A 63755-nucleotide genomic window follows, 5' to 3' on the forward strand; every position below is an offset into this window, starting at 1 on the left:
TAGATGTATTAAATCAATTACACTTATAAATTACACTTATAATCAATTACACTTATAAAGCATTACACTTTATAATATTGCTCAAAAAGAAAACAGAACATTCTAAAATGAACATATGTTAGAGGACACATATTAGAGTGCAAAGCTGGAGATCTGAGTTGGAATCGATCTAATGTATAGTTAACAAGTACATGAAGAAGAATGAGTCCCAAATTGCCCATACCTCTGACCTTTAATGATGTTGTGTAGTTTTCAATATCCAGATCTTATGAGCTATGCAGTTGCATAGATTTATTTCATAAGATGCAGAATATTTTTAGCTATAATTTCTTACAGTATTTTCTACTTATGTGACCAGAAGCATGAAGGAATGACAAGTGTCAGATATCGCATTTTATTTTTAAATGTTTACTTATTTATTTTTCATCTAGATGAAAGGCAGAGGGAGAAGGTGAGGATTACAGAAAGGGAGACAGAGAGGGAGAGAGAGAGAGACAGAATGAGAATGAGAGATCTTCCATCTGTTGGTTCATTCCCCAAATGCCCACAACAGCCAATACTATGCCAGGCTGAATCCAAGAGCCTGGAACTCCATGTGGGTGGCAGAGACCCAAGAAGCTTAGCCACGATCTGTGAATTCCCTGGATGCTTTAGCAGGAAGCTTGATTGGAATTTGAGTGGTTGGAACCTGAAACAGCATTCTGATGTGGGATACATAAGCAGCAGCTATACCTGCTGTGCCATAACAACCACCCCTGGACATCTCATTTTTATTAAAAAAAAATCATGAGATCCATGCCCTATTGAAATCTGTGATTATATATAAAAGTCTGGCCAAAGTAAAGAAACTACTTATATGACCCTACTGTAAATTATATGTGATAATAAAATCTATCCGAATAATCATCATAATAAGTTGCTTATTCAAAAGATGACACCAATGTTTGAAGCATTTTTAGAACTTCTGTTTTGGATTTTCTTGTAGCAAGGTAATAGTAAATAAATATTAACAAATTTTTTAATACCAGGCAGAAAGAGGCAGAGCTAGGAACTGTAGTCTCTCAGCACCATCTATGATCTTAACACCTGTGCTATGCAGACTGCTTAAGGAAAGTTGCATTCCCAACATGGCTGACCTATGGACGCAGATTGATCTACTAAAACTTTAGGAGTGAAGTTATAAAATAACCATTATGCTTGACTTTTAACACAAAACAGTATGATTCAACCTGATTGATTTAATCTCTCAATTTAGGCAAGAAACGTGGCTATGAATATTTCCTTTATCCATCTATCCAATGAGACACTTAGGTTTCCTCCACATCCTACCTGTATCTTAAAGCTTGCACAATGCCTTGTTTGTCCATGGATGCCTGCCAAATATTTGTTTGTTCCATCTTGTTGATTTTACTCTGATGAGGCTATTGGAAGTTTGAACCCTCACACTTTGTTTTCTTTTCAAGGTTATCTTTGCTCTTCACGATCTCTTGCAATTGCAGATGAATTTTAAGATCAGCTTGCCAGTTTCCATGCAGAAAAGGAGCTGGACTTTAGAAAGAAACTGAATCTGTAAATCAGCTTGGAAAGTGTTGGCATTTTACTACTAAGTCTTCCAAATTACAAACATAGGGTGTCTTTTCATTTATGTACATGTTCTTTAATTTCCTTCAGTGATGTGTAGTTTCCAATATCCAGGTCTTATGAGTTACATAGATGCATAGATTTATATTTTCATAAAATGTGGAACATTTTTAGCCACAAGCTCTTGCAGCATTTTCTGTTCTTTTCTTTCTTGCTTCCTCCTGCAGCTCCCATTATGTCTCTATTAGTGCGGTTGATGGTGTCCCTTCTCTGAATCTCTGTTCACTTTCTTCTTTCACTTTTTCTTACATTTTTCGGACTGCATAACCTCATTTAAACTATTTTTCAAGTTTTGTTTTCCAGCTAAATTCTGTTGGTGAGCTCTTTAGTGAATTCTTTTTTTAAAAAATTTATTTATTTTAAAGGCAGAGTGATAGAAAGGGAGAGAAGAACAGAGTGAGATCGATCTGCCAACTGCTGGTTCACTCCTCAAATTGCCACGTGGCTGGGGCTCGTCCTGGCCAGTGCCAAGAGCCCAGAAATCCATAGGGGTCTCCCATCTGGGTGGGAGGGCCCTACATATTTGGATCACCTTCCACTGCTTTCCCAGGGAGATGGATCAGAAGTGGAGCATCCAGGATTCAAACTAGCCCTCCAATATGGGATGCCAGTGCCACAAGTGGTGGCTAAACCCACTGCGTCACACTAGGATCTAGTGAATTTTTTTATTTTAGCTATTGTACTTTTCATCTCCAGAACTTTTCTTTAGTTTTTTTTTTTAACTTTTTAATCTCTGTATCGGTAATCTTTATTTGGTAAGATATCATTACCACATTTTATTTTTCCAGATGGTTACTTTGAGTTCTTTGGAATATTTACGGTAGTTAATTTAAAGTCTGTGTCTAGTAAATCCAACATGCAAGCATTAATTGATTGCTTTTATTCCCTTGTAAGTGTGTAATCTGTTTCTTTGCATAATTCACAACATTTTTCTTACAAATTTATTAAAACTGGATATTTAAAATAATTGAATTTAGAGGCTGGCACAGCCTCTGCCTGAGATGTCAGCATTACATATGGGTACCAGCTCATGTCCCAGCTACTCCTCTTCCAATCCAGCTCTCTGTTTTGGCCTGAGAAAGCAATGGAAGATGACCCATGTGCTTGTGCCCCTGCTCTCACATAGAAGACCCGGAAGAAGCTCCTGGCTCCTGGCTTTGGATCAGTGCAACTCTGGCTGTGCGGCCATTTGGGGAGTGAACCAGCAGATGGAAGACCTTTCTCTCTGACTCCCTCTCTGTGTCTGTAACTCTACCTCTCAAATAAATAAATAAAAATCTGAAAAAAATTAATTTGTCAATTCTGGAAATCCGATTCCCCCACTGCCTAGGATTTGTAGCTGGTTTTCATTTTTGAAAGCATTACTGCTGCTGCTATTTGTTCAGTGCCCTGTGAACCAAGTCTATAAAGCATAAAGTTGTATATTATTTATTGCCTGTGGCCAGTGAAGTCTTGGCCTGGTTAGCTTACTTGTCATCTAACATATATTACCTTATATATTTTGAAATTCCTCCAGCCTTTCCTGCAAAGCTCTGTGTGCATGCTGGGGCACACATTCAGTGCTCTGGGAGTTTACGTGTACTCAGCCTTTGCTTCCTGCTTGTATAGAAACTCATGGTCTTCTTGGGTCTTTTCCAGCTATGCACACAGACTTGCACATGTGTGTGGCCATCCAGATTCCCAAGAATCCAGCAGAGCTTCCCCAACCTCCCGTAGATATCTTATTCCAAAGCTTTTTCTTGTGATTGTTTCAGTCACTGTTGCTTATCACCTGCAAGGAATGTGTATGCCTCCTCCAACTCACATGTTGAAATCCTAACTGCCAATTGGGTAGCATTAGAAGATGGGGTCTTCAGGAGTTGATGAGGTTGTGACAGTGGAGCCCTTATGAATAAGATCAGTGCCCTTAAAAAAGAGACTCCCAAGAGACACCTCATCCCTCCCACCGTGTGAGGGCCCAGCTACAAGGTGCCATCCATGAACTAGGAAGGAGGCTTCAGCAGACAGTAAGCCTACCAGGATCTTGATCTTGGACTTCCCAAGACCACAGAATTGTGAGCAGTAAAATTCTGGTTGTTATAAGCAACCCAGCATAAGGTTATTTGTGTTATTGGCCGCAAAACAGATGAAGACACCAACTCAAGCTATACAATGTGAAATGTCTGATGCTGGGAGTTTGTGACATGTGCCCAGGAAAAAGGTTATTTGCACTCATTGAGTTCTGCATGGGTTCAAATGAAGACAAGCTCAGGTAGCTGCCAGACAGGTCAAATAATGGCAATCTCTGCCAACACTGCTCCTTTGGGAGGCTCCCACACCATTTTGCTCCAGTAGCCCGCAGGCTGCTCTTGCACAACTATCATGATTGTGAGGTCATTGGTTCTGGGGAGAAGATGACAGAAACAGGACAAGAAAACACCATGAAGCTCACTGTTCTTACCAAGATTCACATGTTCTGTGCCAGTAAATGCCCTCCAAATTGTCACAAGCCTTTGCTGAGTTTCTGGAGTTTTGAAAAAAAAGTTGACTTTGATGACTTTTGCCAATGTTCTTGTTGCTTTAAAGATCTTTGCTTTGCTTCTGAAATGCCAGTCTTCTTCCAGTATATATTTGTTAAAGATTTATTTATTTATTTGAAAGGCTCAGTTACATAGAGGGAGAGGGAGAGAGAGAGAGAGAGAGAGAGAGATCCTCCATCCACTGGTTCACGCTCAAAATAGCTTCAAGGGAGGAGCTGTGCTGGTCCGAAGCCAGGAGCCAGGAGCTTCATCTGGTTCTCCCACATGAGTGCAGGACTTCATCCTCCTTCCACTGCATTTACACTCCATTAGCAGAGAGCTGGATCAGAAGTAGAGTAGCCAGGACTTGAACCAGTGTCCATATGGAATGCCAGCACTGCAGATGGCAGCTTAACCAGCTCCACCACAGTACCAGCCCCTCTAGTATTTCTTAAATGAGATGTTCATCTTTGTTCCTCTTCATTAAGAAAGATCATATTCTGGAAGTTCTCTCCATTCCTTATAACACATATATTATCAAACCCGTCCTTTGGTTTTGACAAATGTACAAATGGATATGCTAAGCATGCCACTGAGTTTCATGGGAGGAAAACCCAGGCCCTTCTTTGCTCATTCTAGTTGCTATTCATAGTTGAACATTTGTTCTCACATAGTTCTTCTGAAATATTTATGTTCCACCCCTTTCCTCCAGTTTGTTATAATTTAACAGGCCTTCATGGAGCTAAAAGTATATAGGGGCCCACGTTGTGGTGCAGTGGGTTAAGCCACTACTTTTGATGCTTGAATCCGACTTGAGTGCAGTTTGAGATCCCAGCAGCTCCACTTCCAACCCAGCTCCATGCGAATGCCCTGGAAATGCAGTGGATGTTGATCCATGTGCTTGGGTGCCTGCACCCACGTAGGAGACCTACCCAACCCTGGCTGTTGCAGCCATCTGGAAAGTGAAGCAGCAGATGGAAATCTCTCTTTCTATCATTCTTCCTTTGAAATAAGTAAATAGATCTTAAAATATTTTAAAAAATCTTATATCTCAAAATGGCAATATAAATAAATAAATCTTACTGTGTATTAATAAAATAGTAGCAGGGAAATCAGGGTTTATCAGAAATACCAACCATGTTTCAAAGAAGCGCTTTTCTGCCTTAAGCCAATAAGACATTAAGTCAGGTCAGGCAATGTATCTTGAAAACCTGAAACCTTAAAAAACCTGAAAATATGGCCTGAAAATAATCAGTCATTACCTGGTGCATTTTGACATTGAGAAAGGAGCATCTTCATGTATTCAGGACAGTTCCAGGAAAATCAAGATGCAGATTTGTATTTTCTAGCATTTCAAAAATTTTCTAGACCTGTGCTATTTTACTAGGCAGAAGTATTTTATTCTCCATAAACTTATCAATTTGGCTGAGGTGATGATATGTATGTGTGTGTGTGTGTGTGTGTGTGTGTATGAAAGCTTTTATTCAATAAATATAAATTTCATAGGTACAGCTTTAGGAATATAGCAGTTCTTCCCCCGCCCATACCCGGCCTCCCACCCCTCCCCACCCCTGTCCCACCTCCTACTCCCTCTTCATTCCATTCTTCATTAAGATTCACTTTTAATTATCTTTATATACAGTAGATCAATTCTATACTAAGTAAAGATTTCAACAGTTTCCACCCAAACAGACACACAAAGTATAAAGTACTGTTTGAATACTACTTTTACCGATAATTCTCATAAAGCAACTCACTAAGGACAGAGGTCCTACATGGGGAGTAAGTGCACAGTGACTCCTGTTGTTGATTTAACAATTGACACTCTTATTTATGACATTAGTGATCACCCGAGGCTCTTGTCATGAGCGGCCAAGGCTATGGAAGCCTTTTGAGTCCAAAACTCTGTCAGTATTTAGACAGGGCCATAAGGAAAGTGGAAGTTCTCTCCTCCCTTCAGAGAAAAGTACCTCCTTCTTTGATGTTCTCTTCTTCTATTGGCATCTCACTCACAGAGATCTTTCAGGTAGGCCATTTTTTGCCGTAGTGTCTTGGCTTTCCATGCCTGAAATGCTCTCATGGGCTTTTTAGCCAGATCCAAATGCCTTAAGGGCTGATTCTGAGGCCAGTGTGCTGTTTAGAGTGTTTGTCATTCTATGAGTCTGCTGTGTGACCCACTTCCCATGTTGGATCATTCTCTCCTTTTTAATTCTGTATATTGTTATTAGCAGACACTTGGTCTTATTTATGTGATCCCTTTGACACTTATTCCTCTCTTTATGATCAGTTATGCACTTAAAATAATGGCTTTAGCACCTGCCAACTGAATGGGATTTGAAGTCCCATGGCAAGTTTTTAGCTTTACCTTTAGGTGTAATTCAGTGGGAACATGTGCCAAACTGTACATCTACTCCCTCTCTTATTCCCACTCTTATTTTTTACAGGGATCAATTTTCAATTGGATTTAAACACCTAAGAATAATTCAGTTTTAAGTAAAGAGCTCAACAAATGGTATTAAGTAGAAAAAGAAAATACTAAAAATAATAAAATAGTAAACTGTTCCTAGACAGTCAGGACAGGGCTGATCAAGTGATTGCTTCTCATAATGTCAAATTTCACTTCTACAGGTTTCTTTTTAGGTGCTCAGTTAGTTGTCACAGATCAGGGAGAACATATATTTGTACCTTTGGGACTGGCTAATTTCACTCAGTATGATGTTTTCCAGATTCCTCCATTTTGTTGCAAATGACAAGAATTCATGTTTTTATTTTTACTGCTGTGTAGTATTCTATAGAGTACATATCTCATAATTTTTTTATCCAGTCTTCTGTTGATGGGCAATTAGGTTGATTCCATGTCTTAGCTATTGTGAATTGAGCTGCAATAAACATGGAGGTGCAGACAGCTCTTTTATTTGCCAATTTAATTTTCTTTGGGTAAATTCTGTGGAGTGGAATGGCTGGGTCATATGGTAGGACTATATTCAGATTTCTGAGGTATCTCCAAATTGTCTTCCATAGTGGCTTTACCAGTTTGTATTTCCACCAACAGTGGATTAGGGTACCTTCTCCCCACATCCATGCCAGCATTTGTTGTCTGTTGATTTCTGTATGAAAGCCATTCTAACAGGGGAGAGGTGAAACCTCACTGTGGTTTTGATTTGCATTTCCCTGACAGCTAGCAATCCTGAACATTTTTTCATGTATCTGTTGGCCATTTGGATTTCTTCTTCTGAAAAATGTCTATTTATATCCTTGGCCCATTTCTTAAGTGGGTTGTCTATGAGTTCCAATAGTCCCTTAGTAGAGTACTTTGGATCCCCTATGTAAAGAATCTTGCTGTCTTCAAACAGGGATAGTTTAACTTCTTCCTTCCCAATTTGTATCTCTTTGATTTCTTTTTCTTGCCTAATGGCTCTGGATAAAACTTCCAGTACTATACAGAATACCAGTAGTGAGAGTGGGCTCCCCTGTCTGAGACCAGAACTCAGTGGGAATGCTTCCAACTTTTCCCCAATTAATAAAATACTGGTTAAGTGTTTGTCATAAATAGTCTTGATTGTATTGAGGAATGTACCTTCTATACCCAATTTCTTTAGAGTTTTCACCATGAAAGGGTGTTGTATTTTATCAAATGCTTTAGCTGCATCTATTGAGATAATCATATGGTTTTCGTTCAGCAGTTTGTTAATGCGATGTACCACATTGATTGATTTGTGAATTTTGAACCATCCCTGCATACCAGGGATAAATTCCACTTGGTAAGGGTGGATGATCTTTCTGATGTGTTGTTGGATTCTATTGCTTAGAATTTTGTTGAAGATTTTTGCATCAATGTTCATCAGGGAAATTGGTCTGTAATTCTCTTTCTCTGTTGCATCTTTTTCAGGTTTAAGAATTAGGGTTATTCTGACCTCATAGAAGGAATTTAGGAGGATTCTCTCACTCACTTTAATAACTTAGAAGAATTGGAATTAATTCTTCTTTAAATGTCTGGTAGAATTCAGCAGTGAACCCACCTGGTCCTGGGCTTTTCTTTGTTGGGAGGGCCTTCATTACTGTTTCAATTTCTGTCTCAGTTATGGGTCTGTTTAGGTTGTCTATGTCTTCATGGCTCAATTTAGGTAGGTTGTATGTGTCCAGGAATCTATCCATTTCTGCTAGGTTTCCCAGTGTGTTGGCATACAACTCTTGGTAGTAATTTTTATTTCTGTGATGTCTGTTGTTACATTCCCTTTTTATCTCTAATTTTATTGATTTGGGTCTTCTCTCCCCTTTTTTTGGTTAGTTGGGCCAATGGTGTGCCAATTTTGCTTTTTTTTTTTTTTTTTTTTCAAAAAACTAGCTCTTCATTTTGCTGATCTTTTGGGTTTTTAAAATTTGATTTTGTTGATTTAATTATTTCTTTTCTATTATTAGCTTTGGGTTTGGTTTGCTGTTGTGTTTCTAGGTCTTTGAGATACATTGATAGCTCATTTATTTGGTGCCTTTCCAATTTCTTGATGTAGGCACCTATTGCTATAAACTTTCCTCTTAACACCGCTTTAGCTGTATCCTATAAGTTTTGATATGTTGTGTTGTCTTCTTCATTTGTTTCCAGAAATTTTTTGATTTCTCTTTTGATTTCTTCTATGATCCACTGTTCATTCAGGAGTATGTTGTTCAGTCTCCATGTGTTTGCATATGTTCTAGAAATTCCCGAGTTACTGATTTCCAGCTTCATTCCAATGTGGTCCGAGAAAATGCATGGTATGATTTTAATTCTTTTGAATTTGCTGAGACTTGCTTTATGGCCTAGTATGTGGTCATTCCTAGAGAAAGTTCTATGCACTGGTGAGAAGAATGTGTATTCTGCAACTGTAAGATGAAAAGTTCTGTAGATATCTGTTAGGTCCATTTAGTCTATAATGTCAATTAAATCTGCTGTTTCCTTGTTGATTTTCTGTCTGGTTGATCTATCCATTGCTGAAAGTGAAGTATTGAAGTCTCCCAATGCTATTGTATTGGAGTGTAAATCTCCCTTTAAATCCGTTAACATTTCTTTTAAATAGCCAGGTGCCCTGTAATTAAATTCATATATGTTTCTAATAGTTACATCTTCCTGTTGAATTTATCCCTTAATCATATAGTGCCCTTATTTGTCTCTTTTAACAGTTTTTGTGTTAAAGTCTATTTTGTCTGATATTAAGATGGCTACATCAGCTCTTTTTTGGTTTCTGTTGGCATGGAATATCTTTTTCCATCCTTTCACTTTCAGTCTGTGTGTGTCTTTGTTGGTGAGATGCGTTTCTTGTAGGCAGCAAATAGATGAGTTTTTTTTTGTTTGTTTGTTTGTTTTTTTGACAGGCAGAGTGGACAGTAAGAGAGAGAGACAGAGAGAAAGGTCTTCCTTTGCCGTTGGTTCACCCTCCAATGGCCGCCACGGCTGGCGCGCTGAGGCCGGCGCACCGCGCTGATCGATGGCAGGAGCCAGGTGCTTATCCTGGTCTCCCATGGGGTGCAGGGCCCAAGCACTTGGGCCATCCTCCACTGCACTCCCTGGCCACAGCAGAGAGCTGGCCTGGAAGAGGGGCAACCAGGACAGAATCCGATGCCCTGACTGGGACTAGAACCCGGTGTGCCGGCGCCTCAAGGCGGAGGATTAGCCTAGTGAGCCACGGCGCCAGCCCATAGATGAGTTTTTTTAAAATCCATTCAGCTGGTCTGTACCTTTTACCTAGGTGGTTGAGGCCATTTACATTCAAGTTGACTATTGATAAATAATGACTTTGCTCTGCCATTTTTCCAAAGATATTTCTAATTTCTACTTTGAACTTCCTTTGATCTTTTACTGAAAGATCTTCTTCCTTTACCTTCTTTCATAATGATGACCTTGTGTCTGTGTTTCTGTGTGCATCACATCCTTAAGCATCTTTTGCAGGGCTGCATGGGTGGTGACAAATTCTTTCAATTTCTATTTGTTATAGAAGGTCTTTATTTCACCTTCATTCATAAATGAGAGTTTTGTAGGGTATAATATTCTGGGATGACAGTTTTTTTCTCTTAAGACTTGGACTATATCTAGCCATTCTCTCCTAGCCTGTAGGGTATCTGATGAGAAGTCCACTGTGAGTCTAATTGGAGATCCTTTGAAAGTAATCTGGCATTTCTCTCATGCACATTTTAGAATCTTCTCTTTATGTTTTACTGTGGTGAGTTTGATTACAATAGTTTGTGGCATGGATCTTTTCTGGTCATGTCTATTGGGAGTGCTGTGTGCTTCCTGTACTTGGATGTCCCTCTCTTTCTCTAAACCTTGGAAGTTTTCTGCTGTTATTTCACTAAAAATACCTTCTAATCCTTTCTCTCTCTCCATGACTTCAGGAACTCCTAGAACCTGAATGTTGGTTTTTTTAATAGTATCCTATAGATTCCAAGATTTTTTTTTTTTTGACAGGCAGAGTAGACAGTGAGAGAGAGAAACAGAGAGAAAGGTCTTCCTTCCAAGACTGTAGTTTTCTAATTTCCTCTTTTTGCCTTTGGTTTGACTGTATACTTTCCTGTGCTTTGTCTTCTAAGTCTGATTTTCTCTCTTCTGCTTCACTGACTCTGTTTTTAATGCACCCCACTGCATTTTTTATTTGTTCTATTGAATTCTTCATTTCATTTTGATTTCTCTTTAAGATCTCAATTTCATGGAAAAAAATTCTTTCATGTCCTGCATGGATTTCAGTAGTTCATTGATTTGCTTTTGATTACTTCTATGTAATCTTATGATCAATTTTTTGAGTTCCAGTTCTTGCATTTTTTCTATCTCATCATCTTCACAATCTAGTATTGAAATGTCTTGTTCTTTTGGGGTCATCATGTTATCATCTTTATTGTTTCTTGTATTGGTGTGTTTGTTCTTCAGCATTTGTGGAAATACCCATTGGTTTCTTTCTTTCTTTCTTTCTTTCTTTTTTTTTTTTTTTTTTTTTTTTTTTTTGGTGTGGCAACTTTTATCATTGTACTATGACTCTGCAGATAAGTGGAATGTCTGCTTTCAGTGAATCTCTAGAAGCTTATAGTAGGTATGGCCAGAAAGCTCTGTTCAGTTCTCCAGGGTTAAACATGTGCCTAAGGTGACATACCCAGGTTTGGTGTGGTAAATCTTCTCTCTCTCTCTCTTTTTTTGTAATCAGAAGGGAATTATATTCTGCTCAGCTGAGCTCCTTTCAATGGAGACTAGTGCCTGAGTGTTAGCCCCAGTGGGTATATTCATCCACTCTGTCCCAAGGACAACACAAAGCATCTGTACAGTCCTCAGTGTACATTCAGATTCCCCAACAATGTCTCTCACCACGTAACCAGGAACCCCCAAGCTTGTGGCTTCTCCTACTGAGACTGTTCAAAGTCCCAGCCATACTGTGAGTCCTCCACACACCCTCAGTTTTTTTTCATAATCCCTGTTCAGAAGCTTCACACAGCCACAAGCTCCTAGTCCCCCATTAGTTCTCCCAACCAGAGTCAGGGGTCTCTGGCTGGTTGCCGGGCACAGACATGAACTGGCACAGCTGTTACGTATGTCCAAAATGGTGCCCACTCTATTGGCTTGTTGCAATACGCCATTGTAAACTGATCAGGGAGAGAGAAACATGCCCATCCCATCCTTTTTTTTTTTTCCTCCTCTAGTTTGGCTGGTACACTTTCTCCCATGGGGCTTCAAGCCACATTCCCTCTAGGCTCTTCCTGCCTCTTTTTCGCCAGTGACTTGGGCTGCTGCAGTATGTTCTCACTTCACTTTCCAGCATTGGTGCATAGGCTCTTGGCTGTTGGAGCCCTGAGCCATGGACGCCCACACCCTCCACATAGGTCCACTGTGTCCCTCTATGTTCGGTAGAGTTTCCTCTGTCATTTTTTCCCTAACCCTTCCCAGAGACTACACTATCACCACTTTTTTAAAACTATCTTCTCCTGGGCTAGAGCAGTAAGCTTCCTTCCTACTCTGCCATCTTAGAACCTCTCAAGGTGATTATATAGAGAGAGACTCCAAAAAAGTTCATGGAAAATCCATATTATGAAACAACTATGGATGGATTTATATTTTTTGCAACAAAATAAAATTATCTTTTAATTCCATGTTTCCATGAACATTTTGAAGTGCTCTCATATATACACTACAAAACATTTCATGAAAACATATGTATCTGATGCTCAAGCATGTATATAATGCTTGTATCTAAGCTGATTTATTTTGCCTTATGGAACTATGATGCTTCACAAAATGCAAGACAGCTTAAGAAAATATTGATTTACTTTTTCCATGCAAAATTACTTGTTGGGTTTTTTTGGTAAGAAAAAATGATAATTTTTTACATATAAGTGTGCAAGACAAAAAAATGGAAAGTTGAAATTGCAAGAAAAAATAGATTAAAACTCTCATTTTGGGGCCAGCGCTGTGGCCTAATGGACAAAGCCACCCCCTGCAGTGCTGGCATCCTATATGGGTGCCGGTTTGAGTCCCAGCTGCTCCACTTTAGATCCAACGTTCTGCTATGGCCTGGGAAAGCAGGAGGAGATGGCCCAAGTCCTTGGGCCCCTGCACCTGCGTGGGAGACTCAGAAGAAGCTCCTGGCTCCAGGCTTCAGATTGGCACAGCTCCAGCCGTTGCAACCAATTGGAGAGTGAAACAGTGAATGGAAGACCTCTCTCTCTCTCTTTCTCTCTTTCTCTCTCTCTCTCTGCCTCTCCTCCTCTCTGTGTGTAACTCTGACTTTAAAATAAATAAATAAATCTTTTTAAAAACTCTCATTCTTAAAGCTTTGGGGAAAATAGCTTAAATATCAGAAAAATATTCAACTGTGCTATTTCTTCAATGCCTTTCACATCACTGATTCATCACTTGAATTATCCTCCAACGTTAGAAGAAACAATGCTTTAATTAAGACAGCTGGTACTGAAATGGATTCTCATTGTGAGTTCAAAATGACACTGCTCTCTATACAAATGGGACCGTGTATATTCCATACACTTTGATATAAATAGAAACAGAACAGATAGGCCAAAATAAATTATTTTTGTAAGATGTTTGGGTTACTTCCCTGGTTGGATGTGAATAATTGAGTAAATTACATTGGTTTGTAAACAGAAAGAAATAGATATCCTATCTCCATCCACAAGCACACATATGCATATCTACCTTCGCGACATCACTTTTGCCATCTCAGTGGTTTGAAATACAGCACAGAAAGGTTTCTTGATTTGTGCAAGAGTCACTGCAAGAATATGACAGAAATCCTGACTGTGTTTTGACTCTTTGGTGTGCTTTTTAGCTAATTTATTGGCACTTGTCTCTTTGGCAGAGCCTGCTGCATTGCTCTCTAAATGGAGTACTTTAAGGACAGAGATCAACTATCTGCTTTCTCTAATTGACATTCCTGTACTCCCATCAACATCTTGCTGTGCTGTCTCTTCTATTTCTCCCAGTTTCCAAATTTCTGGAGTGCCTCTCACATCAAGGGTATATACCTGTGATTACACAAGAATATTGCTGAGTGAAGAAATAAATATCTAGATGTCCCAGAGAATATCTGGAACATTTTCAGGCCTAGGAAACATCTCCTGGGGAGAAAAAGCCAAGCCAGGAAAAAGCACTATGGTCCTCTGACTGGCAAACCACACATCATATGAACAGATATGTCGCTGTGTTCCTGCCCCATCTCAGTCCAACCTTGGTGTAGACACAGTGGGAGGAGGTGCATGGCTCCTCCTCCCCATCTGCCACTTAGAAATTCACAGACATATACCCAGGCAATAGCTGCAGGTGCCTTATGTCACTGAGCACAAAATGTCCATGCTCGGAGCCTGAGAACTACATCTGTAGAGGATAAACCAACACATCCATGGAGAATGGAGACAGAACCCTGAGGAGGGGAAGACTTACACTTTGAGCTTCTGTACTTCTTAAGAGACACACAAGCATTGTAATTTTGCCCCTTAATGTTGACCTGGGCTCATTGGAACTGTTCCTGAGTATGGTGAGTAATACACTCATAGGCTACCGGCTACAACTTTGAGCTATTTACAGTCAATCAATATTACGCAAACTAGTCCAAGAATTGACGGACAAGGGAGGCAATCTGAAAGCTAATTTTGATGGACCTATGATTTGTTGGCTTTTTCTGTATCTCAAATTCTCATCATTCACACTGATTACTTCTTTGGTTTCTGGCTAAGACAAAAGTTTAGTAAACAAGGTATTTATCTGTTCTGACAGATCTTCTCACATAAATATGTACTTTACAAACAGAAATTTCCTGCATTTTTGTTGTAAATTGGCTGGAAATCAGCACAATAAATATACTAATTGTAACATAACAGGCCTCAACACATGTTTTTAAGATGAATTTTTAAATGAAGAAATATACTAATATTTTAGTAGCAAGGGGTTTTTACAAAATATATACACATTTATAACTGACTAAAAGGAATTCTCATTCAGGCCATGATAAAATAACATGTATCAGACTTACCCTAACACCATTAAATAAGAACTATAACTGCAGGATAAAATTCATGAAACAACTGATGGAGGGCATTGGGCAGCAAGCCCTTTGTGGGTACAATTCTCAAGACAGTGGAAATAGATCAGACGAGTCTCACATTCTTTCCAGATTTCTTTCTGAAGTTATTTTCCAACCCTTGGCACTGCGAAATAGAGCCCAAGCACAGAGTGTCCAGTTTCACTGGGCAGAAGGATGAGAGATCAGAGCTTGGATCTCTATGAATGCTAGCGTTTAGCGGGTATATACCAACCAAGGGACAACTAAAACTAAGGAGCCAAAAGGTCTGCACAAAAGTGCTCATTGGATTTTAGGTTAAATAAGACACACCCAGAAGAAAGGGTGAAGCTGGCATTGGGGCACAGCAGGTCAAGCCATCACTTGCAACAGCAGCATCCACATATCAGCACCAGTTCGAGTCCTGGCTGCTCCAGTTCCTATATGGCTCCTTGCTAATGTGCCTGGGAAGGCGGTGGGAGAGAGTCAGCCACCTGAGTGGGAAACCCAGATGGAGTTCCTGGCCCTTGATGTCAGCCCGGCCCAGCCCAACTAGTGTGGCCATTGGGGCATGAACCAGTAGGTGGAAGAAGTCTTTCTCTCTCTGTCTTTCCCGCTGTGTGTGTGTGTGTGTGTGTGTTTGATTCCATCTTTCAAATAAGTAAAATAAATATTAGAAAATAAAGGAAGCCTATTTCTCTCTCTCTCTCTCTCTCTCTCTCTCTCTCACACACACACACACACACACACAGCTGCTGGGAGGTTAACTGATGAGGAAAGATCTCAGAAGTTTCAAAATACTGGGAGGATCTAAAGATTCCAGCCCAGTCATACTGAAGAGACTCTGATGAACACTTCATTTACTCAGTCAAGACTGCATAAAGTCCACGTACTAAGGGAGACGGCATGTTCTAGGATTAAGTAAAAAAATATTGAAAACCAATTACTCTAAAAAAAATCGAAATCCAACTCTTGACAGAATCGAGCGATCTGCCAGTCATTTAAATGGTGCCAATACAAAACTGAACATATGTTATACGAAAATAAAAATGCAGAGCTTCTGAAACAAACACTGAGCATACAAGTAAGAAGTCATAAGATAAATGAAGAAGCAGGAAAAAAGGATGATAATCAAGAGAAAAAAGGAGTCTGTAGAAGCAGATATAAAGAAGACCCAAATGTTGGAGTCAATGTAGACTGACTCTCAAATAATTACAAATGTTAGGTTGAAGGAAATGAAGGACAATATAGATAAAATATGTAGTGTTTCAGCAGAGAATTATAATTAGTAGAAGTGTTAAATGATCATTCTAGAACTAAAAAGAAGTATCTAAAGTCACTTGATGCATCTGACAAAAGATAAGTTTAGTGAACTCACAGATAGGTTGATAGAAATAACAAAACTAGAGTGAAAAAAGAAAAAAAGTCAAACACAAGAACACAGAAAAAGAGAGATCAGAATCACAATGAAAGATTTATAACATGCACCATGTGCAAGCAACTGAGGTATCTCCTCTCCATCCAGGAGAAAGACAAAATAAAATAGAAGAACACTGAAGGAAATAATACCCATAGTATTTTCCAAATATGAACGATGTAAATTCCAGAAGATCAACAAAATCTAAACAGGAGAAATACAAAGAAACCCACAATTATGTGCTTCAGGCTCAAATTGTTGAAGATTAAAAATAAGCAAAAAATTAATCTTAAAAGTAGCTTTAAAATATGTACAATTGTCTCATGCTGAACAAGGAGAAATATACCACATAAGTGGAAATATCAATATTTGAAAAAATGTTTAGGTAATGAAGATCATTCTTACAAGACACTTGTATTAAGAGAAGTTCTTCAAGTTAATGTAAAAGTGAGAAACAAGAAAGGTAAACAAAGGGTAAATAGAAAACATTAATGACCATTTAGAGTAACTATAATAAAGTTGTCTATGATTTAAAATATATATCGAAGTAAAATATATCTTTAAAATAGCAAAACATATAGGGGATAAATGTAGTTTTTGCATTGCTCATGGTGTGGTATAGTACTAATTTAAAGTAGACTGTAGAGGCCAGCACTGTGGCAGGTAAAGCCACTGCCTGCAGTGCCTGCAAACCCATATGGGTACTCTTTTGAGTCCTGGCTGCTCTACTTCCTTTCTTTCTTTTTTTTTTTTAGAAAATTTTTATTTAATAAATATAAATTTCAAAAGTACAACTTTTGGATTATAGTAATTTTCCCCCCATTAACCACTCTCCCACCCACAAACCATTCCGTCTCCTACTCCCTCTCCCATCCCATTCTTCATTAAAATTCATTTTTAATTATCTTTACATACAGAAGATCAACTTAGTATATACTAAGTAAAGATTTCAACAGATTTCACTCACACAGACACACAAAGTATAAAGTACTGTTTGAATACTTCTTTACCAATAATTCTCATAGTACAACACATTAAGGACAGAGATCCTACATGGGAAGTCAGTGCACAGTGACTCCTGTTGTTGACTTAACAATTGACACTCCTATTTATAAATTTATTTTTTTTTTTTTTGACAGGCAGAGTGGACAGTGAGAGAGAGACAGAGAGAAAGGTCTTCCTTTTTGCCGTTGGTTCACCCTCCAATGGCTGCCACGGCCGGCGTGCTGAGGCAAGGTGCACCGCGCTGATCTGATGGCAGGAGCCAGGTGCTTCTCCTGGTCTCCCATGGGGTGCAGGGCCCAAGCACTTGGGCCATCCTCCACTGCACTCCCTGGCCACAGCAGAGAGCTGGCCTGGAAGAGGGGCAACCGGGACAGAATCCAGAGCCCCGAACAGGACTAGAACCCAGTGTGCCGGCGCCGCAAGGTGGAGGATTAGCCTAGTGAGCCACGGCGCCAGCTGACACTCCTATTATGACGTCAGTAATCACCCGAGGTTCTTGTCTTAAGCTGCCAAGGCTATGGAAGCCTCTTGAGTTCATAAACTCCAACCTTATTTAGACAAGGCCATAATCAAAGTGGAAGTTCTCTCCTCCCTTCAGAGAAAGGCACCTCCTTCTTTGATGGCCCGTTTTTTCCACTGGGATCTCACTCACAGAGATCTTTCATATAGGCCATTTTTGCCACAGTGCCTTGGCTTTCCATGTCTGAGTGTGCTGATTAGGAGGCCCTTAGGTCATTGGGGTTGTACCCCCAGAAGGTAGCTTTTGCAAGAGGGTTGGCTGGAGATGGTCCCAAAACTCCCACTCTACCTCCTCTGCGCATGTACCCCTCCATTTACACCATTTAATCTTAGACTGTGAACCCCCAAAACCATGAGCTGAAATAAACCTTTCTTCATAGCAGCTTCTCTCATGTATGTATTAGAGTGATGAAAAGCTGACTAATATACCCTCCTTCTATAACATCAGACAAAATAAGTAGGAGTCCTGTGTTCATATGTCTGACAAAAGACAGCACAAGACCAAAATTCCTAGCAGAAAGAAAATTCTGAACTGAAATAGTGGTTGCCCTGATTCTCTATTTGGGAACAAATTGCTGAGCATGGCATCAAGAGTTGGAGCCTGAGCAGAGCTTAACTGCCTTGCCTTGCTGAGGTGGTAGAGATTAGAGTTTGGTGAATATTAAGTGTTTCAAAACTATGGGACAGAGCAGCAGGGAGAAAGGAAGCTAGACAGGCATGAGGTGAGAAGAAATATGTGTGGGTTCCCCTACAAATACCTGACTATAAGTGGGGTGGTATCTGCCAGGGGAACACAAAATATGCCTTACAAGAGAGTGGTTGTTTTGGAAAAACAATACAAAAGCGTAAGCAATTACTGAGGGATGTCGAAATTTTAGTTCAGCCAATAACTTATTAATATCTCCTTAACATCCCAAGGTCTTACTAAGACATTCAAAAGGCTATACATTAGAATCAAGATTAAGGTCTACTCTAGACTCATCCTGATACAGCTTAAAGATAACTAGAAAATTTCCAAATGTTTGAAAACTAAAGCAAACACCTTTAAATAAACCATGGGTTTAGAAAAGTCACAAGAAGAATTAGAAAATATTTTAATATGAATAATTATGATTCTTTAGCAGAGAAAGGGTTTGTGTGTTATATGCCAAGTCAAGGGCTTTGGAATACACAAGTTTTGCCTTAACAAAATGCTAAAGTCAAACCTTCACATGTCTACAGCAGTAACCTAATTGTCATTTAACACAAAAGTCAACACTCTTTATAGAGATATAAAATTGTGTCCAAATCCTCTCTATATAGCATTATGGTCAAAGGCCATTTCCAACAAAAAATTACTAGATAGGCCAAGAAATACACCACTGTGAACCATAGTCGGGAAAAAGCAGTCAATAGAAACCAACACTGAGATGGCCTAGAATAGGTTTAGCAGATAATGACTTTAAGCTATCTTATAAAGAAGGCCAGAAAAAGAAAAATACAATCTCAGTGAGCAAACAGAAATCTAAGCAAAGAAATCTAAACTTTAGATCATGAAAACTCTATTGTAGAAAGTATAATAACTAAAATTTTTAAATTTCTCGATTGGTTAAATAATGGATTGGAGATGACAAGAAAGTCAGTGAATTTTCAGACAGGTCAGTAAAAAATATGAGCCTGAAAAGCAGAGAGAAAAAATTCAAGAAGAAATGAAGAGACTTGTGGGATAATATTAAAGTAGTATTGTGGGGAGCAATCCGGACTGGACTAAGTTACTGGAATTAAGACTTATTCTATGCATCTGCTCTCCCACAATATGGCGCTGGGAGAGAAGTAAACAGCTTCTACACAGCTGCCTCCAGTTCAGCTAATAAACTGCAGGACCTGCTCCTGATTGGAGGAGAGCAGCGTACTCGGCGTGTGGGTAGCAGAGTTAGGATTGGCGGAGGAGGACTATAAAGGAGGAGAGAGACGGCATGCACCAGGAACATCTAAGAGGAACATCTAAGGGGAACACCTGTGCAGCCCCCGAGAGAGCCGGCCGGCGGTGTGCCGCTCCCCTGTGGAAGTGGGGAATGTGGCCAGGGGGAACCGCCCTTCCACGGAGGTGGAAGGGATAGTAGCCAACCCGGGAAGAACCAGCAGCAAACCCGGGGAGGGCCGAGCAGACGAAAGAACAGCGCAGGGTTTAGTGTTGCTCCTCCACGAAGAGGGGGAGCGACAAGTATAAAATAGTAATCATGAATTCTCAGAAGGGGGATAAAATGGGAATAGGACTGAAAAAAATTTTCACAAACTAATGGCCAAATACACCTGAACTGAAACACCTAAAAGAACATCACACTTACCTACCATATTGATGACATCATACTAATTGGACCAGATGAGAAAGAAGGGGAAACACTGATTAAATACAAACAAACCAAAAAAAAAAAAAAAATGTGCTACAGAAGCTAAGAGATAAGCCTTACAAACTCTGACCTAGGGCTGGCATTGTGGTGCAGCAGGTTAGGATACTGCCTGTGATGCCAGCATCCCATATGGATTCTAGTTCAAGACCCAGCTGCTCCACTTCCCATCCAGCTCCCCAGCTAATGCACCTGGGACAGCAGTGGAATAAGGCCCAAGTGCTTGGGGCCCTGCACCCATGTGAAAGACCTGGACAAAGTTCCAGGCTCCTATCATCTCCCTGACCTAGCCCTGGCCATTGTGGCCATTTGTGGAGTGACAGCAGATGGAAGATCTCCTCTGTCTCTCCCTCTCTGTAACTTTATCTTTCAGATAGATAGTTAAAATTAAAAAAAAAAAAGGTAATTAGGCCAACACCGTGGCTCACTAGGCTAATCCTGCACCTGCAGCATCAGCACCCCAGGTTCTGTCCCAGGTGCCAGATCCTGTCCCAGTTGCCCCTCTTCCAGTCCAACTCTCTGCTGTGGCCCAGGAAGGCAGTGGAGGATGGTCCAGGTGCTTGGGCCCTGCACCCACATGGAGACCAGGAGAAGCACCTGGCTCCTGGCTTCGGATTGGTGCAGTGGGCCAGCCGCAGCGCACCGGCCATAGCAGCCATTTGGGGGATGAACCAACGGAAAAGGAAGACCTTTCTCTCTGTCTCTCTCTAACTCTGCCTGTCAAAAAAAGAAAGGTAATTAAATTAAAAAAAAATAAACATTCAGGACCCAGCCACATGAGTACGATTTTAGGTATCCCCTCCAAAGGACAAACTATTGTATTTGCCATCTCCTACCATTAACAAGAAAGAACAAGGGATGGCGTTGTAGTGCATCAGGTTAAACTATTTCCTGAAGCGCCAGTATCCCATATGGGCGTTGGTTCAAATCCAGGCTGCTCCCCTTCTGATCCAGCTCCCTGCTAATGGTCTGGGAAGGCATCAGAAGATGGCGCAAGTGCTTGGGCCCCTGCATGCACATGGGAGACCCAGAATAAGCTGGCTCCTGGCTTCAGTCTGGCCCAGTCCCAGCCATTTGGGGAGTGATCCAGTGGATGGATGATCTCTCTCAGTATCTGTAACTCTGCCTTTGAAATAAATAAATAAATAAATCTTGAAGGAAGAGAAGGGGTAGGGGGAAGAGGAGAAGAGGAAGAGGAGAAGGAGCAGGGGAAGGAGGAGGAGGAGAAAGAGAAGGAGGAGGAGGAGGGTAGGAAGGCACAATGACTGGTGGTCCTCTCCGGGTCACAAAGGCAGGTATTCCATTTCTAGGAGTATTTCTTCTACCCACATAACAGGTGAGAAGAAAAAGGCTATAAGCTTTCATTGGAGACAAAAGCAAGAAAGAGCATTACATCAGGTCCAGGCTGTGACGCAGACCATCCTGTCACTTGGGCCATATCCTCTGAGAGAATCCACATTATTAGAGCTTATCAGTGGCTGCCCGATCACGTGCCCAGTAACTACCGTGGAGTGCAGACTCCATAGGGCAAGGGCTCAGTTCCATGAGACTGTCCACACTTCCGGAGTCAGCCACAAGAGGAGACTGTAGGTGACCCCCACCTCTGCTCAGCTGGCTACAAAGTCAGAGGTTCCTATGAACTTCCTCTTCATGTTCAATAATGAGAACTGCTCATAGAACTCAAGAAAGTGCTTTGCTTATGATGCTGGTTTATTGTTAAAGCTACAAGTCAGACAGCCAAATGGAATATGTGCAGAGTCTGGAGCAGGTGGGTGGCTGGGGCAGAGCTCACCAGGCACACCACCCTCCCAGAGCACCAGTGTGTTCACCAACTCAGGAGCTTGGCAAATCCAACATGTAGGAATTTCTAAGGCAGTTTCATTAAATAGGCATGGTTGACTAAATTATTGGCTCCTGCTGACTGAGCTCAGTCTCCAGGCCTTCTCTTCTCCCCTCCCTGAAGGTTGAAGGCTGGGGTTGAAAGTTTGGGAGGTGGCTTGGTGTTCCTGGTAAGCAGCACCCATCCTGTAGGTACCTAGGGCCCTTACTCCCCATGAGTCATCTTATTAGCATATAAAAAAGTAAATTTCCAGGGCTTTAGGAGTTCCGTGCCGGGAATGAAGGACAAAGACCAAATATTTACTATTTAACCATACTACATTTCCCAACAGACAGAATTTATGGGTCTGAGAACCAATGGAGAAAATTAAGAGTGGCGCTGTTTACCATCACCCTCTAGTGAGTTTGTGCTCCCTGTCCCTGCCAATCTGTCCTGGTTCAAAAATAGAACTCCTTAGCCAGGAGTCATGGCAAGCATCACATTGAACCACAAGCTACAATTGCTGCTGGACACTTCCGGTTCCTTATGTCTAAGGGACCAGCAGAGAAAAAGAAGTCACCATGGCAATAGGTATTGCCCCCAGTCATCGGGAGAAAATGGGCTGCTGTTATGAGACAGGCAGTATGGCACTCATGTGATCCCCTGGGGTGCTCCTAACCTAACCCTAACCTATTTTGACAAGTAAATGGACAAGTGCAGAAGCCACACTGTGAAAGGTACATGGTAACCAGGGGTCATACCCTGTGATGGTTACTGTGATGGTTACTTTGACGTCAACTTGTTTAGGCTTTGGTGCCCAGTATTCCGTTTTTGTTTTTGGTAAAACCCTAGCCTAGATGTTGCTATAAGGTATTTTGGAGATGTGATTGACATTTAAATCAGTTGATTTTAAGTAAAGGAGATTATTCTCAATAATCTGGTAGACTTCTTTCAATCATTTGAAGGCCTTGAGAACACAATCTGAGGTTTCCTGGAGAAGAAATAATTTCGTCTTGAGACTCTAACATAGAAATCCTGCCTGAGTTTCTGGCCTGCCTTCAAATTTCAGATTTGCCATGCTACCCAGTTCCTTATCTCCCTCACCTTCTTTCCCTCCCTCCCTCTCTAGATAGATAAGTGATAGATAAGTAACTGATAGATGGATAAATGATATATAGAGATGATACAAGATAGATAGATAGATAGATAGATAGATAGACAGACAGACACATATCCTACTGATTCTATTTCTCTACAGATTCTTGATGCACAGGATGAGGCAAGACACCCAGTTCAAGAGATGTGATAGCTCAGGACGAGAAGAATGTAGAAAGAACAAACTTTCTAGAAAGAATAAAGAGATGACTATCAGTTGCAACCTCAAGATCCTCCCTGGAGCAGCAGAAGCTGTGGCTCATCCCATTAACCTCCCACTTCCAAGTTCTGTCAGGAAGAAATACACACGAATCCTGGAGGAGCTTCTCCCCTAACTTACATGGAATTCAGCCTCATGGTGGGGAACAAGCCACAATGGACACTGTGACACACTGCCTAGGTCTTCCATCAGGAATGAATGAAAGACTTCGGTTCCCAGGTGCTGGAAGTGCCTTCTGCTGTCCGCCTCTTATGGGGGACACACTCACTGATGACAGAGGCAATGACGGATAAGGGACAGATGCCAAGGCTCTCAATGCCAATGCCTCTCAACCCTGAGGGGCCATCCCAGCTTCAGATCTCCCATAAGGGCTCGCTGTAGGCTCTGTTGAGGCATCATTGCAGCCTAACTTCTCCCTGAGCTGAATCTTGTTTCCTTCCACAAGCTGAAAAAGAAGTGTTAGCGTCTCCAACTACCCAGTAAAAACAGCCAAACCAAAGAAAGCAAAATCTCCATGACTTCATTCATATGGAAGTCAAAACAGGCAAAATTCATGAGAGGAGGGCAAAAGCAAGAGCATCCCAGCAAATCAAGTCACAGTCTTGGTGACAATGTGACCCTTGGACTCAATCCACACCTGGAACTTGTCCAACCCCTGAACTTTTCAATTATAGGAAACAATAAATTCCATTTTGTTATTTAAGCCAGTGTGAGTTAGGGTGTTTCTCACTTGCAACCAAAATTTCCAACTGGTACAACGGTGTCAATTAGGATTTTGAAAACCCGCCATCAACATGCAAGCTGGTACCATGCATCAGAAGATCTAAATATGGGCAAACCCTTGCACCTAACACACATACTTGTAATAATTTATTCATTCAACAAATATTCAAACACAGATTATGTGTCAAACACAATTCTAGGAGGTAAGGTTTTAGCAGTGAACCTGTCAGAGTCTGTTGTGGGACTCAGATAATAATCAAGGATGTGCAAAAAGATTTATGCATAAGGGTATTAATTTCACAGCCCCTTATAATAGGAAAATGTTGGAAGTAATAGAAATATGCAACAAAAGGAGACTGCATAGGGACTGGCATCATGGCCCAGAAGGCATCTTGTGTCAGACTGCATGTTCGAGTCCAGCTGCTCCACTTCTGCTCCAGCTCCCTGTTAATGCACCTGAGAGAGCACTGGAAGATGGCTCAGGTGCTTGGGTCTCTACCATCCACATGGAAGAACCAGATGGAGTTCCAGGCTCCTAGTTTTGGAGAGTAAATCAGCAAAAGGAAGTGCTCTCTCTCTCTCTCTCTTTCTCGCTCTTGCTCTCTCTCTCTCCTTCTGTAATTCTGCCTTTCAAATAAAATAAAAATAAAAATAAAGTAGATCTTTTTTTTTTTAAAAAAAAAAAAAAGGAGATTGTTAGGGCTGGCACTGTGGCTTAGTAGGTAAAGGCTCCACCTGCAATGCCAGCATCCCATATGGGCACCAGTTCAAGTCCTGGATGCTCCACTTCTGATCCAGCTCTTTGTTATGGCCTGAGAAAGCAGTAGAAGATGGCCCAAGTCCTTGGGCCCCTGCAACCACATGGGAGACCTAGTAGAAACTCCTGGCTCCTGGCTTCAGATTGGGCCAGCTCTTGCCTTTGTGGCCATTTGGGGAGTAAACCAGTGGATGGAAGACCTCTCTCTCTCTCTCTCACTCTGACTCTCTCTCTGCCTTTGCCTCTCTGTAACTCTGCCTTTCAAATAATAAATCAATCAATCTTTAAAAGGGGGGGGGTTGGTTGCATAAGCAAACTTTGGGTCATTTGCATGATCAACTGCTTTTTAGGCATTTAAAAAATTGCAAACGCTAGTTAGTGATAAGTGAAAATACTCATCATATATTTTTAGGTGAAAAACAGGGTGCTGGTGAGACAGGATACTGCACATAATTCATGTGCGTGCATTTATATGTGTACATTTTCAAACACCAGTAAGAAAACCCTAGAATTTGATTTTCTGAAGCATCAACAGTTATTCTGAAGAGTAGAATTGTGGGTGATTCTGATTTTCTTCTTTATGTTTCTTCAAGCTTTTTCATAATTTTCTATCATGAAGATACCTTTCCATTGTTATCAGAGAAAATATCAACTCTACAACCTTACAAAATGATGGTCATTAAAGTAGTTCATTCTCAAGCCTGTTACTTAAAAAGGAAGCACCGCTCGCATATTAACCACTGGGTCTGAGCTGACCCTCAGGACACATCTTTAAACAAAGGGCCATACTGGCATCTTCCATTCTAGGGTGGATGGGCAGAGTTTTTTCTAGGTGTTGGAACTGGATAAAGACCACATGGGCAAGGCTATTTCCACTGCACTGTGCCCTTTGCCCAGCACACAGCTACATCATTCGTAGGAGTCTGTCATCAAGAGAGGTCACCCAATACCTTTGGAGAGTATCATCAGTTCTCTAAATATAACCCAACAGCTCAGAGACTTAAAACCAAAGTACACCCTGAGCTCCAAATGGGAAGAAGCTCATGGTGGTTGGGGGGAGGGGGGTTGAAATGTTTGCATTCTCTTTCTTGCCTTTCAGAGTTACAAAACAGAATTTAAAGTGTGGGGACATCAAAAGCCACTTCCACCCAGGCAATTGGAAACCGCTGGGAGGGTGAAATTGGAAATGAATTTTATCCCCCCCACACTTTCAATTTTGCCCTTGACATATCCCCCAAATAACCCTACTCTGCTTTCTGGAATTTTGCTGTCAAAGAGGCATTACGACTTTAAGCACTGCATAACGGTTACAAATTCCCATTTCACTTGACTTACCAGCTTAGATATGGTTTAACGCAGCATGAATAGGTTTCCCCCAGAGGTGGGTCTGAGCTGCGCCAATGAGGTTTCTGACTGTGAATTCTCCTGCACACTAAAATAGCTGCATAACCTATTGCACACATTTGTTATCTGCTGCTAAGAGAGAATTACCAACCCACCCAGAGAAACAGAAATGCAGCTGACTATGGGCCTCTCCAAAGGCCCAGAAACCTGTTGGTTTTGCATCAGAATGCACACACAGGCCCCCAAAAGAAGGTAAAACATTTCCAAAAACCAAAAGAGGACTACACTGAAGCTATATTTTTGTGTTTTTTTTTTTTATTTTTAAATACCCAGCCTAAATTCTCTGCAAATAGTCAATTCCAATCAAGAACATATTTCTTCTCAAATTTGGAGATAGACATATCTTCAAGATATGAATTCTTTTTGGTAAGTATTGCTCCGGTGCTAGCTAATGAAGAACTCGGGGGAGGGTCTGAGTGGTGTGTAAGAGGTCTAGTGACTGTACACACTCTGCCTGCCCTCAGGTGGCCACAGCAACTGACTACGCCTCAATGGGCTAGCCAGTTGTACTTCTCAATCTGCACAAAATATTACTCTCTGTTTCTAAAATTCTTCTAGGCTTGAGCTAGGAGTTGATTTCCATGATTAATTTAGAGGGAAAGGGGTCAGGGTGGTGGGGTTGGGGGAGAAAAGGGATAAACGAATGTGAGACTTGTGAGCCGAGTTCTGACCTCTAATAGTCAGCTGAAGGTTTTGAACATAGCGGACAATAATTTACTGTAAGTAATAAAACAATATTGATCTTGCCAAGAAGTAGGAACTGAGGATGTGGGCCCATCCATACGGACTAATTTGGATATGACAAGCTTGGAACCTATTTATAACGTTTACAGACTTTTACAGCTCTTTCTTTCCAAAGAAGCACACATCCTATTGCACAAGGTCTCTGAATATACAAGCCTCCTCTGCCAAAAGCAGCTGAGAAAGCACAAGGATTATCCAAGTATTGTTTTCCAAACCTGAATCCATAATGGGTAATTGTACAGAAACATGTGGCACTTTAATAGCCCTGAATCTTTGACTTCAGAAGCATGCTATGGCCCCAAAGCTACATGGTTTGATGGCTCGGATTCATAAATCCATGAAGAATGGATCTGGCCATTGTGACTGTGCCCACCTCTGTGCAGGTGTGAAGCAAAAGCCATGGTGGGCAGCAGTAACACTTAGCACAGTGGAGGGGGCCACTTGATGAAATTCACCCAGCTGGACTGCGTATGGATTATGGCTTCCACTTGAATTGGTTTGGAAAACAAGGAGCCATCATCTCTCCTCACTTGTGTTCTCAGAGACTCACACAATACCAGAGTAGTAGCAATGCTCTAATTATCTCTGGAATTCAAAACCAAGGAATATCCAGGCATTCTCTGTACAGAATGAATACAAGGTTCCAAACAAAACTATCAAATATTTGCTGTTCCCTTACAAGAATAAAAGCACACCAGGCAGGGTTGCCTGGGACCTGTAAGGAGAAGGGACGTGCTATGTTCCCCTGGACAAAGGCAGGGAAGCGTCTCCAGAAGCCAAGCTGTAGGTCCAGGTATTCCAGCCTGGGCTCAGAACTCCCTCGTAGACCTCACCACTCTGCAACGAAGCTTCTGGCTGCAGTCCCAGATATCCTTCTTCCCTGGGTGGGCTCCCTGTCCAGGCAGAAAGGTGAGACAGCCAAAGGCATCATTCTCACAAAAAGATGGTGCCTGAGCCTGATCCCAGAACAGCAATTCTTAAGTGGCACCATAAGATGGACGTCAAATAGTTTTAAAAATGCTTCCTCTGTTTCGCCGTCTGCTTTGTTTTCTTAATTTTTAAAAACTATCTTCCTCATACTAGCCGAGTGCCTTTTGAACCTGAACTTGACTTAAGCAATGGAGACAGCAATGTCAATAAGTGTACTTTGTGGCTCTCAATCGTCTATAAAATACATATTTTTAAATTAAGATTTTTTTTAAATGTGAATTTTGCATAGATTTGTTACATCTCCCACTGTGGGGTTCAAGCTCCTGGAGACAGATGACCTCAAAAAGTCAACCCCAAGTCGGCGAAAGGAAGCAAGATGCAAAGCAGAATTAAACGTTTTGCACACAGATATTTGCATCCCCACTATCTTCAGCAAATGTAACACTTCTCATCCTCTTGAGTGGACTGCAAAGGCGTCCTGGAAAGAGAAATCACATGGGTTACCACACACCGAGAGCTGCTTCACAGGGAATAAACGGTGCCGGAAGCGGGCAAGGAGTGTGGGAACCTCAGGGACAGTCTTGGTGAACACACGCACTTCTAGGAAACCCGGCACTGACAGTGGTGGGAAATGTGCTTTTTCCTTTACTGCATCGGTTCAAATCTGAGAGAGGAGCAAATGCTTCTGAGGTCTGATTGGATGCACTCTTGATTAAAAGAAGTTGCAAAAAGGGGGGGGGGCGTATAAAGAAACAGATCTAGGGTAGGGGGTGCACTGTGTTCCGCCAATGTTTTCAGGTCTGCTGGTTGAAATCACCTGTCCTGTAACAAGCTGATTTCAAAATTCAGACCTTTAGCAATTACATCCAGATAAAATAGATGAGGTCATGTCACTAAATGTTTCTGTAATTAAAAAAAAAAAAAAAAAAACACATGAATTCTTTGCTAAGGGGGGGAAAAAAGGGAGGCTCTAGGATGAGACATCTGTACTCATCTCCCCAGATAACTTAAGCTAGGGAGCAAACACAAATTCGGCGACTGTGGGGGGCTGAAGGACTGATTTACGGTGCCCTGAAACAGACAGTGGTGCCTCGTGGACACACTTGGTGTGGCTGGGCTGTGAGCAATGGAAGCTAATGATTCTCCAAGCACACTAATCCTGCTTGATTTTTTTTTCTTTCCTCTTTCTAGCTCTACCTCTCTGGTTCTCCCCAGCAGCGGGTTCTGGGAGCTAAGGAAAGTTGGGGTCCCTCCTTCTCACTCTCCAAGCCTCAGACGTCCAAGCTCCTCGGTTCCCTCGCCCCCACCCCCGAAAGCCCGGGAGGGGACTGACCTCTCCGCGAACCGCCCCAGGCCTCAGGACCCCCGGCTCGCCCAGCCCGCCCGACCCCGCCGCCCGCAGGCCTGGAGCCGGGAGCTCGCGCCACCGGCTTTGGAAAGCAACGTCGCTGCCTCCGGGGCGCAGTCCTCGCGCCCTGGGGCCCGGCCGGGGCCACGCAGGGGTTCCCCAAGACTTTGATGAGCTACAACAGGCGACGCCGAAAGCAAGGCCGCCTCCAGCCGCTCCCGACCCAGCGCCGCGCCGCGCCGCGCCGGGAGAGAAGCAGCTGTTCCCAACAGCTGGGGGGCGGCGGCGCCGGGCGCCCCAGGTGCTGCCGCGGCCAATCGCAGGCGTCCGGCCCGCCCCCTCCCCAGCCGGGCGTCGACCCCCGGCCCGCGGGGGAAGGGAGCAGAGAGGGCTGGGAGCGCCATCCTCCGCACTCGTCTCGCAGCCTCCGCGGCGGGAGGGACGGACGCGGAGCCAGAGCCGCGCGGAGCCCCGAGCCGGGCCCTGCCGCGCGCCCCCCGCCGCCCACCTCCGCGCTCGGACGCTCGCGACGCCGACCCTCCCCACGCTCCACCCAAGACACCTGATTTCTCAGAAAGGACCATCTACCTCTGAGCGCGCCCCGCTGGCTCCGCGGCAGGACCACCCCTCTCCAATCGTTCCTGACCTGCGCCCGCCGGGGTGAGTGCCAAGCGCTCGCAACATTCTCTCCAAGCGGCTCCTACCCCTAGACGATCCGGAGAATCTGGACCGTGACCGGCAGGGGGGGCGGGAGGAAAAAGCCGGGTCGAGTCTCCCGGGCTGCCAGCGACTTCGGAAGCCCCGCGCCCCGCGCCCTCGGCCGCCCCCGGCCGCTCGCCCCCGCCGCGCCGCCGCCCTCGCCCCCCGGCTCGCCTTCGGCCCCAAGCGGCGGTGAGAGGCTGCGGGAGACGCGGAGCCGGAGGAGGAGGAGGCGCAGCCGCTGCCCGAGCCGCAGCCGCAGCCGGAGCCCGAGCCGCGGGGCGGGCGCGAAGATGCACACGACCCAGAAAGACACGACGTACACCAAGATCTTCGTCGGGGGACTGCCCTACCACACCACCGACGCCAGCCTGCGCAAGTACTTCGAGGTCTTCGGCGAGATCGAGGAGGCGGTGGTCATCACCGACCGGCAGACTGGCAAGTCCCGGGGCTATGGATTTGTAAGTTGCACCAGCGGAGTGGGGGAGCGGGGCTTGGAGGTTCGGCGCGGGCGGGGAGGGCCAGGCGGCGCCGGGCTCCGGGGGTCGCGGCTGCGAGCCCCGCGCGGGGAGTCCGGCGGCCGTGAGCGGCGCTGCCCCTGCGCTCTGGGCCGAACTGAAACTTTGCGCGCGGCGGCGCCGGGCAGCGAGGGCCCGCGTCCGCCTCGCTGGCTGCGGGCGAGGACCCCGCGCGCGGCTCTGTCGGGGGGTGCGGGCGGGCGGGGCGTGGTGGACGGAACGGGAGTGGGAGGCCTTCTGGGTTTGGGGTGCGGAGCCGCGGCCCCGCACGGTCTCTTTCCGGGCTCGGAGGCCGGTGGCGGAGCGCGCTGTTGCTTTGTGAAAATGCGTGTGTCTTCCGGCCGTTTGGGCTGGGGCGGGGAGGGGGCTGGGGCTCTCCCTTTTCATGGCAAAGGTGAGGTTCTTGTCTGCTCCTTGGCCGAACTGCAGGCGACCCCAGTAGGCTATCTGGAGATTGAAACGTGCTGTTTCGGCCGGAGTAGGACAATAGCCCTTGTGGCTGGGAGTGTTTGCGGGGCGGCTGGAGCGCCGAGCAGATGTGAGGCTGCACTTCCTCTAACGCAAACTGAGCCTCCGAGGCCGCGTCGGACCTGCGGGTGGACAGGGGGCAGTCGGCCTGGGAGAATGCTGAGGCGACCTGCGAATCCGGGCTCCCGGCTCTCTTAGGCCCTGCCAGCCCCCTGTGGGACTTTGCGGTGGGGGATGGGGGGTGGGGGGGGTGAAGGGTTTCCTCCTTCCTTTTCTCTTTCTTCTTCCTTTCTGGCCTTTGGAAATGGGAATCAAGGAGTAAGGGCTGGCCAAAGCAAACAAAACAAAAAGGAAGAAGAAAGGCAAGAAAAGTTTGATCTGGATTTTCATCACGAGTGACTTGGCCAGCGAGTCCCTGTCTCCTTCGGGGGTTCATTGAGAGCTTTGTATGTATGTCTGTGTGTGTGTGTGTGTGTTGCTAAGGTCACCATGGCCGACCGGGCAGCTGCAGAGAGGGCCTGCAAGGATCCCAACCCCATCATTGATGGCAGAAAGGCCAACGTGAATCTTGCATACTTAGGAGCAAAACCAAGGATCATGCAACCAGGTGAGAAACGTCTGTCTCCCCTCCCTACCCCCAGCCCCCAGAGCCCCCTATTTAGGAATAGAGTGATTCCCCATTCAGAATTCAGGGGCTCCTTGAGACTCTGTACCTGTGTTCCTTGAACTTGATTCTCCCAGGCTTCACAGAATTGAGAGTGGCAAACACTTCTTTCAGAATCTACCTGTGCACAAAAATGGATCTGGGGGGTTTTTAGACGCTTGGGACACACACACGAGTTAGGCTGACTCATCGCTTCCTATGTGACATACGCTGGAAGCAGCTCACAGATTTCCAGTTTGTAACCCTTCGTAGATAAACTTATGGGTGGGTCAGACAGGCCAAATCTGCCAGCTTCTTCCAGTGGACTTCCCTGCTTAATGTGGTCTTTCCTTTTATCACCAGTTGCACTGTGCTCAGAGCAGGCCACCTAACTTCAAGATGAATGGGGGGGAGGGGAGGATCCAGATGATACATTTTAACATAAAGTTACAGAATATTAGCAATCAAAGGAAATAGACTGCATCCACTTGGGAACCCCCAAGTTACAGATAAGCAAGGGATGGGTACTTGGAGATGAGAAATTATTTTGCCCAGAGCCTTGCACGTAGCTATAAATTGCCAAAAGGGAGCAGCATTTCGTCTATGTGAAAAAACGACCTTTTAGATTATTTACAGCACTGCCCTTTGCATTAGCACAAATAATCGAAAGTTGACTGTTGAGCAAGCGCAGTCTTTCCCTGGGGTGAACAGCTTTACTTGTTGGATTAAATCATGTGCTCTTTACCGTTATATCTTTCTATCTGGAATTTTGGAAAGAGCTTAACACTTCCAGCAGAACGATTTCAGCAGGAAATGAGGTTGTCGGGAAAGTGAGTGCAGGTGCAGCTACCCATTGGCCTTAAGAAATACGTATTTGTCCCATACGTAGTGTGTGTGCTATCCACTAAATGAGTTTTTGTTTGTGAATTTTTAGTGCTGTAAACTGTTAGACTCTTAGGCTTCTAAGGCATTGTCCAAACCATTCCAGAATATTCCAAATGACTTTTTCTAGATTTTTTTTTAGACTTTTTCTAGATTGAGGTTCAAAATTGCAGGAATGTCTGTGACATGTAATGTCATTGTCAAGTACTGTTGTCTTTGGTTTCATTCCATAAGCATTTTCCCCTGGTTTAATTTTCTAAGGTCTTACTCCGTGTTTGTCAACTGAACTTAGTAAACTTTTTTTTAAGTATCCACTTTAAAAAAAACAAACAAAGAAACTCTTCATTTTGGATGAGGGATAAGCATTTATAAAACTGATTTTTAAAAATGTATCTACACATACATGACATTTTCCTTAAAGTATCCAAAAAGTGATTATCTTCCCTAAGTCAAAGTTGTGATTACATTTGATATGTAGGAGCAATAAAAGCCTAACCATGTGCAAACCGAGAATGTGGTATGTTTTGTTGTTAGGTTTTGCCTTTGGTGTTCAGCAGCTTCATCCAGCCCTCATACAAAGACCTTTCGGGTAAGTTGGTTAATCAGGCCGTCCTCTGTTTCACCATAGCTGTTGTTGGTTCACCTGCCTCTTTGTTGTGTACAGACAAGATCATCATGTCACAGAATGTTCCTGGTTATACATCCTGACAATATGTTTGTGTATTCTTAATGCTGAGACTAGAACTATTTTTAGATGAGTCAAGTTATCTGACCAAGTATGCAGCCTACAAAACAGGCAGATTTTGAGCTTATGATTTTAACATAACCAAACAACCCAAACCTACCAGGTAGGCCTTATGTACAGGACCATTTGCATCCCAGCGCCAATACTGCTGTTCAACTTGACTCAATTGTATTTATCTCTTTCTAACCTGACAGGGTTCGTATACAGTTAAGCTAACTGATGAGAAGGATACGATGATAAGAGGTGGAATAGTTCTGTTTGGAATTAAACTCTGTAACCAGTAGACTCAGACACACGAGCTCAGATGGTGATTAACGATGCATGGATGTTGGTGTTGTTTTTATTTTTCACAATAGTCAATAGCCCTCCGTGTGCTTTATTTTATTGATTACAGTCATGAAGTGGTGTTGATAGCTAAACTGTGTGCTTTTGACCTAATTGAAAAGAGCTGTAGTGACAGTGTTTTCTTCTCCTCGGGGAAGGGGCTCTTTGCCTTTGGGTTTTGGTGGTGGTGTTGAGGAGTGCTCTCTTTGACTTTGCCTTGGGAAGCAAAGGGCCTTTTTTCCCCCCTTGCTTTTAAGCTGTAACCTGTGACTTCCACTTAACCACATTTTTGTAGTGAGTGCTAAATTGTGTGATTTCTCTCTGTAAGAGTACAGATTCATTGCTTGCATGTCCTAAGTTTCTGTTTTCTGGGGAGTTTTCTGGGAATGGGGTTCTTTCTTTTGCAATGTGTATCCCTTTCTAGGCCTGCTAAAGTAAAAGTTTAACTGCCGTCTCCAGAGTTCACGAGCACTAGCCAGTTTCTTTAGTTTTGAGTAGCATAGAGCGAGCTTCCACCTCAGACCGAGCTCAGGCAAACAGCCTGGCTCTGTCTGTGGTGTCCCTGGGTTCTGTGGCTACCAGCTGTTCTCTTCTGAAGTGCTGCTCACCTCCCTTCCATTCAGACATGATGTGGGTGGCAGAGTCCCCTCCGGCCCATGTCTGTCCTAGGTGCTAGAGTGTGTCGTGGCAGTATTCCACCTGATCAATGGTTCCACCAATGCCAGAGATGGACACTTCTTAAATGTTCTAGCTGTTCAAGGAGTGTTTTATCCTGGGCACCAGTTTCTCTGCTAGCTTAGTGTCTATATGTTTAACCTGGAGGGCTGGAATCTGTCCACATAGATAGATGTCTACCATGTGTGTCTCCAAGACTAAAGCAAAAAAAAAAGTAATTAATAGTTTAAATTGACTTGGAAGAGGCAAGTGATCTTTTCCATGAACACCTAATAACCCTCCCTTCAGCATATACCTGTACCTCGCTGTTGTAGCCACCTCCTGCTTTCAAGCTGTAGAAGAGTCTTTGGTCCAATAAGATTAGTTAAAAAGGTTCTTCATATATCCATAACTGGGTGTCAAAGTCCCATCCAGGCTAACTGGATACTGACACAAAGGGTAGGTTGATGGGTCCACGGTAGATTTCTGTGAACACTGCTTTGGCCAAGTAGGCGTCCTGTTTAAGGTGGGACTGGGAAGGAGCACATGCCTTTCAGGTCTTAAGAAGTGATGGTAGGTTTGTTTAGTCATGCTTGCCCACTTTGAAACAGCTATAAAATTAAATCCATCAACAGATATTAGCATGTGTTTATTTTTTCACCATGTTTGTGGGTGATGCCAAATGAGGAAATTGCATGTTAATTTGGAAGCAAATATAATGCCAACCCACCAAGAATGACTAATTGCTAAATAACTTGGTATTGTTTCAAGTACAAAAGGAATTCAGAACAGCAGAATAGATGGATTAGAGGAGTTTGACAAGGCTGTGGGGGGAAGGATGGGACCAGACTTGGACCAGTTTGATTTAGAATTGGGCCGAAGGATAGGACTTGCACGGGTGGTAGGAAGCTTGGGTGTTTGAGAAGGGTATAGGGCCAAATGAGCACACACAAAGGCACAAGGGAGAAAAGATTCGGTGTGTGGTGAAATCAGACTATGCAGGGAAGGCCTTGCGAGCTGGCTATGGTGAAAGAAAGTGCCACGTGGAAGTAAGAACCACCAGGATACACAGGACGTATGAAAATTTTAAGCCACACATGTTTTTATCCCTTCTGTTATTAACTGTCTTTATAAAGAATGATGACACAAACTTTTTTTGAACTGGAGATTCTTATTAGAAATTGACAGCATTCCTTCCAAGGTGGGACCAAGCAGGTTCTCTCTTTTTTAAGGGGTCCTTGGCCTTGCTTTAATTCCCACAGTCTGTACCTAACAGATCATCCCTAGCTATCCTAAATGCTACTGGAATTCCTCATGTGCTTATTTTAGGCCTGGAAAGAAGCTTCAAGAATTGTTCGTTTTACTTGTTTGAAATTCTAGTAGCTGAATTATTTATTGTTTCATGTGGTCCTTAAATGACCCCCAGGTCTTCCAAGACAAAACTTTGACCTGAAGGAGTTTCTGATGTAAGACAGTGGGCAGATGTAAAGAAACTGGAGGATTTGCTGAGCAGTGTCTTACAAATAGTTTCTGTTCAAAAATAGCAGCGTTTTCTTATTGAAACTTTGAGAACAGACCCTGGATCTATAAGGAGAAATTCCTCACTAATGTGGGCCACGTTGGACACCCACTCAAACATTTACTCTCAGTATACCTTTAAGTGCTAAGTTTTATGCTAGGTATGCTAAAACCGTGCTAGTTAGTTATGCTGTCCACCAAGGCAGGGCAGGAGGGACCATAACTAACATTCACCAAACACCTGCCACGTGCATGGTGCTGATAAGGGATTTGCATACATTATATAACTAAATCCTCACAATAAGCGTTTGATGAAGGCACTGTCAATGTCCTCTCTGTGGCGAATAAATAAATAGATAAATATATAACCTGAGACACAGAGAGGTTAATTAACTTCCCCCTGTCACAGGTCTGGTAAGGGTTAGGCCTGATTCCTCTGTGGCAAGCTGTAGCCAAAAAAGATATAACTCTCTCTCATAATCTAGAAAACTAATGAGCACCAAGGAAGGCGTCCATGTGGCTTCAGATAAGGAAGGGAGACATCAGGTCGGTGGGAAGAAAGTTGGCCTAGATTTTACAGGATGGTGGAGGAGGAAAGAGAACAGTTTTATAGAGCACTGTCTTGGCCATTTGGGCTCTTCCCTAGAAAATTTTGTCCAATGCACAGCTGCCAAGGGTTGATGATATTAGTCCCTGTCACATAGGAAAAGTGTGAGACTAAAAGGTGAACCTTCTGGGTAGTGGGGGCTAGCGCTGAAGTGGAGGGGATCTGGCTGTTGACAGATAGGAATGGCATGATGATTGGCATCCCTGGTGAGCAAAAGTGAGAATATAGGGATGTGTGCATGTCCAGGAAACAGTTTAAGGAGTCCAGGTGGGGCTGGCACTGTGGTAAAGAGGCTTAAGCCATCATCTGCAGCACCAGCATCCCATATGGGTTCAAGTCCCAGCTGCTCCACTTCCGATGCAGCTCCCTGCTGATGGGCCTGGGAAAGCAGCAGAGGGTGGTCCAAGCCCTTTGGCCCTACACCCATGTGGGAGACCTGGATGAAGCTCCTGGCTTCAGCCTGGCCCAGCCCTGGCAGCTGCAGCCATTTGGGGAGTGAACCAGCATATGGAAGATTTCTCTCTGTGTAATTCTGACTTTCAAATAAATAAATCTTAAAAAAAAAAAAACAAAACAGGTGACCTGTGACCTGGGTGTGAGGAAAAATGCAAACAACTACTGGAAAGGTGTTTTGAAGCCCGAGCAGAAAAGGCCTAAAATGCCAAGGATGAAGATGTTTGCACTTAGTTTTGGGGGGATGCTGTTAGGGGCCGAGGACTGCTGGGAGCAAGTGAGCGAGACTCGGCCTCCGTCAGCAGTCTGCATGGTGAGCTGGGAGAGGAAACCACTCAGGACATCACTTCAGAAGGCCCAGAGGGAGGTGGGCTTTGCGGTGGCGGTGGGAGGGGGGCGTTCATTTGCTGCTTGGGATGCCTGCATCCCATAGCAGAGTGCTGGTTCAAGTCCTGGCTGTTTCACTTCTGATCCAGCCTGGGAAGGCAGCAGGTGATGGCTTTAGTGCTTGAATCCCTGCCACCCATGTGGGTTACCAGGGTAAAGTTGGAGCGAACCAGCAGATGGAAGATCTCTCTCTCTCTCTCTCTCTCTCTCTCTGTGTGTGTGTGTGTGTGTGTCCCTCTATCTTTGTCACTATGCCTTTCAAATAAATAAGCCTTTTTTTTTTTTTTACTAAAAGTCGCGGATGTCAAAGAGCGCAAAAGCGATGGGAAGAAAAAGAGAATGTAGTACATTTTCTCTGAAAGTCACCGGAGAAGCTGCTTGTAACTGCTGGGCGTGTGTGCCCTGTGGTTGACAAAGGACAGGGGTAGATAACGCAGCAGGAGGGAGGGTCCCAAGTGGTCTTCCTGGGTTCCCTGGACGGTGCAGACAACTCAGGCTATGGACTTTGCGAGGGAGCTCCTCGCCCCGGTCCGCCGAGTCCGCCTCTGCTTTCCTGCCCCAGCGTATTTTAGACTCCGCAGTCTTCTGGGTTCTGCCCGCCCCTCAGCCTTAAAGGACTGTAGGTTTCCATTTGCCTTCCCGACAGCTTCCGAACCCTCGCCAGACTTCACGTGGGCGTCTGCTCCGCCACCGAACTTTCCACTCTGACTGGTCGGCTTTGTCGAATCAAAACGACTTCTTAATGTAAAGTCAGTGCGGAGATGGGAGAGTCTCCTTAGCAACCCTTTTTAATGCCGTCTTCACACACAGGCACAGATTGAACTCAGTCTGTTTCTCAGACACACTTATTCTTGGTGGGCTCTTCCTCGCCAAAGATGCAAACCTAGCAACCCCCATGTGGTCCTGGGAACTTTGGGAGCCCAAGGGGTTAATGTTTCGGTATCAGTGAGCTTCGCTCTGGCCAGCCTCCGCAGCTGATAGATGTTTCACTCTGGCCTTATAAAGACATTTTACCCACTGGAAACCTTTGTGGCATGACAGGATCAAAAATAGCCCGGCTGCAGCCACTGCTGTCCATCACCACACACAGACTGGCAGGAGAGCAGTCTCTTAGCCGGGTCTGCACATTGTGGACGTGGCGGCTCCAGGGACAGTGTTCCCTAAAGCCGCACCTGTCGCCTGCCCTGCAGCACAGCTTCTGTGTGCCTGGCCAGGCGTCTGGCTTCTGACAGGCCGTTAAGAACCTCTCTAAGTGTCCTCAGCCACACTCGGGGCCGCCCTTTCTCCTGGCACTGGGATCCATCTGGGAGCCTGGTGAAATGGAGTGTATTTTTATCGTTGGGAGTCAGAGGTCTTTACCCTCTGCGATAAATGCATCTTTTTCCATGGGTGTCTGTCCATGAGTGCTGTCTGTAAAATTCTGAAAAGGCAGAGCATAATCTGGGTTTTGCCAAAATCTGCATGTGCACTTTTCAGTTTCCAGTTCTTTGAAGTTTGAAGATTGTTATTTGCGTTTGGAGTTACGACTTGACTTGCCAGCAACCAGCTAGCATTGTAGTGTGCTATTTTTAGAAATAGAGAAGACTTTAAATAAGGAAGATGGAAATAAATCAGAGATTCGCGGTAGTGTCTTACATGGGCAAGAGTGAGAGTTGACATGCATGGGTTTTGTTTTTTTTTTTAAATACCTGTTATGATTTATTTTGTAATCAAATGAACTTTTATGTAAGGTCCTTTAAGTCTGCCTTGCATGTGAGCCGTGAATGTATCATTTTAAATGGTATTTGATGTTGTCTCATTTTCTTGACCTGTTGCAGGCTAATGTATAATCATACTGTGGATTTGTATAAACTACTGGCTCATAGGGTAGACTGAAAAGATGCTAATGCCATCTACTTCTGTTGATGTTGGAGGATGGAACAAGAGCCAGTATATGTGCAAAAAGAAAAAAATGTTTTCTGATGCTGTAATCCTTTGACGTTTCTATTAATTTTAGAAATAACTTAGGTGTCTTTGCCTGGCCCTACTTTCCCCCCAACCTCATCATTTCCCCAAAACCCCTTCTGTCTGTCTCGCGTAGAGATAAACAAGCCGACTGACCCTCAGTGGCCTGGTAACCCAGCAGGTTTGATTGACCGTTGTGTCCTTATGACTTTTATGGGGGAACAAGGAAAGAAAGGAAGTGAGCGTGCTGTGCATTCTCGGGGACTCACTGCCATGACTGTTCCTAGCGTTTTTGTAGCTTCCCACAACAGCCTCTTGCGACAGTCAGCTGCACTACAGTTCGTGTGAGAAGTGTGATTCTGCTGTGTTTACACACTTGTGAACTTTTAAACTCCTTTTTTTATTTTGTCGCCTGCTTCTTTTTTATCATTATTTTTAATAAGGGTGATTGAGGTTGCAGAGAGATTAATGTGTGCTGCGTCTGCATAGCGACTTCAAGTAGGGTTGCCATGATAACAAACGTGGATTTTGTTGCAATTTATTCCCACACAGAACCAAATGATTGTGGTTCACTTTGTGTGTCCTGTCTTCAGGACCAAGAATTGGTCTGTGTGCTAAACATTTTTCTTCTATGAATTTGTTACAAAATTTTCTAAAGTCGTAACCCATGAAGCATGCATTCCGAGCCCTGGTGAGCTTCACTTATTTTCCAAGCTCTGGATCTCTTCTATGTAGTGGTTTCCAAATCATTGTACATAAAAATTCTAGCAGGGAGCATATTGTGTTTCCGTGGCCGAATTCTTTTAGGGGCACCCGATGATTTGGCAACTGCCAGGGTGCTTCCCATGGACCACTAGAAAGGCGATATTGTGGCAACCCTATGCTCATAATAACCACTAAATTTGAGTTTGCCTTATCTCTCTGTACAATGAATGCTGCAGATGGGAGGTGAGCGCCGCCTGACTTTCTTTTCCATTTCTCAACAGGATACCTGCCCACTATGTCTATCCACAGGCTTTTGTGCAGCCTGGAGTGGTCATTCCGCACGTCCAGCCCACAGCAGCTGCGGCCTCCACCACACCTTACATTGATTACACTGGAGCTGCCTACGCACAGTACTCTGCCGCTGCCGCCGCCGCCGCAGCTGCCGCCGCCTATGACCAGTACCCGTACGCGGCGTCTCCAGCTGCTGCGGGATATGTCACCGCTGGGGGCTACGGCTATGCAGTCCAGCAGCCAATCACCGCCGCAGCACCTGGGACAGCTGCTGCCGCCGCGGCCGCAGCTGCCGCCGCCGCTGCCTTTGGCCAGTATCAGCCTCAACAGCTGCAGACAGACCGCATGCAATAGACCAGCCGTCTGATCAAAGTTCAATTGTTTTCTCTTTCCCCTCCCAATTTCCCAATTTTTAGTAGCTCAAAAGAGGGTTAACAATGACTTAACAGCTTTAAAAAAAAAAAAAAAAAAGAAAAAGAAAAAGAAAAAGGAGCAGTGCTGGGGTGAAGCAGAATTATTTTTTGTACTATTCCATGGAATGTTCTAGATGAGAGAGAGGTGAGAATGAAGGGGGATGGGCGCAGTTTTGGAAATCAATCCCAAAGAGCCTGAGTACAGGAGAGGCCGCCACGGCGCGACGGCAGGAGTAACCTTGGAACTTCACTTTTATAACAGGATTTTATTTTTGCTCTTTTTTATAGTATCAGGGAAGCAAACCGCCTTTTACCAGTTAGAAATGCTATTTGAATCTAGTCGAACCAGGGAATACAGAGTGAGCATATGTAGCTTGAATTACCTTTAAAAGAAGAATTTTTTTTTTTATACACACAAAATGGGAAAAGCACTGATTGTCATTTTTAGCAGTCACTGGGGGCCTGGAGAACTTTTTTTCCAGAAGGAAGGTCGTGTTCTTACTATCTCAGACATGGGCATCGAACAATCACTCTAGGAGGGGGCAGTGGGCACAATGGTGGACAGGCACCAAAGCTACTTTCTCATCTGTCCCGTGGGCCAGTGGGACCGTGGAACAAAGTGATGTGGAATGAACGGGTGCAACAGCTGTACAGACAATCAATAACACACACAGTTCTGGAAAGAACACATCACTTGTGCTTGTGTGATGAGCTTGTCACATTCTAATCCCTCTCCCCATCCTGTTTCAATTTTGGGAAACTTGTATCTGCTGGTGTCAGCAATTCTGATTCCTGAACAGGATCAGGCTTCTACTACAACAGCCGTCTCTTTCTATTTATTGTGTCGACTCGTGGCTTCAGAATCAAAGCAAGGCAAAGTTTGCAGACTCAACCCTTAAGATCTGTCTTAAGGACGTTTATTTTTTTTTCTCCCTTTTTAAGTAATTTTCCACTTTTTAGTATCTATTTCAGAGTCGTATTTAAGACTATTTATTAGTGAATACAGTACATGAGACAACCAAGTTTCTGAGATTACAGTTCTTCAAAGGGTAATGATAATGTGGTTTATACTGTGCCTTAATAGTAATGCTATTTAAGATATTTATTTTTAAGTTTTACTATGCTGCACTCTAAAGAAAGGAACTTTAGATGTGACACTGTAAAATTATGTATTCATCTCATGGCATAAATTATTTAGTAGGTCTAGATGTAGCATATTAAATATTAACCTATTCAACTAAAGAGGTTGGCTTGGATTTATTTAAATTCATATGTGCACTGTATAAGAGAGTACTTTTACATTAACACATTTTAGTTTATTTTAGTTTTTAGGTTTTTTTTTTAAAAAAAAAACAGGATATATTGCTAGTTTCATGCTTCCTTCTCTGATTTTTGCTCATGTAAATCTCATTTATCAGTAATTCACGCCTTTAACCCTCTTCTTATGTAGTTTATGTAGTTTTTAAATGCTGCTTTACATTTTTCTTCTGAAACTGCAATACTTGCGATTTTTACTCTTAAACTAAATTGAATACTATTTTACACTGTATTGGATTTTTATACTTGAACAATTTCATACAAGGGAAGACAGGTTAGCATTTTTATGGACTTTCTCCATTATCACTGGATTTACTTTTAAGTATTCCCAAACTAGACAGTGTTATTATGTAATGTAGACATGACTCTCCTGTGCAAATTATTTATTCATTGTGTATATTGCTTTATAACATTTCAGATCTTCTAATCTATTCACTTGTATTAAATATAATTTTTAAAAACTTCTGTTGCACTGGCTGTTTCCAATTCTGTGGTAAAGGTGAATGCTCTGTCTTTCTAACTAGCGTGAGTATCCATGATTCACATGTACTGTTTACAGGGAGCATAACGCTCTTCCTGGATGCCCTGTTTTTATGCCTTGACAGTAAATGTCACTAACTTAATGTCTGTTTTATACTTAGCAAGAGATACAGGCTGTCTCCCACTAGTGAACCTTGCAGGACTGGTCACATCCCTGGAAACCGTCCAGCTGACGATGGCTTGAAGAGGGTGGGTTCTAGAGGGGACCAGCCCATCAGATGCTGGACCAGCACAAGGGAGCAGGGACCAGGTGGGCTGAGGTTTAGGGCTAGACCCTGGCACTTTATCCTACTCCCATTTGTGCGGAGATGTTTACAGACTGAGAAAAACAACACATTTTATGTACATTAAAATGAGGCCAATCATCTACTACACAGCCAATCATACAGTAAGCAAATGTTTAGGAAAATCTGTTAGCAGCAATTGTAGTGCCCTACCATAATAGCCAACCAAAGAGAAAGTCACCTTTTGGGATGTTTTCATATTTTAAATTTCTGTCCACAGCAGTGTGGAAATATCTAGTGAGGTGCATTAGAACATCAAATGAGTAACTCCTATGAATTATCTTTAAGTATATAGTTATCATGGAATGGATTGCTTGCTGTTCTCTTGGTTCTGATAACTCCCAGATCCACAACACAGTATCTTTTATTGAATTTCATTAGTTTTCAATAATTATAAGGCATGTGAAGCTGTGATAAATTTCCATACCACACTTTCTGCTTTATAAGAATCATACCATGTAGAACTCTAAAAAGAAAAGTTTCTCATGTAATGAGGAAGAGTGAGTAGCCGGGGCACCCTGTCTTCATTGGTTATGCAGGTGGTGTGTATTTGTGGAGTTAGAGAGAACATCAGGTCTGAGATCCAAGGCACTATGTGAAGAATGGTTTCATAACTTACCAGGAGGGTGATCTTACACTCTAGGAGCTAGGAAAACATGGGCTGACAGTAGCCACGGCAGTTACTCTACCTCTCAGACTGTGTTGATTAAATGGATGCTCGGGTCTGCCTCCTTCCCAAATCCATGTTGAAATGTAATCTCCACCATGAGGTGTTAAGAGTGGGGTCGGGTGGGACTCTGCCTTATGAATGGATCAGCACGTTCTTGCGATGATTGGATCATGCGTTAATGGGTTATCAGGAGAGCGAGTCTGTTAGAAAAGCCCACTTGGTCAGGTCTCACGTGCTTTCCGTCCCGCTATGTCTCACCCTGCCAACTTCAAAACTCCACTAGCAAGAAGGCATCCACAATGCACAACCTTGACCTTGGAGGGGACCCCTGAGCTGAAAGAAGCCACCTTTCCTTACAACTTACCCAGTCTGTGCTTTTGGCGTTCCTATTCGGAAAATGGACTCATACAGTGAATTCAGTTGACCGGGGCACATATTAGAAATTCGAAAGCATTGGATGAACGGAAATGTCACACTGAGGTGATTTGTACAATATTAATTGGTCTCCATCGTCTCATTAAGTGACTCTCCTTAAAGAGGGTGGCCGTGGTTTTCCTGTAACCTTTATTCTACCCCAACCAAGTAACAGCTAAGCTTGCGCACAATGAGAATGGCATAAGCAACATGGAAAGATGGAGAGATTTCCCAGCTAGGGGAAGGAGAGGAGATGGATGAGAAAATCATGGAATAGTGGGTTCCTCGCGGGAGGGAGCTGCCTTCCCTCCCTTCCTCCCTCCTGTCAATTGTTCTTAATTCCTTCTGAGGCTTGAAAGCCTTTGTTACAATGACAGCCTCTGGGGCCAGGGGCAGAGGTGAAGGGCCAAAAAACAAATAAATGCATTTTCATGCTTGCTTTTGTCTTCTCCTTTGTGTCTTCTCCTTTAAGAATTCCAGGCTGTTTCCATGGAAATTCTAACTTTGTTTTGCTTAAGCACTCAGTACAGAAGCGGTTTCTTTTTGGATATTTGTTCTGAGTTGAATTTCAGAAGTTCAATTTTAGCTAAAGCATTTAAATTCTAAGGTTTTTTCCTTTTATGTTATTTTTAATTGACATATAAGAATTGTATAAATTTGTGAAACACTGATTCTTTTTTCAAAAGATTTTCTTATTTATTTATTTATTTGAGAGGCAGAGTGTCAGAGGGATTTGAGAGGCAGAACTAGGGGGAGGGATTGAGAAAACTTCAATCCACTGGCTCACTCCCCAAACGGCCAGAACAGATCAGACCAGGCTGAAGGACCCTGAAACTCCATCCAGGTCTCCATGTGGGTGGCAGAGACCTCAAGCACTTGGGGCCATCTTCCGCTGCTTTCCCAGGCACATGAACAGGGAGCTGGACCAAAAGCAAAAGCAGAGTAGTTTGGGACTCAAATCAGCTCTCTGATATAGCATGCCTGCATTGCAAAAGCAGCATCTTAGCCCACTGAGCCACAGTGCTGGTCCCCAGTGTGATCTTTTTGATTCTTAAGTACATTGTGTAATGATCAAATCAGGGTGATTATCATATCCATCAACTCCAACGTTTATCATTTTTTCTTGGTAAAAACATTCAAAATCCTCTCTTTGAATATTTTGAAATATGTGAGTGCAAAGCATTGTTGTAACCTGTAGTTACTCTACTGTACAACAGAACCTCAGACTGTTTTTCTCCTATGTAACTATTGACGAACCTCCACCACCCCCCCACCCTCCCTCCTGGTCCCCACAGCCCCTGGGAACAGTGCTGTATACGCTACTTCAGTGCCATCGGCTTCATTACTATTATCATTCTACGTATCAGTGAGATCACACAGTGCTTACCCTTCTGTGCCTGTTTATCTCACTTAGTACCATACCTTCCAGTTTCGTCCAGATTGTCGCAAATGACAGGATTTCATTCGTCCATTATGACTGAATAGTATTTCATGGTGTGCAGCTACTACAAGTTTGTACCCATTCATTCATTGCTGGACGCCAGGTCAGTTGCACATCGTGACAGTTGTGAACAGTACTGCACTGTGCATGGGAGTGTAGACATGTCTCAGAAACATCGATTGAGTTTCCTTTGGATATCTACTGAGATTGCTGGATCATACGGTAGTTCTAGTTTTTTAATTTTTTGAGGAAAACGTCCATCGTGTCTGTAATTTATATTCCCACCAACAGGGTATACGACCTCTCTTTCTCCACATCCTCACCAGCATTTAGGTTTTTTGTTTGTTTGTTTTATTTTTATTTATTTATGTTTTGACAGGCAGAGTGCACAGTGAGAGAGAGACAGAGAGTGAAGTGATGCCTTTTTGTGCTTTTGATTCGCACTTCCTGCATGATTATTTGAGCCTTTTTTAACACACCTGTTGGCACTTTCAGACTTTGCAGTCTCAGTTGTAAATCAAAATGAGAAAGAAATGAGGAAAGCATGTTCAAGTATTTAGGGCATTTGGGTCAGATGACAAGCACTTATAGCTTTGATATAAATTAGTCCAATCTCATTGCACAATTTTTGGTCCTTGATCACCTTCTTCAGACAGAAACCTAAAAAAGTCCCCCTCTTTTCTAGGCACTTGTCCACTGGAGGGTTACTGCCCTTGTTTTTTTTTTTTTTTTTTTTTTTTTTTTTTTTAATATTTATTTATTAGAAAGAGAGAGTTACAGGGAGAGGTAGAGCCAGAGAGAGAGACAGGTCTTCCATTCCTCTGGATCACTCCCTAGATGACCGCAACAGCCAGAGCTGAGCTGATCTGAAGCCAGGAGCCAGGAGCTTCTTCCAGCTCTCCCACATAGGTGCAGGGGCCCAAGGACTTGAGCCATGTCGCTCCCCCTCTTCGTGGAGGAACGACACAGGACCCTGCGCTGTTCTTTTGTCTGCTCGGCCCTCCCCGGGTTTGCTGCTGGTTCTTCCCGGGTTGGCTACCGTCCCTCCACCTCCGTGGAAGGGCTGTTCCCCCTGCCACTTTCCCCACTTCCGCGGGGGAGCGGCACACCACCGGCCAGCTCTCTCGGGGGCTGCACAGGTGTTCCTCTTAGATGTTCCTGGTGCATGTTGTCTCTCTCCTCCTTTATAGTCCTCTTCCACCAATCCCAACTCTGCTACCCACACGCCGAGTACGCTGCTCTCCTCCAATCAGGAGCAGCTCCTACAGTTTATTGGTTGAACTGAGGCAGCTGTGTAGAAGCTGTTTCCTCCTCTCTCAGCGCCATATTGTGGGAGAGCAGATGCATAGAATAAGTCTTAATTCCAGTAACTTAGTCTAGTCCAAGTTGCTCCCCACAGGGCCATCTTCCACTGCTTTCTCAGGCCATAGCAGAGAGCTGGATCAGAAGAGGAACAGCTGGGACTCGAACCAGCAGCACCCATATGGGATGCTGGCACTTCAGGCCAGGGCTTTAACCTGCTGCGCCGTAGTGCTGACCCGTGCCCTTGTTTTTTTATAACCATGATGTTTCTATTCAGCCATTAGTAAATTTAATGAGTTGGAGATTGGTTACCATTCTGCCTCTGTTAGAGGCAATTCCAGTTACATAACATGGATTGTGTACACATTGTTTTTTCTTTTCATTTAATAGCTCAGATAACATGTTCATAAACAGACTTCCAAAGTGAGTTTTTTGTTTGTTTGTTTTTGTTGTTGTTGTTGTTGTTCTGGACAGGCAGAGTGGACAGTGAGAGAGAGACAGAGAGAAAGGTCTTCCTTTGCCGCTGGTTCACCCTCCAATGGCCGCTGCGTGCTGATCTGAAGGCAGGAGCCAGGTACTTATCCTGGTCTCCCATGGGGTGCAGGGCCCAAGCACCTGGGCCATCCTCCACTGCACTCCCTGGCCACAGCAGAGAGCTGGACTAGAAGAGGAGCAACTGGGACAGAATCCGGCACCCCGACCAGGACTAGAACCCGGTGTGCCAGCGCCGCTAGGCGGAGGATTAGCCAAGTGAGCCGCAGCGCCAGCCCCAAAGTGAGTTGTAACACAAAAGCATAACTTTGCCAAGAAGACAATCGCCTTTTCACTTTATTTTTCAGTGATACTCATCTGACAGTCTCAGCCAGCCAGGTAGTTATCTACTTTTAAATGCTCCTGGCTCTGCCACCTGTCCCACAGCTGCCTCGGGTGAGGAAAAGAGACGACACAGTGCAGTTTGGTGAGGCTTGCTGGTGTGTGTGGCTTCCTTTCTGCGTTCATTGTGTACATTTTGAAATGTGAGGAAAAAGGAGTGTGAAAAGGAGATAGAAGAAAAGGGCAGAAAAGTTCAAAAGCATCTCTTAAAAATAAACGAAAGACCTCAGTTCAAGTCTTGGCTCTCCCTCTCTCTCTCTCTTGTTCTCGCTCTCACTCTCGCTCTAACTCTGCCTTCCCAATAAATAAAACAAAAATCTGTAAATAAAGCAAAATAAACCAAAAAGGGACCAGGTATGATGCAGTGGGTTAAACTGCTGCTTCTGACACTGGCAATGCTTATCGGAGTGCTGGAGTTCCTGGCTGCTCAACTTCCCATCCAGCTCCCTGCTAATGCACCTGGGAAGATAGCAGATGATGGCTCAAGTACTTGGGCCCCTGCACCAATGTAGAAGACCCAGATGGAGTTCTTGGCTCCTGGCTTTGACCTGGCCCAGATCTAGTAGTTGTAGGGAGTGAACCAACAGACGGAAGCTCTCTCGCTCGCTCTCTCTCTGTTACTCTGCCTTTCAAATAAATTAATCTTGTTTTGAAATGAAATCAATGAAAGGATAGATGAAGGAATAAGGGTCAGATGGGCTGAAACATGGGAGGCAGAGGTCTGCCCCTATGGGGGCCATGCAGGGAAGAGAAAAATATCATTTGGGAGTGGCAGGTGCTTCATCTGATATGGAGAGTGTGGAATGGTTTAGAGAAAGTAATTAGATACACAATGTCCTATTTTCTAATTAAGGAAAAGACATTTAAGATAACAGGTTCTTTCATTAATTTTATTTTAAATTGATAAATGATGTTACATTTCAATACATGTATATATCATGGCATGATCAATCAGACTAACCGAACCTCATATACTTATTATTACTTTGTAAGAACACTGAAAATACACTCGTTCAGCAGGTTAGAAATACACAGTGTATTAGTATTCACCATAGACACCTTGCAGCACAGTGGGTCAACAGAATTTCTTTTCTTTTTCTAAGGTTCATTTTACTCATTTGAAAGGCAAAGAGAGAGGTCTTGCATCTGCTGGTTTACTCCCCAGTGCCTGCAATGGCTGGAGCTTGGCCAGGCCAAAGGTGGAAGCAGGAACTCTGAGTCTCCCATGTGAGTGACAGAGACCCAAGTACTCAGGCCATCTTCCACCGCCTTCCCAGGCCCATGAGCAGGGAGCTGGATTGGAAGCAGAGTCACTTGCAATGCAGCCTTAAACTGGTTTTGCCACAATGCCAGCCCGATCGCTAGAACTTCTGTCGAGCTGAACCTGTGCTCTTTGGCCAACATTCCCCCTTTCTCCATGCCAGGTCCTGGTCTTCACATTCTACTCTCTGCTTCTGTGAGTTTGACTGCTTTGGCTTTCACATGTAAGTGAGATCATACAATTTTTGTCTGTCTTGCCTGGTTTTTTCACTTAGCATAATGCCCTTCGATTCATTCGCATCTTTGCAAATGGCAACACTTCTTTTCAATTCTTTTAAATTTATAATATTCTTTTAAAAGAATCAATGGTATTCCATTACCCACAAGCACATGTAACACTTTTTTAATCTATTCATCTATGGAGGGTCACTTTTGTTAATTCCATAGCTTGACTATTGTGAATGATGCTGCAATAAACCATACTGATTTCATTTCCTTTGGCTATAGACCCAGAAGTAAGATTGCTGGATCATATGGTAATTCTATTTTAAGTTAGCAGCTGAGTTCTTGAACTATGCTTGCAAAAGCTTAAATATGTTTAAAAAATGGAGTATGTTCTTTGTAACTGAGAATTAGAAACAATTAAGACACCTCTACTAGGTTGACACAGAGCTTGGTCATGGACCATGGGGCCTCAGGGACACAGGACCATTAACATTCTTTTTCCTTTTCTATCATCACTCACTTAAGTGGACGTGTAAATGGAGAGAAAAGTGGGGAGAAAGGGAGAAGATTAAAGAAAACGAATGTGCCTTCCTGTCCAACAGACTTCGATTCAATGTATTAAAAAGTTACCTGTGGCTGGAAACTCTAATTTAGCATGTCTGTATTTGCGCTTGCTATGCTAGATCTCTCTTGTTGCTGCTATACTCCTGTTGACAGCCCTTTGGAGAAATCACGGGAAGTTTTCTTTTTTAAAAAAATATTTAGGGGCCTGTGCCATGGAGTAGTGGGTAAAGCTACCGCCTACAGTGCCGGCATCCCATGTGGGTGACTGTTCGAGTCCTGGCTGCTCCACTTTCAATCCAGCTCCCTGTTATGGCCTGGGAAAGCAGAGGAAGAAGGCTCAAGTCCTTAGGCCCCTGCACCTGTGTGGGAGACCTGGAAGAAGCTCCTGGCTCCTGGCTTTGGACCAGCACAGCTCCGGCTGTTGTGGCCATCTGGGGAGTAAACCAGCGAATGGAAAACCTCTCTCTCTCTCTCTCTCTCTCTCTCTCTGCTTCTCTGCAACTCTGCCTTTCAAATAAATAAATGCATCTATTTAAGAAGTAAAAAAATTTTTTTAATTAGTTAATTTATTTTAAAAGGCAGAGTTACAGAAAGAGACGGAGGTCTTCCAAATGCTGGTTCATTCCCCAAATGGCCACAACAGCTGGAGCTGGGCTGATCCGAAGCCAGGGGCTTCTTCCTGGTCTCCCACATGGGTACAGGGACCCAATGACTTGAACTATCATCTGCTGCTTCCCCACGTGCATTAGCACAAAGCTGGTTTGGAAAAGAAGCAGCCGGGACTCAACCTGACACCCATATGGGATGCCGGCACTGCAAGTGGCAGCTTCACCCTCTGTGCCACAGCACCTGCCCAGGAAAAATTTTCAATGGGATGTGAGTGCAGAAGATTGTGCCACTAACCACCCAGGTACTTGTCTAAGCATACTTCAAACAGTTCATAGAAAATGGAATTAAAAGATAATTTTGATGCAAAATATTTTTGAAATCTATACATATGAGAGGTATTCTAAAAGTTCATGGAAAATGCATATTATGAAAAAATGATGCATAGGTTTCAAAAATATTTGTAGCAAAATCAATTTCTTTTCATTTGATTTCCACAAATTTTTGAAGTACTCTTGAATTTAATCCTCATAACAACAAAAGGTAGATAATAGTATCTCCATTGTGTAGACAAAGAAACGAGAACAAGGCTTTATTTTTCTTTAAAGATTTACTTATTTATTTGAAAGTCAGAGTCACACGGAGAGAGAAGGAGAGGCAGAGAGAGAGAGAGAGAGAGGTCTTCCCTCCACTGGTTTACTCCCCAATTGGCTGCAATGGCCGGAGCTGTGCCGATCTGAAGCCAGGAGCCAGGATACTCTTCTAGGTCTCCCACATGGGTGCAGGGGCCCAAGGACTTGGGCCATCTTCTACTACTTTCCCAGGCCATGGCAGAGAGCTGGATCAGAAGTGGAGCAACTAGGACTCAAACTGGCTCCCATATGGGATAAAGGCACTGTAGGTGGTGACTTTACCCACTAAGCCACAGTGCTGGCCAAAACCAGGAGGCAGGAACTCAACCCAGATCTCCCAGGTGGATGACAAAAACCCAGTCACTTGAGCCTTTGTCACTGCTTCTGTACTGGTAGGAAGCTGGAGTCAGAAGCTAGAGCCAGGACTCGAACCCAGGTACATCTGATGTGGGATGCAAACGTCATGGCCACTGGACCAAATGTCCTCCCCAACTTTTGTGTCAGAGATCTGTATTACAGAAGGTGTTTTGGTGGCATTCTACATCAAGTTCAACATTCTTCTCTTTCTTACCAGTGTTCAGTTCTTTACAAATCTAGATTTACTAAACTTCAATTTGTGCCGGACACTGAATACATTACTTTCGATGCATGAAATCTCACAGCAGGCTTGGCATTCTTGTCTGTATTCTACAGAAAAGGTTAATGCAAGTTGCCACCAAGGTTACAACTCAAGATGGTAGAACTGTTGAGTTGCAACCCAGGTTTGATAACTGCTACTGGATTATTTTAGCAATCTTCCTGTTGTCACTAGGAGTTGTCTCAGAAGCTCTAAAGAAAACTTAACGAGTATGCCTTCTGTTTCTGGGGTCAAATCAAATCTAAAAAACTTGACAAGTTACACACATGACTGAAACCTGTAATCAAGGTTGCATAAGATAAATGTTTGCCTGCTCATTGTGTTTATTTAGTTTCTGTTGTCACCTAGGGTTAATGATAGTAGTAGAGACTGTAATGACCGCTGACTGAGATCTGGCCCTCAATCCACTTGTGCTGTTATGAAGAACATGTTCTACTCACGCTGCGATTTACCATGATAAGCTATTGTAAAATTGAAATTTCAGAATGAATGGCAAATAATTAAAAGCTCTTAATGAATACCACCAATTTTAATAGCAACAACCTGGAAGGAAATGCAGAAAATAGATACTAAAGGGGTATGGTTCAAGTCATTCAGAACTTGACTGCCTCAGCTAAAATTGGGAAGAAGTTAAACAGAAAGTCTTGGGGGCAGCATTGTGGTGTGACAAGTTAAGTTGCAGCTTGTAACACCAGCATCCTCTATTGGAGCGCTTGTTCAAGTCCCAGCTGCTCCACTTCCTATGCAGCTTCCTGCTGATGTGCCTGGGAAAGCAAAGGAAGATGGCCCAAGTGCTTGGGCCCCTGCCACTCGGATGGGATCTGGGCTCCTGGCTTCAACCTTGCCCAACCCCAGCCATTATGGCCATTTGGGGAATGAACCAACGGGTGGAAGATTTCTCTCTCTCTCTCCCTTTCTCTCTCTCTCTCTAAATCTTTAAAAAAAAAAAAAGCCTCATGAACATCACTGATTTATTAATAATAACATGGTAATTAATGCAGAACGTAGACGCTAAAGGTGCATGGCTCGAGTCCCCTGCCATTCAGAGTTCCACTGTCTCTGTTAAGATTGCCTGGAGGGAGATGAAAGAGAAAGAGAGCCCCGAAGATCACGCCAGTAGCAGGAGCCGTGGCAGCTGGGAAATGACTGAGAGGTAGGCACGGTATCTGAAATCGGAAAGACTGTGGAGGAACAGGGTTTGGTAGATGCTGTCACTGCATTTGTGCTGTCAGGGCACATGTTGAACATCTACGTCCTGGGTCTACTGAGAATCTTGATCATTCACACTGTCGTAACAGCTGCATTTCTTATCGTCTTTGGCATATTTCGTCTGCGAGCACAAAGCCTCTTATCTCGCCAACAGTCTCTCCCTGGACTGCTGTCTCTTTCAGCTGCTTAGAGGCCTGGTCCCTTAAATCTCCCAGCTGTCTTTCTTACCTCTCATCCCTTGCTTCTTTTATCTGAATTTTCTTTTTTAATCTGTCCCAGCTGCCACTCTTGGCACAGTGCTTGCCTCCACGTTCTCTCGAATCAGACATTTCAGCCCGATGATGTGGGCAGGAACAGCATCTTTGCAACAATGCCTTTTCAAAATTAGCCCTGAAATCTATTAAAGAAAAATTTCCTCTCAGCTGCTGTACACCCTGTGTCCCATGAATCAACTTGTGCGTTTTGGGAAGGACGGGCGACCCCAGAGGCTTGTACAAAGAAATACAAGTGAGAATCCCAGCACACTTCGTTATCCAAAAGAAGAGATTTCTGCCCCCTGAATGCAGGTCTCGGTTTTCCAGCCTCACTGACTCTCTCTAACACTCTCCCCAGCACCCCCATCGTGGACACAAATGCAAATTCTAGAAGCTGGAGAGAAATTTCATATTGGAAACCATTTGGCTCCATTTGCCTGCTACCAGTACCTCCAGATGATTCTAGGCCTCTCTTGTCAATGAGATTCTCATTTCTCAAGGTAATTCTTACGAGAAAATTCTGGTGCTTCCATGGGGTTACCAGGTGAGTTCTGAGTGATTAAAAGGAGGAGGGTGATCTTAGTATGTTGCAACAGAGAGGGACAGTTCTCAGAATGGCATGTCGCTAGGCAAGCTAGGAATTTCAGAATGGCAGTTGTTACTCCTCAATTCCCACTCAGGAAAATCCTCAGAGTCTAAATGTCTTGGGTAGTACCCTAGTTCCCTTTGGAGTTAACTCATGCTGATTTTTTTTATGTAAACTCATGAAATTGGAGCACGTATCTTTGGGTTGCTTGTATACTGTTAAGATAAATGATTATCCCAAAGAGTAGTCTCAACTAGGATTAAAGGAAAATCTCTTAACTGCATAGAAATACAAATCCCCTATGGTTTACAGTAAAGGAGAACTTCTTATACATTTAATGAAGTATAGATTCTTGGGGTAAGAAGAAGATTGACTGGCAAGGTTTGTGCAGGTTGGATTTATAAATGTTGACTATCTTCTCCACCAGAATCCATTGCCACATCTGAATGTATTATGTAGGAATCTCCATTGACTGTAGGCTGCAAGAAAGAACAGTTGAACTGATACACACACACACACACACATACACACACACATGCACACACATGCACATGTCTCTCCAAGTTACAAAGGGCAAGTTCTTCCGAGCTATTGCTAATTAGATAATGCTTTGGCTTCGGATAAGATAAAAAAACTTGTTAGAAGAATAACTGTAAAAGTTGGATCATTGTATTTGAGATCCTACAATTTCCGAAGTTTATAATCTAATTATATTCGTGCAGTACTTTAGAGCCCTAAGGCAGCCCAATTATGTAGCAGATAGTCTACAAATTGAAACTTGAAAATTAAAGTTGCGATTATTTTTCATTCCCAGAGTCATTCTTTGTCTTTTTTGTCATAATTGTGTTCCATCTTCCTGTTCTAATATGATGAAATCAGTGCTACAATCTGAGCCTTGTTGGGCACTGCCCATGTGTAAAGTATTTTGGCACACTTCACGTTTCTAGGATTTTGCTTCATTGGGACAGTCTGTGTGTGGCAGCTCACACAACCTTGACATGTTGGCCAAGTGTTGGAGTAAATGACTTTTGAAAATCTCTGATAGAATAAAGTAGGATTAATTAAAATAATAGTATCTAGTTTACTTTTTTTAAAGATTTATTTATTTACTTGAAAAGCAGATTGACAGAGAGGGAGATAGGGAGAGAGGAGAGGGGGAGCAAGGGAGAGGGAGAGGGAGAGGAAGAGAGGGAGAGAGGGGGAGAGAGAAAGAGAGTCATAGATCTTTCATCTGCCGGCTCACTCCCCAAATGGCCACAATGGCTGTGGCTGGGCCAGGCCAAAGGCAGGAGCCAGAAGCCTCCTCTGGGTCTCCCACGTGGGTTGCAGGGACACAAGCACTTGGGCTACATCCCCCTGCCTTCCCAGGTACATTATCAGGGAGCTGGACTGGATGTGGAGAAGCCGGGACTCTAAGCAGTACTCATGGGGTTTTGGCATCACAAGCAGCGGCCACAATGCCGGCCCCAAGGATCTGACTTCATAAAATTTTCACGGCTTTATAGATCAGTTGTCTTTCTTAAATTGTTCCAAGGGAATTATTTGCAATGTTAATTGTAAAATTTTAATCATTTTCATGACTTCAGTTATGTCAAGTTAGATAAACTTAGTATGTGTTAACGGATTTTTTTAGACACAGAAGAAATGTCAGTTAACACAGCAGTGAATTCAAGCATAAAAGCTATAGAAAAACTATGGGAATGTGCAAGTGTGTCAAAGAATGAGGCAAAGGGTTACCCAGGGATGGCAGAATAAAAAAAAAATGTGTAACACAATGTGAAAAATGGTAAATTTGAAGAAGTTACAATGGCACCAAATTATTTATTCCAGTCATCTGCAATAATTACAGTGTAATGAACTGCCCCAAACTTAGTGATGTAAAAACAAACCCACAAGTTTTCTTGCACTCTCTGGCCTTGAGTCAGAAATTCATACAGGACTGGGACAGGCATTGTGGTGCAGTAGATTAACCCGTCACCTGCGGTGACATGGGCATCCCATATGAGCACCAGTTCTGGCTGCTCCACTTCTGATCCTGCTCCCTGTTAATACACCTGGGAAAGCAGCAGCAGATGACCCAAGTGCTTGGGCCTCTGACACCCACGTGGGAAACCAAGACAGGGCGCCAGGCTGCTGACTTTCAGCGTAGCTTTTGCAGCCATTTGGGGAGCACACCATCAAGTGGAAGATCTGTCTCTGTTTCTTCCTCTCTCTTTATCTGTCATTCCGCCTTTCAAATAAATAAAATAAATCTTTTTAAAACAGAATTCCATCCAACAATGCTTTTTAAATGCATAAGAGCTTCAGAAAGGACTATGGAGACAGCTTCTGTCTGTGCAATCATGGGAAGGAAAAAAATGACGGAAGGGCACCCAGAAACCTGGTGGCCCCAACAGCTGGGGATGGAAAGTCACACCCAAGTTGGCATCTCCAGTGTGGCGTCCTCAGGTATGTCCAGTGACTGCTTACATGACTGCTCAGATTCCAGGAGTAAATGCTTTCTACGAACAAGGCAGCGTCTGCAAGTGCTCTCCTGGCCTAGCCCGAGAAATAATGCAGCTTTTCTTGTGCCATCTTCTGTCGGATCCTAATGAGTCCCTAAGACTCAGTGTCAGGGAGCTTAGCCCTCATCTTTTTTTTTTTTTTTTTTTCAAAGTGATCATCATTTATTTATTTCATATCATCCGCATGCTTTTTCATCTGTTTTTTTTTTAACTTTTATTTAATGAATATAAGTTTCCAAAGTACGAATAATGGGTTACTATGGCTTCCCCCCCATACCGTCCCTCCCACCCACAACCCTCCCCTTTCCCACTCCCTCTCCCCTTCCATTCACATCAAGATTCATTTTCGATTATCTTAATATACAGAAGATCAGCTTAGTATACATTAAGTAAGGAATTCAACAGTTTGCTCCCACACAGAAACATAAAGTGAAAAATAATGGATGATTTTTTTTTAATGATGATGAAATCAGATCAGACCTATTGTCATGTTTAATCCCAGTGAGAGTCAAGTTGGGAGTTGATAGTTTCTTTTCTTTTTTTTTTTTTTTCCAGAGGATCAGTTTAGTATGCATTAAGTAAAGATTTCAACAGTTTGCACCCCCATAGAAACACAAAGTGAAATATATTGTTTGAGTACTCGTTATAGCATTAAATCTCAATGTATAGCACATTAAGGATAGAGATCCTACATGAGGAGTAAGTGCACAGTGACTCCTGTTGTTGACTTTACCAATTGACACTCCTGTCTATGGCATCAGCAATCCCCCTATGCTCCAGTCATGAGTTTCCAAGGCTATGGAAGCCCCTTGAGTTCTCCGACTCTTATCTTGTTTAGACAAGGTCATAGTCAAAGTGGAGGTTCTCTCCTCCCTTCAGAGAAAGGTACCTCCTTCTTTGAAGACCTGTTCTTTCCACTGAGATCTCACTCACAGAGATCTTTTTGCCAGAGTGTCTTGGCTTTCCATGCCTGAAATACTCTCATGGGCTTTTCAGCCAGATCGGAATGCCTTTAGGGCTGATTCTGAGGCCAGAGTGCTATTTAGGACATCCGCCATTCTATGAGTCTGCTGAGTATCTCACTTCCCATGTTGGATCACTCTCCCCTTTATTTATTCTATCGGTTAGTGTTAGCAGGTACTAGACTTGTTTATGTGCTCCCTTTGACTCTTAGTCCTTTCATTATGATCAATTGTGAACTGAAATTGATCACTTGGACTAGTGAGATGGCATTGGTACATGCCACCTTGATGGGATTAAATTGGAGTCCCCTGGTATGTTTCTAACTTTACCATTTGGGGCAAGTCAGCTTGAGCATGTCCCAAATTATATATCTCTTCCCTCTCTTATTCCTACTCTTATGTTTAACAGGGATCACATTTCAGTTAAATTTCAACACTTAAGAATAACTGTGTATTAATTACAGAATTAGACCAGTCATATTAAGTAGAACAGACAAAAAAAACTACTAAGAGGGATAATGTATTAAGTTGTTCATTAACAGTCAGTTAGCCCTCATCTTTAAAAGCAAGAAGTACCTGGTGCCATCTTTAACACAGCCGCGTTAGCAAAGTATTTTCCATAAAAATTCATTTATCCTTAATGCCTGTCTCATCTCAATATCATATTTGAAAAGAATGCATTTGGTGCCTCTGCCTGTGGCTTCTCTTACTTGGTTTTGACTGGTAGGAACTGGTGTGTTGAGTTGTGAGTGCAGAGTCCCCAGCTATATGTGTGGGAGAGGTTACTTCCAACATATTACTGATGAGTTTTAATAATAAAATAGAAATTCTATTGTAAGTAGGATATGCTAAACTGTTGAAATCTTTACTTAATGTATGCTAAACTGATCTTCTGTATATAAAGAGAATCAAAAATGAATCTTGATGTGATTGGAAGGGGAGAGGGAGTGGGAAAGGGGAGGGTTGCGGGTGGAAGGCACGTTATGGGGGGGGGGGAGCCATTGTAATCCATAAGCCGTACTTTGGAAATTTATATTCATTAAATAAAAGTTTAAAAAAAAGTAGGATATGCTAGGTGCTCAATGTAACCTATCCAGTTTATTTGGAAACTGACATTTTTTTAAACTTTTATTTAGTAAATATAAATTTCCAAAGTACAGTTTATGGATTACAATGGCTTTCCCCCCCTATAACTTCCCTCCCACTCGCACCCCTCCCATCTCCTGCTCCCTCTCCCATTCCATTCACATCAAGATTCATTTTCAATTCTCTTTATATACAGAAGATGGATTTAGTATATATTAAGTAAAGATTTCATCAGTTTGCACCCACACAGAACACAAAGTGTAAAATACTGTTTCAGTACTAGTTATAGCATTAATTCACATTGGACAACATATTAAGTACAGAGATCCCACATGAGGAGTAAGTACACAGTGACTGCTGTTGTTGACTTAACAATTTGACACTCTTGTTTATGGCGTTAGTAATTTCCCTAGGCTCTAGTCATGACTTTCCAAGGCTATGGAAGCCTTTTGAGTTCGCCAACTCAGATCTTATTTAGACAAGGTCATAGTCAAAGTGGAAGTTCTCTCCTCCCTTCAAAGAAAGGTACCTCCTTCTTTGATGGCCCATTCTTTTTTTCTTATATTTATATTTTATTTTATTTAATGAACAGAAATTTCCAAAGTACAGCTTATGGATTACAATAGCTTCCCCCCCCCCATAACTTCCCTCCCACCCACAACATTCCCCTTTCCCACTCCCTCTCCCCTTCCATTCACATCAAGATTAACTTTCAACTGATGGCCCATTCTTTCTACTGGGATCTCACGTGCAGAGATCTTTCATTTAGGTCCTCTATTTTTTTTGCCAGAGTGTCTTCACTTTCCATGCCTAAAATACTCTCATGGGCTCTTCAGCCAGATCCGAATGCCTTAAGGGCTGATTCTGAGGCCAGAGTGCTGTTTAGAACATCTGCCATTCTATGAGTCTGCTGTGTATCCTGTTTCCCATGTTGGATCATTCTCTCCTTTTTTTATTCTATCAGTTAGTATTAGCAGACTCTAGTCTTGTTTATGTGATCCCTTTGACTCTTAATCTTATCATTATGATCAATTATGCTTTTATTTGGAAACTGACACTTTTCTAACCCGAATAACCAACTTGCCACATTGTTAGGATGTGAGTCCAAATTCCTGGAGTTGGGAAATATAGCCAGATCTAAGGGACACACAAGGCATCTTGACAAAAGAGGGCCAGAACCTACATTCAGAGGACCCCAGCTGGATACACACTAGATGGGCACTGCAGTGGGGACCCAGAAATAGACTCCACATTCACCCCACACCCTATCGGTCATCCATGTCCTGTGCTTGGGCAGCTCGCTCTACTTGTTTGTCTCCAGTTTCCTTGCCTGTAAAGAGCTTGGGTTAGGTGATGTCATGGTGCCTTCCTTCCAGTTATAACAACACTTTGAATTTAGCAAAAGTCCCTCCTACTACACTTCTAAGAGAGAAGCTATTTAAATATAAGTGGGAGGGGGAACTTCAAAAAGTTCATGGAAATGTACATAAAGAAGAAACTCTGCAAAGATTTCAAAATTTCTTACATCAAAATAAACTTATCTTTTAAAAAAAGTACTTATTTATATAAAAGGCAGAGTGACAGAGTGAGAGACAGACAGACATGAAGAGATCTTCTATCCACCGGTTCATTCCCCCAAATGGCTGCAACAGCGGAACATGGAGCTGGCCCTGCTGAACACAGGGGCCAGGGAACTTCATCTGGGTCTCCCATGTGGGTAGCAGGGACCCAAGTAGTTGAGCCATCATCTGCTGCCTTCCACTGTGTACATTATCAAGAAGATGGAGGGGAAGTGTAAGCAGGAATTAAACCAGAGACTCTATGTGAAATGCAAGCATCCCAACCAGCCACTTAACCTGCTGGGCCAAAACGTGGACCCCTAGACTTATCTTTTAATCCTGTTTCCCTTCCCATACACACACAAAATTTGCAATATCTTCATAGATAGGAAGGCCAGTGTTGTGGTGTATCAGGTTAAGCCTCTGCCTGCAACACCTGCATCCCACATGGCACCAGTTCGAGTCCCGGCTGCTCCACTTCCAATCCAGCTCCCTGCTAATGTGCTTGGGAAAGTGGTGGAAGTTGACCCAAGTGCTTGGGTCCCTGCACCTGCATGTGGGAGACTTGGAAGAAGCTCCTGGTTCCTGGCTTCAGATTGGTCTAGCTCCGGGCCCTTGCAGCTATTTGGGGAGTGAGCCAGCAGGTGGAAGATCTCTCTCTCTCTCTCCCCTCTCCTCTCTGCTCTTCCTCTTCCTCCTCCTCCACTCCCTCCTCCTCCTCCTCCTCCTCTCTCTGTAACTCTGCTTTTCAAGTAAATAAAAAATAAATCTTTAAAAAAAGACAGGAACAGTAATAAAACAAGCATTCTTTGGATGGTCCTTTTTCTCCTACAATAGATTCACTAGCTGCTTTTTTTTTACCAGCAATAAAATGGCTACACTAAGAGAAGACATGAGAAAGAGTTCAAAGAGAAGGTATTTTTTGGCGCAACCAGGTGATAATCAAGATTTTGAGCCCAGAGAGAGCCTGCTGGTTAACCTGAGAAATATCTAGCAATGGTATCTGTCTAGGCCAAAGGCAAGAGCCACGTGTGTCCCTCCCCTCCCAGTTCACACTCACCTGATACGTCTGCTCTTGGCCCAGTCAGAAAGAAGACGCTGTGCCTGTGAGAGGTTGCTTGAACCACAGCCACCCCAGCTTTGCCTTGAGCAAGTGCGCACTCGTGGACTGCTCCAAGGGGACACCTGTGCCTGCTGTGTTTGTCTAGGGTGACAGGAGGCCTTGCCTAACAGTGAAACCCATCAATAATCTATGCGCTCGTGGAGAAAGAAGTCTATAAATAAGAAATGCTCCTGCGTGCAGCCAGCAAGGCCCTCGTTCCAGGGAAACAGAATATACTCAGAGTGACACAGCACTCTCCAACCTTCCCAGTTACGTCACTGGATAGCTTAGATCAGAAGCAATTTTAGAAGATGCATTCAACATGCTAATGCCCTTTCGACCGGCCTAATTCGTTAGGGTCAGAGTCTGGTCAGAAGCACACTTGCCTAGAGATGTGCTTGTTTGTTTGTCTTTAAGATCGGTCAAGGGCACGGAGTTATTTTCACACACTAGGCTTCCTAGCAGGTCACTGTCTAACGACAGAAGTGTTTATCTGGGAGGTTTGGGATCCACTGTGGAAGACTGAAGATCCACAGGAGTCCCAAATACATTTTCCATTCCATTTAAAGCTCATAATCTTCTAGGTCTGTCCAGTTCTTCTTTATGGTAACATTTAATTATTAATCCTTCCTTACTTTGAAGTTCTAATTTAAGAGTGCATTAATAGATTGCTTACCAGGGACTTTGCCAAAATGATGGCAGGGCAAAGTCATTAGTGTGTGCTGTCTATGGGCACGGACGGGGCAGGCAGATGGGCTCAGGTCGCTGTGTGGCCTTAAGTGAGTCACATGCCCTCCTCCTGGGTGAGGGGCGGCTGATGTCTCACAGACTACAACGTGTAACACGTGGAGCACGTCAGGTGGTGAACCTCAATCAAGGTTAGTTTTATTAAAATTGTTGTTCTTATTCATCACACGAATGTTTGTTGCTTAATGTGTGTAAAGCATTTGGGGACATTGTGGTAGAAAAACATACCATTTGTTCTTTATAGAGCTTACATTGTGGGTGGGCACAGTGGAGATCAAAAATAAATAAGAGCATCAACACACTTTTCAAGGTGGTTATAAAAGGATAGTGAAGAATAAATTAGGAAAAGGGATAGAAAGTGACACAGAAAGGAAGAGGTGCTGCATCTTTTCAGTTTCTCTAATGTGCAGACAGAACAAGGAAACTGAGAGAGCCATCATGTGGACACTTAAGGGAAGATCGCTCTTGGCACAGGGAGCTGCATGTGCAAAGGTCCTGAGGCAGCAGGTACTTAGTGTCATCAAAGAAGAAAAATGCAGCTAACGTAGAGACAGTCAGGGGCAGAGTGGCAAAAGATGAAGTCAGGGTGTTGCCAGAACATCTGGAAACTTCTAGACCATGGTGAAGACTGAATTTTACAGCAGATGAGATTGGGAGCCATGGACAGGTTTCAGATATCACAGTGTCCCAGGAGAAGCATTGCAATTGCTATATGTGAGGGGTACCCTGCAGGGAAGGCAGGCAGGGAGTTGTCCACAGGAAGCATTGTTACGGCTCAAATGAGAACAGTCATAAAAGCAGTGAGCATTGCATTCCGTATATATTTTAATTAAAGAACCACAAGTCTTTGCAGACAAAGTGTGGGGTTTGAGAAACAGAGCAGAGCCAGAATGACTCCAAGTTTGCCCTGGAGTCTGAGGTAGAATGGACATGTTGCTTATGAAGACATTTTTAGCTTTTTCCTTCCAGTGTGCCAGGACCACACTTCCTGCCCCCTTAAAGTTAGGCCCAGCCATGAGCCTTGCTTTAGGCGGTGAGATGAGAAGCAGAAGGGATTGTATTCTTTGAGACACACGCTTTAACCTTTGAGAGTGTGAGTTCCCATCTCCTGTTTTCTTGCCTTGGTGATGGTGGTGTGGGTGTCAGCCTGGCTCCCTCGGGGGCCACAGTGAGCAGCCATCCCTGCTGGCTCACGCTGCACCTTCTAGAGTGAATGAAAAGCAACAAATGCTTGTCTGTCTAAATCACCGAGCTTTGAGAGAAGTTTCCAGCAGAGTTTCTGTTGACAATAGTGTCTGGGCCATAAAGATAAGGATGCATTTTAATTCATGGACCAGAGGAGATTGCCTTCAGGGTGAGTGTGAATGAGAGTGAGAAGGGGGATGCAGGCCACACACTTAGCATAAGGAAGCAAAGGAAGCTTCCTGGAAGAAGACAACCGTTTACTGAAAGCTGTGTTCCCCCAAAATTCATAGGCTGAAAGCTGGCTCACCTCTGTGATGATATCGGGGTGAGGTTTTTGGGGTGATTCAATCATGAGAGTAGCAGCCTTACAAAAGAGACTCCAGAGAGCTGCTTTCTCCTTCTACCACACACAGACACGACAAGAATACCTTCACCCACCAGAAGACAGAAAGCTCTGGGGCCTTCATTGTCGGATTCTCAGCCTCCAGTCTGTGGTTATCAGCCATGGTTTGTTTTTTTATTCAAAAAAAAAGTTTCTTTTATGTATTTGAAAGTCAAAGTGACATAGAGAGATAAATAGAGATAGATGCCTTCCATCCATTGAATCACTTCCCAAATGGCCATAATGGTCAGGGCCGGGCCAGGTCTCCCATGTGGGTGACAGATGCCCAGGTACTCCGGGCATCTGCAGCTGCTTTCCCAGGTGCATTATCAGGGAGCTGGATTGGATGTGGAGCAGCCAGGACTTGAACCAGCACTCTGATATAGGATGCTGGCATCACAGGTGCTGGCCTAACACACTGTGCCACCATGCCCCTCCTGTAAGCTGTGGTTTGCGGCATTTTGTTATAGAAGCTTGAATGGACAAAGACTGAGAAGGAGCAGCTTCTAAGGCAAAGGAAGATGTCAAAGGAAGAGGCGGCCACAAGAGGAGGAGATACCCCCCTGTGTCAAGTATGACCAAAAAAGCTAAGAACGAGACCTGAATATTGGCATTGAACTTGGCAGTGTAAATTATGGGTGACGGGTGACCTTGACAAGAGAGATGTTGTGAAGAGATGGGAGCAAAAGCCTGCTTGTGCTGGGTCCTGAGGAGAATTGAGAAAAAGAAATGGAGGTGGCAAGTATAGACAAGACAGAAAAGGGGGAAGCAGAGAAGGGGGGGGCTCAGCGCAGGGCATTTATGATATAAGCTTGTGCTGGGCTTGTGTAATAAAAAGGAATTCTCAATAGCGAGGGAAATGCTAATGATGCAGAAGCGTACACACGGCGGCAGCAGTGTCACCGGCAGGGAGAGGGGTTCTAGTCTTCAAGGGGAGAGGCTGGAATGTGGCCGTCACCCATGCTGAGAGAACAGACAACCTCTGAGGGCACAGAGGCAGATGGGGCACAGCTATGGTTGGGAGGTACAAATTCTCTTTCCACTCGTTCAAATTTTTTTCTTTTTGGTGAAATAAG

At 43.5% G+C, this 63755-nt stretch overlaps 1 protein-coding gene and 1 long non-coding RNA gene across 3 annotated transcripts; one reads left to right on the plus strand and one right to left on the minus strand.

The window, feature by feature from the left end:
* Positions 1-29882: 29882 nt before the first annotated feature.
* RBM24 (RNA binding motif protein 24) lies at positions 29883-42116 on the plus strand. Of its 2 annotated transcripts, none has more exons than XM_051832606.2 (4): positions 29883-30247; positions 31256-31379; positions 32832-32886; positions 39916-42116. In XM_051832606.2, exons 1-4 carry the CDS (start codon positions 30080-30082, stop codon positions 40277-40279), a joined length of 711 nt encoding a protein of 236 aa, XP_051688566.1. In that variant the 5' UTR covers positions 29883-30079; the 3' UTR covers positions 40280-42116. The 2 variants fall into 2 exon arrangements, with proteins under 2 accessions (XP_051688566.1, XP_069930409.1); XM_070074308.1 differs by lacking the exon at positions 29883-30247 and adding an exon at positions 30493-30698.
* Positions 42117-44237: 2121 nt separating this feature from the next.
* LOC138849700 (uncharacterized) lies at positions 44238-60609 on the minus strand. Its single transcript, XR_011388750.1, has 2 exons — positions 60324-60609; positions 44238-44483 (listed from the first exon to the last, which is right to left on the minus strand). It is a non-coding gene; the product is annotated as an uncharacterized lncRNA (long non-coding RNA).
* Positions 60610-63755: the final 3146 nt, after the last annotated feature.

This window comes from Oryctolagus cuniculus, chromosome 5, assembly GCF_964237555.1.
Source record: "Oryctolagus cuniculus chromosome 5, mOryCun1.1, whole genome shotgun sequence".
Lineage (NCBI taxonomy): Eukaryota > Metazoa > Chordata > Mammalia > Lagomorpha > Leporidae > Oryctolagus > Oryctolagus cuniculus.

Bases quoted from the DNA above. Each gene is read 5' to 3' on its own strand.
- RBM24 (XM_051832606.2), top strand. From the start codon at position 30,080: ATGCACACGACCCAGAAAGACACGACGTACACCAAGATCTTCGTCGGG. The intron at 31,380-32,831 runs GTGAGAAACGTC...TTTTGTTGTTAG, and splicing joins ACCAAGGATCATGCAACCAG to GTTTTGCCTTTGGTGTTCAG. The intron at 32,887-39,915 runs GTAAGTTGGTTA...ATTTCTCAACAG, and splicing joins CTCATACAAAGACCTTTCGG to GATACCTGCCCACTATGTCT.